The sequence below is a fragment of the Ochlerotatus camptorhynchus genome, unplaced genomic scaffold, assembly GCF_037179485.1.
Source record: "Ochlerotatus camptorhynchus isolate MF236.1 unplaced genomic scaffold, CSIRO-AGI_Acam_v1.1 ptg000127l, whole genome shotgun sequence".
NCBI lineage: Eukaryota > Metazoa > Arthropoda > Insecta > Diptera > Culicidae > Ochlerotatus > Ochlerotatus camptorhynchus.
The window spans coordinates 578,134-650,222 of record NW_027040617.1 but is presented as its reverse complement, the minus strand read 5'-3'; the positions used below and the strand labels follow the sequence as shown (position 1 = coordinate 650,222).

The window sequence follows — 72,089 nt, the reverse complement described above, 5'->3', positions numbered from 1 at the left end:
GATTAGCAGGCCTGTTTTTTTTCACTGCTCTCTCCATGCTTCTGAATATGCATAGCCTATAAGCAAACAAGAAACGCTCATTTCCTCTCATACTCGACTTCGTATACTTTTTCTGCGGGACGAGTGTGTACTTCGTTCTACAATGTTATAAATAAAAAGCTTACTGCATTTGGAAGTTGAGTGTGTATACAATGCTTGCAATGATGAGTTTTCACCGTTTGCTCTCCATTTTTCAAAATGACGTCCAAGCAAGAGGAGCAGCGTGTCAAAATTTTGTTCGCGCGGCAAAAGAATCCGACGTTCTCACACGCCAAGTTGGCAAAATTGCTGGATGTGGCCAAATCGACCGTGACAAATGTTTGTGTTTGGAGAGCGTCTGTCGACCGCCAGGAAGCCTGGAAGCCTGAGCAATCGTAATCCGGACGTGGCAGCGACGACGAAGATGGTGGCGGCGAAATATAAGCGAAATCTTAACCCCTCCATCTGGGACGTCGCTAGCAAGCTCAATGTCTCCCATACTTATTTATTTATTTATTTATTTATTTGTCGTCAATCAGTGTAGACCGTTTTACAATAGTGCTGTTGCCTTACATGCTATTTTAAAACATACGTTTTATTTGAAATTGTCAGCAAATGTAGACTGCATATACAAATATCTAAAAAATAAAAATTGTTTTAAACTTAACGAGATGAAATCCTAGCAGTTAGTGTTCTCCTTACTGTATCTTTAGACATCGTTAGATCTATATGCTCACAATAATTATTATACACTCTCATCATTCTATTAATTGGTCCATTTTTACCATAATTCGTTCTGTGAGGTGACAGTTGAAATACATTTCGAGTTCTTAACATGCGTGATGGTACGTAAAAATTTAATTTTGCTAATATTTTTTCTGAATTTACGCGTTGTGAGATAATATCATTGACAAAGGAAATCATGGAAATTTCTCTTCGTTTCTTAAGTGTTTCAATGTTTATCAACATGCAACGGGACTCATAAGAAGGAAGGGGAAAAGAGGTCCAGCCTAGTTTCCTAAGAGCAAATAACAAAAACTGTTTTTGAACTGATTCCATACGATTTATATAAGTTTCATGGTATGGAGCCCAAACCACACTGCAGTATTCGAGAATTGATCTCACGTAAGCTATATAAAGTGTTTTGATGCTATATGGGTCTTTAAAATGATAACTAAATCTTTTTATGAATCCCAATACTCAATATCCCCATACAGCCAAGAAACGAGCCGGGTTGTCGACGTTTAAGTAGGTGAAGGTGGCGAACCGAGATTACAAACAAAACACGTCGGCAAAGCAGCGGTCCCGAAAGCGCCAAACCAGATTCGTCTCACAAAGTTCGACTGTGTCGTCATGGACGACGAAACTTCTGGGACAGAAGTTTTATTATGCATCAGGAAAAGGGAAGGTGGCTGAAATTTTTGAAACCATCAAACTATCGGAGTTCCCGAAAATGTATCTCGTCTGGCAGGCCATATACACGTGTGGTCTAAAAAGCGGCATTTTCATTACTACGGGAACCATCAATCAAGAGATCTACGTCCAGGAGTGCCTAGAAAAGCGGCTGCTCCCATTCCTAAAGCAACATAATAGACCTGTGCTGTTCTGGAAAGACTTGGCGAGCTGCCACTATGGGAAAAATGCAATCGAGTGGTACGATGCGAACAACGTGGTTTTGATACCCAAATACCACAAGCCTCCCAAGAGCCCAGAACTCCGCCCTATCGAATTGGGCCTTGGTCAAACGGAATCTAAAAAAAAAAAATCCATGGAAAACGAGCAGCAGTTTAAATCTAACTGGCGTTCGGCGACGAATAAGGTCGATGAGACCACTGTGCAAAATTTGATGGAAGGGGTTAAGCGGAATGCACGGCAGTTCTTATTTGGCAAACCAAAAGAATAAACGAACATTTTTTTTTTCTTTAAATATATGAATTAAACTACCAAAAGAAAAATAAGAAGATTTTTGTGACATGAATTTTGACTGAAAGAAACGATTTTTTTGTCGACCAATTTTCGCGCGTTCCAGTCTTTATAAAAGAAAAAAAAAAACATTACATCACCTGCAAGGTAAACTTCTAACATTCGTTACGATGTTCATGAACAGAGGATGATAAGAAAAAGAACTACATACACTAATTTATATAATTTTTTGGTTTGCGTGTAGAACCAACCCTGGGCAAAATGAGAGTTCCTAAACGAAAGTCCTTCGAATGTCTCATAAATAATGGCCTCATACGTCAAAATGTCAAAACTGCTACTCGCCCACACAAGCTTACACCACCATCAGGTAGGGCAAAACTTCACAATATTCAATAATAGGCTTTACACAACTTACTCAACACTCATGCATATTCCGAGTAACCTTTCGATTGTGACCGGAATATGAAAGGTAGGTAGATTAAACAGGGTTTTCTTTTTGGATTAAACAATTAAACGTGAGATTTTAAGATTCGGTAACAAAGATAAATATATTCATGATATCAGACTAGGATTCAACTAGGAATTCTGGCACTTCGTAAATTTTTTAGAACATCTTAGAAATTTTGAAAATGAATTATATTAAATTCCAACGGTTATTCATGCCATACCGCATTGCTGGACATCAAATTTCAAATTCAATACTATACACATTTTGTAGATAAATATTCTTGAATACTAAAAATTAATTGAATAATCTCCCATTTGAAAAACAGATTCCAACTAATTTCATGATGATCTTCCTTAAATAAATACATGTTCCACACCACACACAATCCAACAATTTCTCCCAAGGAAGTAATTGAATCTAACCTTAGGCAATAAAGTCAGAATGTTACCAGTTAATAACATAAATTATGTATTTCATTCCCACGCCGTTTTTCGAACCGTGTTAGGTTTCCCGTTTCTCCAACATGCAATTCTTCCTCGAAAATAACATCAAAACAAATCAAGGCAAATAGGTATAGCCATCGGGCCACTAACGACCGGGTGGAAACAGTTTTCCTCGACTTATCAGCCAGCAGCCACCTTTCAGCGTCGATGGCATAAAGGCATAAAATAATCATAAAAGTTCCACCACAATTCCCCGTTGGGACGTGTGTCTACCGTTCCGCGTGGTCGTACCGAGTTCATCAAATATTCACCTTGGCGTGGCAATTTGTGCTCACCCAAAAACGAGGAGGGTTGGACTTCGTCGTCGTGGAAGTCGGTGGTTACCCGTTTGTCGAGGGTAATTTCCCTCCGGGAAACTTCCCCTAATTTGATTCAACTTCAAACGAATAAACGACTCCCAGGTGGTGGTGTGTGGTCTAGCGTCACATCGCACAGTGCAACCTGTTGATTTTAGGAATGATTTGCGAAAAAAATACTCTAGCATAAGGATGAGAGATTTTGATGAATTTGTTTGGATTCATACCATAATGAGAAGTAATTACAGGTTCGGTTTCACTTGAAATTGCTCTAACATGTGATCACACAACGTCTGTACACACTAATCGAGTTAGTACGGTTTTATCGAGTTTTTGAATTGCGGAACTGTTCGGTAAAAGTTTAAAAATCTGTGGAAAATTTATTAATGAGAAAATTTGTTCTGAACTTGTACATACTAAGTTCTGTTAACCCCATTTAATGATAGAAAATAAAATTGATCGATTTCATTGATTCCTTATGGATAACGGTCATTTGAATTTTTACCGACTTTTTCAGCAATTCAAAAACCCAGTAAAAAAATACTGACTCCTGTAAAAAAATCTTAGTGTGTACCGAACTACAATAGAATCCCCCAATTATCTCGTGAATACTCTCGCTCTCTCGAATCACCCTTCTTCATCAATCAACATCGTGTGAAACCGTGGTAACCAGCGTTAAATGGTTTCAGATGCCCCTCATTACTAGCCCAACCACCGTCGTAGCGTCTCAACTTCTTGCAAATTCCCTGCTGCTTACGAAAATAGCAAGACCGACGAAAGAATCCCATCTGGAACAATCTCAAAGATAAGAAATCAGAAACGAAATGGGAAAAGTCCGAGCGGCAAACACAAAAATAGGAAAATTGAATTCAGTCAACTGCCTGATGTAAAAAAAAGTAAGAGAAAGATTGGAGTAGACGAGCAAAGCAATCATTAAAAATAGCTGTTAAAAGATTGAATCTTCCAGATTACGGCTAAACGAATGAAGTGAGGACGGTGTTCTGCTGTCCTTCTTGGCCGGGATGTGATTTCCAATGCCATGCGGTTCTAGAGGGTGCGTGATTGCTTTCTACGAATGGACTTTGGGGTGAATCCCTATCAACGATATTGTTTTTCTGCTGTTTGTGAGGAGATAACGACCGTAAGGATGCTACCTAGTCTATTAGGTTTGTTTGCTTGATTCTAAGGGAAGCCTTACTAGGGGTATTTACAAGGCACTCGACAGTTTCTGAGAAAATATTGAGGGATGATGTTTCAAAAACTATCTATAATTATGTTTTAAAATAAATTTATCAAGTTGCAAAACTAAATTTAAAGGGTGTCCACGATGAAATTGCCACACACAAAATTGATTCGCAAAATTCGAGTTTTCATCCGATTGACATCAAATTTTCAGGGATTGAGAAATAACTATTAAACTTCATTTTACCATTTTACTCGTATTTTATTTACAGTCCATACGCAAATGCCCACACCTTGGCCTTAACCCCGGCCATAAGATTCTGCACAACCTGTGAATCAACCGTTTTTTGCATGTAAACCCATACTTTCTTCAGTTCCTCGACTGTCTTCACTACCTTAGGTCGTTTAAGAAGGTGCTGCTTCATAATCGCCCAGTACTTCTCGATGGGGCGGAGCTCCGGAGTGTTGGGAGGGTTGAACATTTTCGGCACGAAATTGACCTTATTGTCCGCATACCACTTCAGCACGTCCTTGGAGTAGTGGCATGAGGCCAAATCCGGCCAGAAGATTGTTCGGACGTTGTGGGCTTTCAGGAGAGGAAGCAGCCGCTTCTGGAGGCACTCTTTTATGTAACCTGTCCGTTCATCGTGTCCTGGGTCACGAAAGGTGCACTCCGCTTCCCGCACGTGCAGATGGCTTGCCAAACCAGAAATTTTTTCGCAAATTTGGACATCTTCTGAGTGCGGACATGCTCCGGAACGCTGAACTTATCCTTGGCCGTGAAAAACAGGTTGCCGGGGATCTGTTTGAAGTCGGCCTTCACATATGTTTCGTCGTCCATGATGCAGCATTCAACTTTCGTCAGCATGTTGAGGTACAACTTCCTGGCACGGGTTTTGGCGGACTTGTTCTGCTTCTCGTCGCGATTAGGGGCCTTTTGTACCTTGAACGTTCGAAGCCCAGCCTTAGTTTTGGCCTTCTGGACAAAACTTCGGCTTAGGTGCAGCTTCTTAGCCACATCCCTAACGGAGGCGTTCGGATTTCGGTTGAAGGCCCCAACTACGCGGTTGTGATTTTTGGTGTTGTACGGAATACTTTTTCCTTCACTTCTGGGCTTCCGATCGGTGGTCAACCGTTCCTCGAACCGCTTAATCACTCGCGACACCGTGGAATTCGTGATTCCCAACGTTTTAGCGATGGAACGATGCGAGAGATCCTTGTTCTCGTGATGAATGCGCAAGATTTTATCACGCACGAGCTGTTCTTTCGACTCCATTTCCGCGAGTTTTGATCACAGGACTTTAAAACTTGCAGGATGTAAATAATGCACTATGAACTAAATCCACCCAAATTTTCATTAAATTCTACCCAACGGTTAAAAAGTTAGAGCAATTTCATAGTGTGGCAATTTCATCGTGGACACCCTTTATCAACAAGTTTTAAATTACTCCTATAAACCCTGGAAGAAAGAGCGACTGACAGTGAAATGGTTAGAACAGTGAGTTTTCCACATATGTATTTCATATTTTGTGAATAGAAAGAGATTTTATTACTTGTCATGACTGTGAAGGTATCGAAAAACTAGAAAATTTTAATTTAAATTAGAAGAAAAATTAAACAGGATTAAGACCTCCCTGGAATTGGAAGAATATCGATTCCTTACCGATTTGACATACAAAAGCTCACTGGAAGCACAAAAAAGAAAACTTCCAAGTGCACCCTTCAAAAGGAGACCAGCCACATACACCTGGATAGGATGCAGAATGCACAAAATTGTATGTATAAAAATCTGATGCTTTTAAAGCTTTTCGTAGACACAAAACCTCCACATACTTCGAGGATTATTCAAAGCTTGAGACAAAGCAGAAACAATTAATCAAAGCTAAAAAAACGCGGTTACTGGCGCAATTTCGTCGAGGTACTCTCACGAGAAACCTCAATGAACACCTTGTGGAATATGGTTAGCAACATGCGTAACCACTTATCTTCTACTGAGAGTGAAGAATACTCCAACCGATGTATATTCAATTTCGCTAAAAAGGTCTGTCCGGACTCAGTTCCAGCACAATATATTCTTCGAGAAACGTCTCCAAGCGGCGGTTCTCTGGATAGACCATTCACAATGCTGGAATTCTCTATGGCTCTTCTTTCATTGAACAACTCCTCACCGGAAAGCGATATGATTAAATTCAATCTTGAAAAATCTCCCAGATATCGCTAAAAGACGCTTGCTAGACTTATTAAATTCTTTACTAGAAAACAATATATGTTTTTTCCTTGATTTGTTTTTCATCGATCTTGTTTTCCATGCTGAGCACCAATGCTACCGACGTCAGAGAGGCAGCTCCCACACCTGGACCCTACCTATCGACCCATCAACTCATGCACTGGGGACCAACGGCTTTACTTCCCTTCCGAAGGAAGGCGTGATCAGAGATGTTATGCCTCAGAACATCCCGGCGGCGCCGACTGGGATTGAACCCAGGCCTGGTGCGGTGAGAGGTAATCACGCTTCCCACTACACCACCGGTGCTGCTTCAGAAAACAATATTGTACCGCCTGAATGGGACAGGTCAAGTAATAGCCATTCGAAAACCTGGCAAACCAGCGTCTGACCATAATCTATACCGTCCGATTGCTATGCTTTCGTGCATTAGGAAATCGTTGGAGAAAATGATCCTTCGGAGACTCGATCAGTGGGCCGAATCAAATAACTTGCTATCAAATACACAGTTTGGGTTCCGCAAGAGCAAAGGAACAAACTATTGTCTAGCGCTGCTTTCCAAAAATATTCAACTGGCCTTTGCGCACAAGGAGATATTGGCTTCAGTATTCTTGAAAATTCTTTTAGACAATCTGCACAGATGTGGATTTTCTGGAATTTTAAATAATTTCTTGTACAAATTGTTGTCAGAAAAGCAAATGAACTTCTCTCTTGGACAACTGTCAACTTCCAGAATATGTTACATGGGCCTGCCCCAAAGCTCATGTGACAGCCCTCTTCTTTATAACTTTATGTGTCAAAGATATCGACAACTGTTAGGCAGAACAATGCACGCTAGGACAACTTGCAGATGATGGTGTGGTTTCCGTAAGAGGTTCACATGCCGTGAACTTGCAAGGACCATTGCAAAGTTCCTTAGACAACTTGTCTTCTTGGTCTAGGAATCTAGGGATCGAATTCTCGCCGCAGGAAATTGAACTGGTAGTGTTTGCTCTAAAGCGGTACTCAGCGCAAATGCAGTTTAATCTTTTGGGCAGAAACATTAATCAATCATTGTCTTTCAAGTACCGGGACTGGTTAGATTTCAAGTGCACTTGGAATACCCATATTACGTATTTGAAGCAAAAATGTAATCAGAGGATCAACTTTCTCCATTCAATTTGCGGCACATGGTAGGGTGCTTACTCTAACGGGAGACCTCATAACGCTTTATAAAACAACTATTCTCTCTGTTCTAGAGTACGGCTCTTTCTGCTTTCTCTCGGCAAGAAAATGTCACTTAACACTCCGAATACGATGCTTCCGAAAAACGTGTAACGGCAAGTTTGCAATGGCACAACTTAGCCATTTATTAATGAATTTCAAAAATTGTGGTACCTTTAGAATTTCTAGGGTTTCTAGATTATTTTGACTGCAAAAAAAAATTGAAAATAGAGTCGTCTACTTTTTTAAAAAGCGAAAAGAGTTGTTACACGTTTTTTTGAAAGGTGTGTTTGTAGGGTTTTGCAAGTGTCGCAAGATCTGTAATTTAGATTAATGGGCACAAATGTTCACAATTAGCCAGAATACAGTCATGGTTCCTATATATGGATCCTGGAGACAACGGAACGGTCCTCGAAAAATTCGGAACATCCGTGAAAATGGTCAATCCATGATCCTGATCCTAGAGCTCTGCGGTTTTTTTGAAAACATTAGGAGCTGTGATATAAACAAATATTTGGGGTTGTGACATAATCATGTACCTGGATGGCCATGGGACCGTCCTCCGGAAGATCCGGAATATCCGTAAAAGTGGACAATCCATGAAACTGATCCTAGAGCTCCGTGTTTTTTTAACATTAGGATGTGTGATATAAGAATGAATTTGGGCCATGGACTCAGATGGCCATGGGACCGTCCTCCGGAAGATCCGGAACATCCGTAAAAGTAGTAAATTCACGATCCTGATCCTAGAGCTCTGCGATTTTTTTATAAACATTAGGAACTGTGATGATAGAAAGAATTTGGGCTTGTGACATAAACATGAACCTGGATGTCCATAGGACCGTCCTGCGGAGGATCCGGAACATCCGTAAAAGTGGTAAATTTACGAACCTGATCCTAGAGCTCCGTGGTTTTCTTGAAAACATTAAGAACTGTGATGATAGAAATAATGTAGGCTTGTGACATAAACATGAACCTGGATGTCCATGGGACCGTTCTCGAAAAGATCCGGAATATTCGTGAAAGTGGAAAATTCACACCCTAGAGCTCCGTGGTTTTCTTGAAAACGTTAGGAACTGTGATATTAGAATGATTTTGGGATCGTGACATAACCATGAACCCAGATGGCCATCGGGACGTCCTCCGAAAGATCCGAAAAATCCGTAAAAGTGATCAATGTATGGAACTGATCCTAGAGCTGAACGGTTTTTTTTCGAAAACACTTGGAACTGTCATATATAAATTAATTTGCAGTCGTGACATAAACATGTACCCAAGCCCATGGGACCGTCCTCCGCAAGATCTAGAACATCTTTAAAAATGGTCAATCCTCGAAACTGATGCTAGAGTTCTACGGTTTTTTCGAAAGCATGTGGAACTGCGATATAAGAAATATTTTGGGGTCATGACATAAACATAGACCCAAATGGCAATGGGGCCATCCTCTGGTAAGTCCAGAACATCCGTAAAAGAGGTTAATCAATGAAACTGATCCTAGAGCTCCGCAGTTTTTTTTTCCAAAAACATTAGGAATTGTGATATAAAAATGAATTTGTGATCGTGACTTAAACATGATTGATAGCCATGGGACCGTCGTCCGGAAGATCAACAACATCCGTAAAATGGTCACTCCATAAAATTGAGAGGTGGAAGCATTACTATGACGAGCACCTCAACGGTGATGCAGCAGAAAATGAAGGTGGCACGGCAACAGACCTTGGAGCACGCTCAGAAGACGACAGGCTACCAGCCCCTGATCTTCAAGAAGTTGAGGAGGAGATCGGTCGACTGAAGAACAACAAAGCAACTGGTGTAGATCAACAACCAAGTGAGCTATTAAAATACGGTGGTGAAGCACTGGCTAGAGCGTGGCACTGGGTAATTGCCAAGATTTGGGAGGAGGGGATATTACCGGAGGAGTGAAGCAAGGTGCTGTATGCCCAATCTACAAAAAGGGCGACAAGTTGGATTGCTGCAACTACCGCGCGATCACACTGCTGAGCGCCGCTTACAAGGTACTCTCCCAAATTATACGCCGCCGCCTGTCACCATTTGCAGGAGATTTCTTGGGCAATACTAGCAGGAATTCATGGGTTCATATTCGCGATTCGGCAGGTTCTGCAAAAATGCCACAAATACAACTTGCTTACACATCATTTGTTCATCGATTTCAAATCCGCATACGACACAATCGATCGTGATCAGCTATGGTAGATTATGCACGAGTACGGATTTCCAGATAAACTGACGCGATTGGTCAAGGCAACGATGGATTGAGTGATGTGCGTTGTTCGAGTATCGGGGACACTCTCGAGTCCCTTTGAATCTCGAAGGGGGTTACGGCAAGGTGATGGACTTTCGTGTCTGCTATTCAACATTGCGTTAGTATGTGTGATCAGAAAAGCAGGGATAAACACGAGTGGCAAGATTTTCAGGAAGTCCATCCAGCTCCTTGGCTTCGCCGATTACATTGACATTATGTCACGGAACTTTGAGACGAAGGCGGAAACGTACATCAGACTCAAGGCTGAAGCTAGGTGGATTGGACTTGTCATCAACGCATTAAACACAAAATACATGAAAGGAACAGGTTCAAGGGAAGATAATGTTAGCCTCCCACCCCGAGTTCAGATTGACGGTGACGAAATCGAGGTGGTCGATGAGTTCGTGTATTTGGGCTCTCTGGTGACCGTCGAAAATGATACCAGCAGAGAATTTCAAAGACGCATTATGGCAGGGAATCGTGCCTACTTTGGACTCCGGAGGACGCTCCGGTCGAATAAAATTCGCCACGAAGTTGACTATCTAAAAGACGCTGTTTAGACCGGTGGTCGTCTACAGCCACGAGACCGTGGCTATGCTCGTGGAGGACAAAAGCGCCCTTGGATGACGGAACGTGGAGGAAGCGAAGAACCAAGAATTGCACCAGCTGTTGGGAGAACCATCCATCGTTCACATTGCAAAAATTGGGCGACTACGGTAAGCTGGGCATGTCGTAAGAATGTCGCACGACGACGCAGTGAAAATGGTTCTCGAAAGCGCCCCAACAGGAACAAGAAGACGAGCAAGGTGGATCGACCAAGTAGAAGGGGACCTGCGGACCCTTGGCAGACTACGAGGCTCGAGTAGAGTGGATACGACTTCTTCGGACAGCAGAGGACAACAAGGCTTTAGCCCGATTGCAAGCCATAAAATTGATCCAAGAACGAAAAACCGTGGAACTGTGATATTAGAATGAATTTGGAGTCTTAACATAAACATGGAACCGAATGACCATAGGACAGTCCTCCGGAAGATCCGTAAAAATGGTCCATCCATGATACTGTTTCTAGAGCTCCGTAGTTTTGTCGAAAACACTTCTAACTGTGATATATGAAAGAATTTAGGGTCGAGACATCAACATGAACCTGGATGACCATTGGAACGTCCTCCAGTAGATCCTGATCACCCGTAAAAGTGGATCATCGATGAAACTATGAAAAAACCGTGGTTTTTTTTTTCGAAAACTCTTGGAACTGCGATTTAAGAAAGAATTTAGGGTCGTGACATAAACATGGATCCATGAGACTGTCCTCCAAAAGATCCAGAACATCCGTAAATTTATCATACTGTGAAACTGATCCTAGAGCTCTGCAGTTCTTTTTTAAAAACTGTGATGTAAGAAACATCTGGATCACTTTTACGGATGTTTCGTATCTTCCGGCGGACGGACCTATGGCCATCCAGGTCCATGTTTTTTTTATCTTTATTAAGGCGACTTTCAGCCCTGGGCTGGTTCGTCTCCGGTACGTGTTTATATCATGACCCCGAGTTCTTTCTTATATCGTTGTTCCACATGCTTTCGAAAAAACCGTAGAACTCTAGGATCAGTTTCAAGGATTGACCATTTTTAAAGATGTTCTAGATCTTGCGGAGGATGGTCCCATGGCCTTCTAGGTACAAGTTTATGTCACGACCGCAAATTAATTTTTATATGACAGTTCCAAGTAATTTCGAAAAAAACCGTGGAGCTCTAGGGTCAGTTTCATACAATGACCACTTTTACGGAATTTTCGGATCTTGTGGAGGACGGTCCAATGGCCATCTGGGTCCATGTTTATGTCACAATCCCAAATTCATTCTACTATCGCAGTTCCTAACGTTTTCAATAAAACCATGGAGCTCTAGGATCAGTTGTGTGAATTTTCCACTTTCACGGATGTTCCGAATCTTTCGGAGGATGGTCCCATACTCATCAAGGTCCATTACGACCCCAAATTCATTCTATCATCTCAGTTCTTGGTGTTTTTTTTTTCCAAAAACTGCGGAGCTCTAGGATCATTTTCATTGATTGACCACTTTCACGGATGTTCCGGATCTTCCGGAGGATGGTCCTATGGACATCCAGGTTCATGTTTATGTCACAAGCCCAATTTCTTTCTATCTTCACAGTTTCTAATGTTTATAGAAAAACGAGGAGCTCTAGGATCGGGATCGTGAATTTACTACTTTTACGGATGTTCCGGATCTTCCGGAGGACGGTGCCATGGCCATCTGGGTTCATGACCCAAATTCATTCTTATTTCACAGATCCTAATGTTAAAAAAAAAACGGAGCTCTAGGATCAGTTTCATGGATTGTCCACTTTTACGGATGTTCCGGATCTTCCGGAGGACAGTCCCATGGCCATCTAGGTACATGTTTATGTCACGACCCCAAATATTTTTTTGTATCACAGTTCCTAATGTTTTTAAAAAAACCGCAGAGCTCTAGGATCAGGATCATGGATTTACCATTTTTACGGATGTTCCGAATTTTTCGAGGACCGTTCCGTTGTCTCCAGGATCCATATATAGGAACCATGACTGTATTCTGGCTAATTGTGAACATTTGTGCCCATTAATCTAAATTACAGATCTTGCGACACTTGCAAAACCCTACAAACACACCTTTCAAAAAAACGTGTAACAACTCTTTTCGCTTTTTAAAAAAGTAGACGACTCTATTTTCAAGTTTTTTGCAGTCAAAATAATCTAGAAACCCTAGGAATTCTAAAGGTACCACAATTTTTGAAATTCATTAATAAATGGCTAAGTTGTGCCATTGCAAACTTGCCGTTACACGTTTTTCGGAGGCTTCGTAGTCGGCGTAAAGTTTTTTACCCACCGTATTCGGAGTGTTAATAAAATTGGAAGGAATTCAATTTCGTTGTCTGCGTATTGCTCTCGGCTGTATGCACTCAACGTATAATATAAGTCTCGAGGTTCTGGCAGGAGTAACACCCAGTGCTGAGTTGCATCACGGTACTGAAAGCCTTTAGATTAGCAAATGAGATTCCTACGGTTAATAATCGAAACAACTGAGAACCCTCTCTCCGTAAAACTTCTCACCAGTATGATACAACAACCGTGAGATATCGTTGTTTTGCTTTTCTCACTCATTCGCAATATCACTAACACTGTGGTCATTGACGGTCATCTCATTTCCAGCATAAATACGGTTATGACGGTCATTCCCCTTCCAAAATCACGGCTCATAGCTGTGATGTATCAAGGAAAAAGTCTTATCCTGCGTTACACAATGGTATCATAACCAGTAATTATTATTGTGATAATTCATATCTGCATGAACACGTACTACCTGCAGTCACGAATGCTTATTCATGGATAGAGATTTTGTAGCTATTCATTTTTTCGGATACCGTGACGCTTGAGCTCCAAGAATTAGGATGCTGACCGCATATCGTATCCATATTACCGAAGCCCAAGTATCAAGGGATCCGTAAAAAGCAAAACCAATAAAAAATCCTTGCGTAAATAGGAATTCCCCACTAAATATTGGAATTGTGGCTAGAAATCAAAGCAACCATTGGTATCCATCAACAAAGAAAACTTCAAATCGTTACTTTGAAGTCCGTAAGGAGACGCAATGTATTTCAATATATCTTCGCTAAAATGAATAGCAAATTTGTTTATTATTCAGTTCCAACCTGGATCGGGTATCAAGATTGGATCTGCATGTTTTCGGACAAACGTCAGTTTGATCGTTTGCTTTTAAAACCCAGCTCAGGTTGATGTTTACACTTACAAAAAGTTCGGGTTCGCACTGAATTGTCGAAGTTCCACCTGTTGGTTCCATGATGGTCCTTGCAATTTTTCGGAGCAATTCATAAATTTAATATTTTTCGCTTCACTTTTCGCATGAAACGTTATAACGTTGAAAAGATGTTTGTTTTTTGATTTACGGTTTAGTGACTTTGCAGTCAATTTAATTGTTTATAGGAAAGTTTGAACATACTGAGAGGTAAGCACATATCATCGGTAAGAGAATTGTGTGTGAGAAAATTTGCGAAAAAATCTAAGGGCACCGGTGGGATTCGAACCCACAATTCCCATTCAGTACACGGGTGCATTGCCAATTATACAACGGTGGACCTATGGTCTACGGATGTATTTGGCTAATGACATTTGAGTTTCGAATCCGGTGCCCTTAGATTTTTTTTCGCAAATTTTCTCACACACACGTCTCTTATCGATGATATGTGCTTACCTCTCAGTATGTTCAAACTTTCCTATAGATATTTGTTTTGACGGTAAAATTCTCGTGAGCTTGTCAATTGTGAGTTGTGCCAGTTTTGAGATTTATTAAGCATCGTAAACAATGACGCGTACGTAAAAGAGAATTGATAGAAGGTGATCTAAGAGACGTTTCTCAGTGGAACTGACAGCTAGAAATCTGTATGTGTGAGTGATCTGGTGTTAATGGTGCTGAATGTAATCATAAACAAAGCAGAAATTCATATGAGAATAAACTGTCAGTTCTACTGTGATCTGTCAAAAGGGAACAGGGAAGGTAAACAAAAAAAGTCAACTGATCGCAAGTGTCTCGTGAACAACCTTATTGCCGATGGATCATAAAAAAAAGTGAAAGTGGCTTTAATTTGCAAAAATTGAATTTTTGAAGATAAACGGATATTTTTCGACATTGTAACGTAATAGCACCCACATATTTATTTGTTAAAAGGAAAATGAAAATCCAACATTTTCTGCAAAATTTTTCGTATGTTCTGAACTCAACAACTTTTAGCAAGAACAGGAAAATGAGGGAGCATTATTCTCACTTCCCACTTATAAATGCCCAACAGAGATGATCAGTGAGTGAATGATTTTGCTACTCCCTCCTTGTCATTTAATCTCACTGTCATGGATGGCTTTTATGAAGATGGTCTAGTGAGGTAGAGGTGTTTCCAAGTGATATGCTAGTTGACCGTCATTTTTGAGATGTGACGGTTATGCGAGGATGACCGTCAAGGAACCAGAACCGTTTCTGGGAGCTCTCTCTCAGAATACCATCAAATGCGGAGTGATGAACACACTTATAAAAGCAAATTTAGTAGAAATTCTTGGGCTGAACACACAATCTCGATTTATGAGAATCCACCACGACTGCATATCGTCGGATATTTGTCTTTCTTGTTACACTTCAGACCGTGCTCACTTCATCAATCGCAGTTTCTCAATTGAATATGATCTGTCCATGAAACAAGTGATCAAATTCAAACTATTATTATCCCACGTATTTTTACTGAAAAGTACCAACACGTCAATTGCGTGAGAATATATGTTACAGACGGGTTACGCCTCAATGGATCCACTGGCTTCGGTGCCTTCAATGAAAATTTTAGCGCATTCCGCAAACTTCAGCAACCTTGTTCCGTTTTTGTTGCTGAGCTGGCAGCAATAAACTTCGCGTTGGGGATGATTTCCAACATGCCCGCAGACCATTACTTCAACTTCTCGGATAGTCTCAGTTCGATTGAGGCTATTTGGTCGATGAAACCAGGTAGGCACTCATCTTATTTCCTTTCAAAGTTAAGGGAGCAGATGAGTGTGCTGGTCGAAAGATCATATATGATTACCTTTGTATGGGTCCCCTCACATTGCACAATCTCAGGCAATGAGTAGGCGGACTCTTTCGCAAAGGTGGGCGCGCAGGAAGGCGAACTGTATAACAGGCAAATTCCACACGGTGAATTTTACCATTTAGTGCGTCAGAGTACCCTTTCGAGTTGACAACCGGATGGGAAATTGGTAATCTTGGACGGTGGTTACATTCAATTATTCTTAATGTTTCTTCGAGAGCGTGGTTTAAAGGCTTGGGCTTAAGTCGTGACTTCATTCGCGTGATGAGTAGACTTATGTCCAATCACTACTAGCTAGATGCGCATCTCTATAGAATAAATCTCGTGGACAGCAACATCTCTCGGTGTGAAAACGGTTACTATGACATTGATCACGCAGTTTGGCAATGTACGGATAATGACGCCGCCAGAGAGCGACTTTTCAATACCCTCGAGGCCCAAGCAAGACAACCCTATGTTCCTATCAGAGACGTGTTGGCAACCCGCGATCTCGGCTATATGCAGTAGATTTATGTGTTTCTGCAAATGTCTAGTATAAGAATTGAGTTCCTTTGTCTTTTGTTTCTCTTTATTAGTTTTTGTTTGTCTTGTTCCTCCGTCTCGATGAGTCTCATCGTCGGTTACTGGTCACCATAGCCGGTCGAATTCCAGACGAAAGTCAAACGTGCACTCTTTGACACGCCTGTGGATTTGAGGAAATACCTCACCCATTAAGTGAGCTAGACAAAGGAGTGCGCATTTGATTAGTGTTGTCGCATTAACGGCCCTTCGCCCTATTTCAACTTCTGTTCAATTTCCGTTCAAAACGGAAATTTAAATCTACACAGCAAAAAAATAATTTTGATATAAGCTTAAAGTCGATGCACTTCAACCGTGTCAAAAATATGGTGTAATATTATTTGCCAAAAAGGACAAAATTATCATTAATACAGTGCATGAACTGACATTACGCTGTTTATTTTTGTGGTCATAAAAATTACATGAGATTTTCAACATGATTGAAGTGCATCCTTTTGGATGTAATATTAAAATTTATGTTCTGCTGTGTATCCTCTTCAGCACTTTATCTAGCACACTAAAACTTTGAAAAACGTAAACTTTACGTATGAAGTAACTAAAAACTTTGATTAAACAACTGTGAATTTCGCAATCAAAGAACTACAATAATCGATTTAATGATTCGTGAGCATTCATTCAAAGTGAGCACTCACGACTCATAAAATCACACAGCAAAAAAATAATTTTGATATCACATCAAAGTGGATGCACTACAATCATGTCGAAAATTTCATGTAATTTTTATGACCACATAAATAAACAAATGCAGTAAAAGCAGCGTAATGTCAGTTCATGCATTGTATTAATGATAATTTTGTCCTTTTTAGCAAGTAATATTACACCATATTTTCGACATGATTGTAGTGCATCCACTTTGACGTGATATCAAAATTATTTTTTTGCTGTGCACAGATTGTGACTCTCTGATTAAAATATCTAATGATTTCATAATTCCAAAATTCATTTTTTAGCGGTGTCATTCCTGGATTTCAGCAATAGTGACGTTTGGTTGTTGAATCCTGGAAAATGTTCCACTAAATTTCAGCAATGTGCGCAAAAAAGTAAATATGGGGAAACAAAACAATGTGTTTGGTTATTTTTTCTAGGTCTACATTTATGCGATTTTTTAAGCCCCAGTTTCATGATGGTTTTTAGTACTCCGGGGCTTAAAAAATGATCTCGATAACTTATCTTACCTTTGTGCTTTACCCTTACCCAGTGCTATTTTTGTTGTTTTGCATGTTTAATTATAACTATCAATTATTGTATTCTTTTATCTGCACTAAATATATGTACTAAATGGTAAACTTTTAATTTCAGATGAAGACAGTTTGCACAACAAAGCAATTGTGAAAAGTAGAGATAGCATCTTACACACAACACAGTCACAAACACTTGCATGATTGTATATTTGTAGTGTCTGTAAAATAGTCAAACTGTTATTGTAGTGAAAATGCATCAGTAAGTATTGTGATTTATTTTTCTAACATCCTGTACAATCATTAACATTAGGGTGGGTCAAGTTTGTATGTTGGTTCACAACCCCCTGTGGTCTTCGATAAAGTTCATCTGCATTCATTGCCTAATTAATGTCCCAGTTATGGGAAATATTTAGTAATACGTTAATTGTTGATAATGTAAATGAATAGTTTTTCTCCGTTTCCCATACTTTTTCCCATACAAAATTTTAAGCTATCCTGCATATCCAGATCGCAACAAAATCCGTTCAAATTAAGCACAATTTTTGAGGACCTCAATACAGATCGAAAGAGCAGCGGGTAACAAGAAGTTGTAAAGCTGACCCACCCTTATGATCATACCTAATATATTGTATAATATCAAATTCATTACTTGTCATTCAGAGATATTTGGCTCTTTGTTAAGGAATATTCGTTATTAATTTTCATTTTAAATTATTGAATCCCCCTTTTCCCATCTCCATGCAACATCAATTACTCAGGAATAAAATGAAAGTGACCTAGCGAGATGATAAAAAAAAATAAAAAAATTGTGATCTCTGAGTCACTTCAGATTGAAAAAAAGCTCTCTTTGATTTGTGTGAAATAATAAAAGGAAAACATCGACGAGAGCTTTTTGCAATCTGAAGTCATGTCTCAGAGACTACCATTTTTGACATTTTAATTTACCCACTAGGTCACTTTTACCTTCAGTAAACTGCGAATCGTTTCATAGCAGTTCCACGCCAAATGACGAATCGAAAAAACTTGACCATCTCCGATTTTCAGGAAACTTTGCATCCCAAGCAACACGGCTTGTCAAAAAGAAGTTGAAAATACTTTTCAATGACTTACGTAAAGAATCTATAATACTTCAATATACATTATTTAATACATTTATACAACCTAAAAAGCGCAAGACACGGAGCTTATTAAACTAATTACTGGTCTTATAACATGTTTTGGAAACATCATAAAAACCAGCAGCAAAAAACAAACAAAACAAAACTTGAGCATGGGATTCGAACACGGGTCCTTTGCGTGGTAGACAAATGACTTCTTAGCTTGACCAACTCCGCTTATAATTATCTATCATGTTCTTGCCAATGGCATGAAAATTATATTCTCGTGCAACACGCCTTCGATCCGTCATAAAGACGTGTTGTAAGCAGCAAAGCGTACATTTAGCTGCCAGACATGAACATTCTGAGATATTTGAGTATTAAGATTTATTTTAATTTTTTTTTTCTTAAAATAAATTAAATACATATTTTGATTATCTTTCACAGAAACCCATTATTTTTCTCTACAACTTTGTCTCAGGCATCATTTCGATCATAAATGTCGTTCCCACCCATATTTTTTTTTTTTTTTTTGAAAAATTTCATGGATGCTATTTTGATTATTTTACAAGGTTTTTACGAAAAAAAAAATGTGCAAATCGGAGAAGTCAATTCAAAACATCGAACGTCGCACAACTTCTAATTTTTTAGTGCGAATTATACGTTGTATTATTCTAAGAAAATAACAGTTGCTTAATCTTTTCATGCAGTTAAAGTACACCGATTACACTAGTTTTTAGGGGTGCCGGTGGTGTAGTGGTAAGCGTGATTACCTCTCACACCAGCAGGTCTGGGTTCAATCTCAGTCAGCGCCACCGGGATGTTCTGAGGCATAACATCTCCGATCACTCCTTCCTTCGGGAGGGAAGTAAAGCCGTTGGTCCCCGGTCCATGAGTTGATTGATCGATAGGTAGGGTTCAGGTGTGAGAGCTGCCTCTGGTATCGGTAGCATTGGTACTCAGTACAGAGACCATCGGCTTTATCAGAGATTTTATGTCTCACAAAATCCCTGCGCCACCGGCTGGTATTTGACCTTGGCCTTTTGGGGTGAGAGACAGTCACGCTTAGCACTACACCATTGGCGCCGCGTTAATTTAAAAGGTTGACATGAATTCCTGGTCATTTTCGAATACATATTCGTAATAAGTTCTGAGATTTATTTTGAGAGTTTTAAAGGTCTAAGGCTAAAAATCTCTTAAATAAAGAATTAAAAAAAAAAAAAAGTTTTAAAGATAATTCCATGGATGTTCCGAGGATATTGACATCTGAGGATAGTTCCAAAACAATTCTATAGCAAATTCTAAGATAAGTTCAAGTTAATTCTAAGGAGAGTTCCAAGGGCATTCTGAGAAGAAATCCAAGGGAATCAAATGTTGAGAGTAAAATTTCAAATAAATGCTGAGAAGATTCTTATGATTCTTATTCTAGGGATAATTTCGTAATATGGAAAATTCAAGCGATTCAATTGTAGAATTATAACTGAATGCTTTATTGAATTCCTGGAAGAATCTAAAAACCCACACTAAATCTTAGGTTGAATTTCATACTTTGTGTAAGGATTGTTCAGACTTGAGTTTCTGGACTCTTATAAAAAAATTTAAGGGTAATTCCGAAAAGACTCTCAAATTTATTGAACAGGATTCCTGAAAAGAACTGAAATGAATTTTAATAAATATTGATTAGAACATTCTAAACGAAAATCTGTAAAGAGTTCGATGCCAATGTTTAAGGTACTTAAAATTTAGAAACATTTTGCGGCTTTTTATTCACTCATTTAACTTAGTGATGCTTTTGGCTTAATCGCATTTGGTTTTATGCTGAACTAACTGAGTGTGCCCGGTCTTGTTCGGGATTCAATATTAGCTTGAGTTTATGCACCGATTAAAAAAACATGCTATATCGTACCTAGCCCCCCCCCCCCCTCTACTCCATATGACCTCCACATGCCGAATCTGGTTCCATTTGCTTGATTAGTTCTCGAGTTATGCAGAAATTTCTGTTTCATTATTATGGGAACCCCCCACCCCCCTACAGAGGGGGAGGGGTCTCGAACTGTCATAAGAACCTTTCCCGGCCCAAAAAACCCCTGCATACAAATTTTCATGCCGATCGGTTCAGTAGTTTCCCAGTCTATAAGGTTCAGACAGACAGACAGACAGAAATTCATTTTTATATAGGGGAAATGGCATTAATGTTGACCATGGATCGAAGATTGGGCCCATCGCTTAAAATCTGCTATTTATCAATTTTATCTAGATGAACGCGTCATTGGGACGCAAGTCCCCGGCAAGGTGACAGATACCATAAGTTTCACGTACCCACTTGCAAATAGTAGATGTCGCCACACGACATAAACAAAGGGATTGGCCTTAACCGCCGCAACGGTATTTCTCTATGGAAATCCAACTTTTGGTTTCACCATGTGTGGATGTCAAACAACAGACAAGAGTGCCATATGAATAGAGCTAATTTATAATTTTCATGGTGAAATGAAATAATTCCATTCAAATTGAACCGAGTTACATCTTCTTATATCATCGAATGGCAATTAAAATACTTTGGTTTCTTCAGATATTTTTTCTCTTGAATTTTATTATCCTTCAGATTATTGCTTTGAGCATAGCTGTGCAATGAAGGCTTGTCCTGGACTCGTAAAAAAAAAATGTTCACTTTCCGTGTTTCTCTAATGGTTAAGTAAAGTAAACTGCTGAAATTGAAAATTAGTCAAATTACATGATATATTACATTGAGTGTCTTTCTAAGGCTTAATGTATTTAAGGCCTTAGAAAGACACTCAAAGTTCACCACTGTACCATAGAGGTAACTCTAAGACCAGAAGGTTCCGAAGAAACGTGCTCAACTTTTTGGCTCAGCTCTGGTACTCTCTTCGGTCTCAAGCTAATCGATGCGCCCCTCGAAACATAGAAAAATCCATGAGCCCCACATTTTATCTGTTATCAAAACAAACATAGTGTAGTACTAGAATTTTAACTATAATGGGGTACACTTATAGATGTACTTGGAACCAATAGGCTAGCCATGTAGTGAACCAATTTAAAATCGTTAGTTTCCACTGGTTGATACTACCCCAGACAACCAGAAGTCGTATAACAATGTACAGTAAGTATCGTAAATTACCACAGTTTAAGTCAACATCGCATATAAGAATGACATGCATCGCATTACGTTTAAGTTAAATCGTATAGAATGCAAATTTCCGACTTATTTCCGATGAATCATTTTTTCATCGTACTGTATTACAAATTAAATCGGATAACATCGTAAAACTTTTCAAAATAAATTTGTTATTACATATTAAATCGTATATGCTGTTAAATAAACTCGTTTAAAAATAAATTAATAATTGCACGTATATGGCCTCCACTTTTGTACGTGTAAGCCATTTTTTTTTTGCATTCTTTACGATTTGATTGTTTGTATATATGTTTGTATATCACAAAAACAACTTTGAATATACGTGTATTTTGGTTGTCTGGGACTGTACGCAGCTAGTATTGCAAAATGTACAATTTGAGGTACTTTCTTAAAAGAGTACAGTCAACCAGTTGGAAGCTAACGATTTTAAATTGGCTCACTGCTTGACTAGCCTATTGGTCCCACGCAAATCCATTAACATACCCCGCTCTAATCGTAATTCTAGTACTACGCTATGTTTGTTTTGATCCGCTATGAAAGTTTGACAGATAAAATGAGGGGTACGTGGATTTTCTTATGTTTCAAAGGGTGCATCGATTAGCTTGGGATCGAAGAGAGTACCAAAGCTCACCCAAAATGTTGAACACGTTTTTTCGGGACCTTCTGGTCTTAGAGTTACCTCTGTGATATCTTCCTACTCTAGCTCTTCCTAATCCGTCATCACAGTCTCTTATACCATTGACAGACATACAAAGCAGTACCGTTGTACCAACAATCAATACGAAACTAACGATTTTAAATTGGCTCACTACTTGACTAGCCTATTGGTCCCAAGCAAATGATTAACGTACCCCATTCTAGTCGAAATTCTACTACTACACAATGTTTGTTTTGATTCGCTATGAAAGTTTGACAGATGTAATGAGGGGTTAGGGGATTTTCCTAGTTACCTCTATGATATTATTGTTATCGTCGATGATGAACAAAACAATAATGGTTTTGCAGCGAGTAAGAGCGTACTTATTACAGTATCCCCCCGCTAATCCGACAAATTTATACAATTGTTAACCGTTAGTTTCCATAATAGCGTCAAAATCACCGATAATATTCCTCGTCCAATTCTCATATGTTTCGGTTAATTCGATGACAATTACATATTTTCGTTTTACAAATCATATGTTTAAGTTTTTGGTCCTGTTCTGCTCAAAGACACACGAGACTGTAAAAAAAGTTCCATGAACTGATTATTAATTGTGCATACAACTGAAAAACCAAAAGGACATTTCTTGCTGGCATCAGTGGACTTCCTATGTCACTAATGTTAATTTTGGCATCAGCATTCCGGTTTGGTGGGCGCGCGACAATGATATGAATTTCAAGCTTGGATTTTATTTACTGTACATCATTTCCGCATTCGCCCTATTCAGATAACCCTTCTGAAACTTGTGAGAACCACCAGCACCAAATTGTCGGGGTACACTGGCAATATATTGGAGTTGTAAAGTTGCCCCCGGGTTGCACATACCTACAAAATAAGGGGTGTTGAAGTTTTTTAAATGCATGATTAAAAAAATTCACCATATTTGAGTCGACCAATTCTTTACCGTTCCACCCTTTATGCTGGTCGCCATGAAAATTTCAATTTCTGTTAAATTACTTATTTAACCTAGTGACACCTTCAACTCTTATTCGGCCTAATCCTCCATCGTATAAAAATATGTTTACGCTCCTCTATTTCAAAAGCTGGCTACGCCCTTGCCAATTCTAGATATAGCTGGAATTAGCATGTAACAGCTTTTGTAAACAATGATTTCTAGAAATTCAAGGCTTGGATTAATTTGCAATACAATGATTTCTAAAACTGCCCTTAAATTTTTATTTGATTTTGAATTCTTGTTTCAGGTGTTCCAGTTTGGTTAAAATTGGAAAATGTTTTATATATATTTTTCAGCTCTAAAGTTGCTCTATACTTACTTCTAATTTGACAAGATCTGAATAGTTTCCATCTATTTTTAATTTTTCCGTAAAGGCGTTTTGAAAGATATTATTCAAAGCTTCTGGAATAGTTGAGCCATGATTCGGGCAGTAGAGGGTTAATAATGTTCAACTTTTTTTTCTCCGTCCCATCGACGAATGTCGTCAGGTCTAGAGAAGACCCCACCGAAGACGCAAAGCAAATAGAAAAGTGAAATTAAATGAAAAAGCCCACTTAATGTCATTTCCGTGCACACAAATTGCTTTACATTTCCATTCCACTTCAGAGGAAGATGGTTGGTTGGATTCTTCCACTGCTTGCTTTTCTTCGATCATTCATGGAGGAAAAGTGTTCCGTTCAAGTGCTTCAAAGATCCGCGTCAGCCTTTATGCAAGATTCACACTTTCTCTGTGTCGGAAGGAAGACGAAGACGAGACCGCTGCTAGGACTTCGAGGTGGAGAAGGAAATATGAATACACGTCATGATCCGTCCACAGCCAGCGTGGTTCCTGTAACGGGCGCGTCTGAATGAATTAGATTCGCGTTTTCCCTCCCGCCGAGATGATGAATCGTTCCGTTTATGCGTGCAAAACAAGACCCCGCTGGAATTCGGTTTTCACCATCATGTTCTGGCAGTGGTGGGTGGTCTCTCTCGGCTGGAGAGATGTTGGAAAAGAGGCCACATCCTGTCCGAGTGTAGGGAGATGGAAATGAACGAGCACTCGACAAGACAATGTAATGTAATTGATAATTTGTCTACCGGAATTGTAGGAAGGAGGCTTTTTGTTCTGCGAGGAAGTCACTATTTCATCTGGTAGTGATGACGAGGATAGCGACGATATTCTGCACTGAAGGTTGAGAACATTTGGGGAACTCAAACATTTAACGACATTCCATAAAAAATAATGATTCTGCACGTACTGAAAGAAATAATTGAGTTGATGAATGTCACCCAATAAATATTTTTGAAATCATGCCTTCCTTCGCATAGATTCAAATCCACTTGATCCAAAACACTACGGTGACAAACAGAAATCCCTAACGACTTTTTCTTCCACCCACCCATCGATGCGTCATAACTTGTTTTTCTGGTTTCCCTTGTTCGGCAGCAGCCCCATCATTCAGTCCCATGTGAAGCAATAAATCCTCGGATCCTAGCCGGCACCCCCTTGGCCACGACAAAGTCGACCAGACTTATCATCGGCAAACATAATTAAGTTACTTTTTCGGTATTAATAATATTGTTTGCCAATATCCGCTTTCGAGAGTTTTGTGTTTTACTCTCTTCCCTTTTACGGTGCTTTGGAACTTTCATCATAAAGAAATGATCTCGGTTGGTCGGATCAAATCTCGCCTTGTTTGTTTTGGCGAATAGTTTTCTCGACGGCGACAACTGGGCTCTTAATCCTGTAGGCGGCGAGATGTGGGAGCACAAGTCATTTGGTGATTTTCTCAAGCATTATCGGCACGAGTGAAGACAAATAGGACGTGCGTTAATCCATAATTACTCGAAGCTGATTTTGTTTGATTGATTGCGACGATAGTGGTTGTGACTTTTAGTTGGATTGGTGTAGAGTAGCACGTTTCATTTATTTTGGATGTTATTTTTTTAGTTTATCTTACTAAATCTTAAAAACATAGCTAAATATGAACGGTACAGTTAAAAAAAATTCTCGGTTTCGATCGTGCTATCGACAGTTGTTCACTCGATCACATTATTCTTTTGGTGCGCTTTGTTTTTTGCCTCCAGCTCGGTAAAGAACACCCTTTCTTTTGCCTATTCAAATGGCATTGCAAAGCCCACTATGGGTGAGATTGCCAATTTCGTAAAATCACTGGATGCAAATTCAGGTGACATGGATGTAACGTTCAGGTTGGCGGAGGAGAAAGCGGTATTGATCAAGTTTAAATTGGAAACAAGTATGCATTATACCACGATGTATAGGGTCTGTAAACCCCCGTAAAAAGTGGAAAAAAAAAGTCTACCGTATTTCGATATTTGGAAATTGTCACCTCTCCCTTCACTAGACCATTATCCGTACACATTTTAAAGATGTATATGGAACACTTAGCTAACGACCTATATAGCTCCCTTTTTAATTCATGGAACATGCCCTAAACAGTATTATGAAACTCCGCAGTTTAACAGAAAAGTGAAAATTATTAAGGACAATATCAAATAATAAGATTTTTTTTTTATTTTGAATTTGAAATACTGTCAAATACCCATTAAAATAGGTATTTTTTAAATCACGATGACATCTAGAGGCGATTGAAATCTAAGATGGTGGCTTCCGATTTCAGAAAAAAGTGGGAAATACTGTCAAATACTCATCAATATAAGTATTGTTTTAATCTAGATGACGTTTAGAGGTCGGAAATCAATGACCGACGCCATTTTTAAATCCATGATGGCGGTGTCCGATTTCAGAAAAGTGGGAAATACTTTCAAAGTGTTTTTATGTTCCTTCATACGTGAAATTCTATCTAATATGAAGCTTTAGTGTGATAATTTATTAACTAGAGAATGGTCTGAGAGCGTAGGTAGATAGTTTTGCTAGAGTACGGTAGTATAAAAATTGAATTGAAGTTGAAAATGAGTGAAGGGCCATTAATGCGACAGTAATAGTCAAACGCATACTTCTTTACCTAACTCGTACAATGTACGAGTAGATTTGGCGTTTTTCTTAAAATCTACAGGCAAAAAGTGCACGCCGTCTACATTTGAAAGCAACATTTCTTGCAAGTTGCTAGTTTACTTGAAAATTAAGTTTACATGCATGAATGTTTGCATGCATGAATGTTTGCATGCATGGATGTTTACATCACCATTAAGGTATTTTTGGAATCGTGATGATATCTAGAGAATGAAAATCGATATCTGACGCCATTTTGAAATTCAAGTGTCAAATACCTTAAAATATGGATGACAAGTAGATGCTGAAAATCGATGTCAGACACCATCTTTAAATCCAAGATGGTGGCTTCTGATTTCAGAAAAAGTGAGAAATACTGCCAAATCCTCATCAATGTGGGTATTTTCGAAATCCCAGTAACATCTAGAAGCCAGAAACCGATGTTTGACGCCATTTTAAAATCTAAGATGGCGGCTTTGGTTCAGAAGAAGTGAGAAATACTGTCAAATACCGATCTATGTGGGTATTTTTACAATCGAGGAAACATCTAGACTCCAGAATTTGATGTCCGTACTTTATGTGAAATCCGATATCCGCCATATTGGATTCCAAAATGGCGTCAAAGTACACGTTCCAAAAATACCCATATTGTAGGGTATTTGAGACTTTTCCTGAGCCCGATGAACTCCAGAATAACCTCGTTAATTTAGTTTTCGTTTAATATAAAATAACATTTTATTACTACACGCAAACCAAAAATCTATTACAACGAATGTTAGTTCCGTTTCCTATCATCCTCTGTTCATGAACATCGCAACGAATGTTAGAAATTGACCATGCAGGCGATGTAATGATTTTTTGTCTTTTTTATTTCGTGTTCTATCTACGCTTTCGACAATACCAGTAAGCTTGTAGAACGACGCACATTGTAGAACATTGTAGAACGACGCACACACTTGTCTCGAATCTCTCCAGCAGAAAAAGCATACGAAGTCGAGTATGCGAGAGAATGAGCGCTTCATGTTTGCTTTTAGGCAGTCCTTATTCAGAAGCATGGAGAGAGCAGTGGAGAAAACACAGGTCTGATAATCGCAACGTTCGTGGTTCGAGTCCAGTCGGCAGTCTGTTTGCTATTTTTTTCGACATAACTAATTTACCTCACTAATACACTCCACATTTTTCGGTCTCCAATTCTCTTGCATTGGACCGCAGCTAGGTATATTGCATCCTCGGTTCATGCGGTCTCCACTTACATCCTCTGATGATGAATCCCACATAATTGTAAGCGAATCTTACATCCACCGGTTGGGTGTACATATAATCCGGAAGCCATCCCTATCGGCAATTGATAGTGTGTGGGTACAATCTGGATATTATATTTTGATGCCTGACGACGCGACGCGTGACAAGTCGAATGAGCCCCAAATTGTAAAGAAAGTGGTAAAAACGAAGGAAGCAGTTTTTTAGTCATTCATCGCGTCAATTGAAACAAGTCTTTGCTTCAAATGAAATGAACTGATACAAGCGACAGTCAAGGCATGTTTGACAGAAGGAATGTTCAGCGTGACTCGATAAAAAGAAACTCAATTACTTAAAGGAAAATGATATTTCTCAAAATGAAGCAATTCTTTTCTTTGATTCGAAAATGCAGAACCCTGACGCCAACTACCAAATCGGGTTTGAGATGGAGTCAACTCACTTGCCTCGTCTAAGCTCGTTTTAACGAATCATTTTGTCATTATGAATTCTTCCGGTATATCGTTGTTCGTTATTTACTAAAATTACAAGTCTTTAAAAATACAAGTGATCCAAGCCAATCTGTAAAACATTTTCAAATTGCTTTGGTGAACATCGAATCCATCACCAACTAATAATCCATTTCTATTCTCCATTCCAGAATGGGCTTCGAAAAGTTCGAAATGCCAAAGCATGGCTACGACCAGATGGATGGCAACGGAAAGGGCCCAGGTGGCGGCGGTGGCGGCGGTGACGGTGTTAACGGTGACTACGGAGTGGACGACGGTGGCGCCGATTCACCGATGTCGTTTGACGAAATCGAACGGCCACCACTGCGGCACATAGACAAGTACGTGAAGGCACAGTGTCCCTGCATTAAAACTACCCGCTTCACGATCGCCCTGATGACCTGTCTGGGGTTCATCATTTCGTTCGGCATGCGCTGCAACATGGGCATGGCCAAGCTCCAGTTTGAAAATGCGGTGAGTTAATGAGTGAGCACGTGAACGGTAGGTAGAGGTAGTTGGGCGTTATCAGTCGGTGATTTGATGGCTGGTATTTTTTGATCCTTTGTCGAACGTGATTTCCAACGGGACACGTGCCGATGACCGGAATTAGCGAAAAAGGGTTCACCCTGGGGGAGGGGGTTTAATGAGTTATATCTTTCCACACCGATGAACTGGTTGATTGGGAGTCACGCCAAGAACGATGATTGGACATCTAAATGGAATTCGCTGGAGCTGATGTTATTTGGGATTGAAACGATTTTGGCCAATGGACAAATTGTGGAGCTAAATGGAAATGGAACGAAATGAATAAAAAGCAGATATTATGAATTTCTAGGGTTAAGTCTCTAAAATAAAAAAAAAGAACGAAATTGGAATCAAAATGGAATTTAAATGGAATGAAGATAAAATGAAAATGGGATTGAAATGTAAACGAATTCAACGAACATGGAACCAAAAATGGAATTTAAAAGGAAAAGCGAAAGAGAAAGAAACTGAAACAATACCTATATGAACCTTTTTAAAAACTTTCGATAACCATATCGGAAGTCAGAGCAAATATTGATTATTCGTTTTGCAGAATCAAAATGTTCCCGTCGTTCATCACGCTCATTTTAATGAAAATATTCTACCACCCATTTTTGCTGTCGATTGCGAAAAGACTAATGAATTCGTACGAAAACCGATGGTAATGAGCCAACGACGACAATGATGATGCGACGGTACATCAATGGGAAAATCCCCGATCGAAAGATGACGATAATGGTGACAGGAGGAGTCCCCCACAAATGGAAATGGCTAGTCAAAGGGAGCATTACAAAAGGGAAATGCGCAGGCAGGCAGCGGCAGGAGAGATATGAAATTTTATGAAGTCGAACATAATGGAAGCATTTATTCCGTAATACGCGTCACAAAAGATGATAATTTTTTATTCATGCCGGGCAGACCGACTGGCTGCCTGGCTGGCTGGCTGCCCGTGAAGAAGATCCGTTTCCTTTTCTTGGTGACTTGGCATGGATTTCGGTTTGTGTGCGATGAGCTCGACAACATTGTAATAAAACATGCGTCATAGCGTGGGGAAAGCGAACCGGATGGAGCGTCTGAAGAAGTGAACGAGGGCAACGGGAGACTGCACTGGCAAGAAATGTTCTAGATTCGGGTGGCGCCGTTCTGGCGACAAAGAGAAGTTTTTTTCCGTTGCTTGGTATGGATGTGATATTGCGGATTCAAGTGTTAAATGGAACGAATGGCGAAACGAGCGTTGCGCTCCCGTCTGACGAGGGGTGGATTCGATCAAGTGCGATATACTTCCGGTTGCTTCCGGAGCGGTGTTATGACGGGAAATGGATGTGCTCTTGTTGTTTGAGCTTGGGAATGGGTGGAATATATTAAATCCATATCGGTTTCGGGTGGAGCTTTTAGCGTTCCGATTTTTATAAAAATGACTGCTAGCAGGTATTTGTCAATCGCAAATAACCAGTATCAAAATCGATACATCTCAGAATTTCGTAGTAACGTTTAATCACACGACTCACCATTGACTGCACAATTTCGAGTTGTTTTCCGATGTCCCGATGAGAGATTTGAGGATTTTCCAGGTGCTTGAACAAAATCAATTCACGAGGTTGCTTTTCGGGTGACACCATTTTTTCCAACTTTCGAAAAACTGACAGCGATAAAAATACAGTGTATACAATACACTCTAAACTACTTCTACCCTAATTTTCAAGAGAAAATACCCAATGGGTATTTTTCTACAGCGTTTTTTTCCGTCATGCAATTTGATGTTGTACATCCTTTACGTCTTGAGACCGAAAATCGATGACCGACGCCATCTTGATTTACAAGACGACTGCTTCCGGTTATATAAAACTGGAAGTACTGTCAAAAACCCTTGAATATGGGTATTCTCGGAATCGGGGTGACGTCTAGAGACTGCCAAAAATTTAAATTTTGCATAATAAAAGCTGATTAACTTCTTCTTCTTCTTCGCATTTCAAGCTTATTGCATATTAGCTTATTGCGTGCTCTCAACTTAGTGTTCTAGATGCACTTCCACAGTTATTAAATGAGAGCTTTCGATGCCTATACCATTTTTGCTTTGGTATAATTGTGTGGCAAAGTCTAATCATACTTCTATGCCCAAGGGTGTCGAGAAATTTTCAAACCCGAAAAATTCCGAGACTGGACCGGGAATCGAACTCAGCCACCTCAAGCATGGTCTTGATTTGTAGCTGCTCCTTTACCGACTGACCCCCTAATAGTTTAATAAGCTTTTATTGAATAAGCACATTTCTGCTCTTTTTTTAACTAGTTCATTTATTTGGAAGGCTCAATCGCGTTAGCTTTACGGAGCCGATAGTTCATTGTTCTTTGTTTGTAACAAAATTCAATTATTTCTATGTCTAGTAGGAGTTGGGCCGAATACTCGTACATAATATGGAGAAAAGGATGGACTTTGTATGTTAATATAATTTCTTGTATAGAGGTACCAGATATGTTTTACAGTCAGTTGTGTGTAATTCACCAACATAATATACATACATAATATGTCTTTCAAGCATTTTTTTTTTCAAATTTGAAAGTTTTGGTGCAGGAAGAAATTAAGGGAAAAACTTCTGTTTTTACTAATAATTGCCCGAGGCGACAATGAGCAAAAGCACGACAGCAGCGCTGTTTAAATCTTTTCAGGTTCAAACAGAACGATGTGCAACTGAACCTGATAGGATTTCCCGCCGTTTTTTTTTATGAATAGGGCGGAGCAAAAAGTTTCTTTTGTGCAGAATACGTAAAAAAGGATGGACTTTGGATGTTAATATAGTAGGATATACAGAGGTACCAGATATGTTTTACAGTCAGTTGTTGGTAATTCATCGAGTATGTCTCCTGTTAAGCCATTTTTTTTGGAAAATGTTGGCTCGGCATGTAAAAAAATAATTGTGTATATATAGTTGGTTTGCTTAAAATTTATTTCCCGGAAAAAAATAATCGTCAAAGTCCATGTCTTTTTCGGGTTATGTTAAGGGGGGAGGGGGAGAGGTTTTTAAGGGGGAGGGGGTTTTACATGCACGTTTTTTCAAGTCTCATTCCTAATTGTGGTGGACACACCGTGATCCACCTTTGGCAGCTGACTTGGTCCTGCTTGCTGCAGGACCTAGTGCCACGCCGAAGCGGTAATGAGCAGAGGCAGGAGAGCAGCGCTGATTTATATCTTTTCAGGTTCAAGTAGAATGATGTGCAACCAAGTGGTATTCGTTTATGATGGCTGGGTTTGGGAAAAAGGCTTATTTCATGAAAACAGTGATAAAGTTATCATTTGTACATTTTCTAAAGTTTAGTCACAGAAAAATTGAAAAAAATATTTATTTCAGCAGGTTCGTAATGTAATATCCTATCAATTGGTGTATTTGGATATAAATTTCATTTATAAATGACAAAGTTACAAGCGTTCACAACTTAAAACTCCTTCACCACACATATTTTTTGATTTGCACCCCAGTATAGTCGACAAAGACGTAGTTCTACGTAAAAAAAAAAACTTAAAAATACTGTCAAATACCCTGTGTATACATTTTATATATGCAGGATAGATTCCGGGCCGTATAAATGAAGTGAACGCACCATTGTATATCGATTGTGATTAATTATGGCAAGTTTGTCCAGTTAAAATCAATCCGTTTGTAGCCTCTATCGCACAGGATGTACTGTTCGGTTTTAGTTAGAATGTATATTTTTTTCCTAGTTCAAATTAAGCTTATTACGTTGTGTTTGGAATAGTCGGTCACGATTTGTTTGGTCGCGCTTTGCTTTTTGTGCATTAAGGCTTATATTGATATTTGATTACATTATGCACAAGATTGTTTCTGAACGTGCGGGTTGTTCGGAGTGTTGTGATATAAGAAAAATGATAGTGTCGGTAAATTGTGATGGATCCTCGACCCAGGTGGAAAAACATAGTAGAATCTTGCTGAGAAAACTGACTGCTATTGTACAAATTCATAACTGAAAGAGCTCGGGCGTAATGATTCGGAAAAAATAATAAGTTAAGAAAAATATTACGCCCGCTTACTTCAGTTTGGAAAACATTGTTAACTGCTTTCCGAGATGTAATTTAATTTGAATAGCTTCTTTTGCCAGGGCTTGAACAATCATCGCGTCGGTGATTGAGATGCAAGAGGCATGGTGGTAATGTGGAGGTTTTATGGGTACTGTTACCGTCTTACGTAAGGACCAAGTCGAAACAATCAATGTCGCGTAACAGTAGAATTTAATACAGACCTAATTGCTTGTTCGTTGCTTTTTGTCTCATGGTCTTAGCGGTTGATTGAAGTGAGGGGAGGGGGGTGTAAGAGGCACCACCGTCGGGTTTGAATGGTTATAGCAACACCTGGTTCCAAAGTGATGTGTTTTGATATGAGGGACTCGGCTGCATTAGGCAACCATTTTCGTTTACTGAGCAGATATACGTGCACACTAATCCAGGCCTCCGCAGTTCGGTAGTTTTTGAACTACGGAACAGTCCGATAAAAGTTTAAAATTCAGTGAATAATTAAAATTTTTAGAAATATTATTCCAAACTTGTACAGACTTTGTCCAGTTAGCCCCATTCAATGATAAAAATTAAAATATGTCGACTATACTGATGTCTTACGTCTAACGGTCATTTTAAGTTTTACAGACTTTTTCAGCTGTTCAAAAACTCGGTAAAATTTTACCGGCTTAAGTGATCTGAATTCAGTGTGAGAGATCAATCCTTGGTCCTTTCACATTACGGAGATTTATAGTCACATTACTTGCTTATCGTGAGTTTTGTTAAAATTTTCATTGCGTCGTCATTTGACAACTCGATCATAGATGGAATGATGTGATATGAAGGCTCGATGGCCTTAGAACGACCAATTTTGCTTTATAAGCAGAACATTTTGAGCTTAATCTCAAGCATCTCCACATTCAAGATTCACTATTCTCTGTTTTGTCAGTATGAATACATTGTAATTACATCAACTTGATCACAAGTGATGTGTTGTAATATAAGGAGCTCTATTCCCTATCGGCATACGTTTTTGATTACTCAATAGAAGACCGTGGGATCAATCCAAACTTGCTCATGTTGAAGGATCTTTAAGATCTCCATTCAGCTTATCGTTTACCAAAACGAGTTCTGCTGCGAACCCAATCCATTTATCCAACATCCCACTGATTCCTCGTGAAAGTGCACTCACTCAGAAATGATTACCGACTTCGGAAATTTTTTCTGAATTTTCAACAGCTGAACTTGTCGGTTAAAATCAAACATTTTAATTCATTAGTTTTAAAGCTTCAAAACAAGGAAAAATTCATCGCAATTGCAAGACTCGGTTATTTAAACAAAGCTGACCGTGTATTGAAATTAAATTTGGTGATACAGCTTTTGAAATGAGGATAAGATAAGGCTGAACGTTCAGCCGTTGAAAGTTCGGTAAAACATTACCGAAGTCGGTAATAATTTTTAAGTGTGCAGAGGATTTCTCGGCTCCTATCGAAGCGAGTGTAACGTCTAAACATTCCTTTCTTGACATGCGTTCGGACGCGGCCGACGCTAATATTGCCTAGTTTGCGATCACCAGTTTTTACATGATGAGGGTGAATGCTATTCCCATGCATCATCTATTGGTTATCTGTGTAATTACAGCTGATCTGGAAATAACGGAGTAGCATCTACGGGTGGTCAATCATGCTCATACAGCACAAGTTGTGTATGATCTTGTTAGTGGAGCTTGACCAAGTTGCTCTGATAGGACAGCCCACTGCTATGTGTAGACGCCTTTCTTCTTGAGTGGTAGTCTCAATCATCATCACCATCATCATCAGTGTTCATATAGTTGCATAAGATATAGCAAATTATTGACATGTGAGTCTGTACGAATAATACGCATAAATTTCCGCTGAGAAATATCCAAAATAGAATCAAGGGGATCACGTGTGTTCACTCTCTCCCTGAGATGTACTTAAGGTTGGCAGTGTCCCTGGAAAACCAAGAAAATTACGCCCCTCCTCAATTGGCATTGCCTGTATTTCACATTTAAAATATTTGAATCAATAAATCAATAAATTTATATTATTACACATACAAGTTTATAATATGTTGAGTTAAATAAATACATCCAGCAATACTTTTTGTTTTTATCAGTTAAGAAACGATTATTCATTCTTATTCGCATTCTTATTCGGGGCACTAAGTAAGAACATCCTATGACGGATAATTTTGCTTCGGCTTTTCAGTCTTCAAGAAAAAGCGCTGATTACAGTATTATCATCGCCAACGTTTCGATCCAGTGGTTGGGATCATGACACCCCTCTCTAAACAGACATCCATCAGCTAGGTTGCAAATACTCATGTCAGCTAAAACAATGTTTTTTTTTTATTATGAAATAATTAGATACTATGATCATATTTTGAATTGGTAAGATACAAGAAGAGGTTGCAAAGAATGTGTTTAACATATTAAACCTGTTTATTTCACTTCAGCGATTTTTCACACACTCACTCACTCACTCACTCACTCACTCACTCACTCACTCACTCACTCACTCACTCACTCACTCACTCACTCACTCACTCACTCACTCACTCACTCACTCACTCACTCACTCACTCACTCACTCACTCACTCACTCACTCAGCGATCAGCAAATCGCTGATTGTGACTCATAGAAAGCAAAATTTACAGGTTTTATGTTACAAACGCATACTTTGTAGCCTCTTCTTGTAACTTACAAGTGAACCATGTCATCATACCATTTTTTTGGTTTTATTATTTCGAAAAACATAATTTTAGCTGAAATGAGTATTTGCAAGCTTGTCCATCAGTAGGCCAATCACACAAACCACACAAACTGATTAATATCGAGCCCTTATGATGATCCCAGCCCCTGGTTAAAATTTAATCAAAGTTTTTTTTCTTGAAGACTGAAAAGCCTATACAAATTATCCATCACTTAAAATAAATTCAAAATTTTGCCTTTAACTACAGAACTGGTTCAAAATGTCATTCAAATCAAATTCTGAAGCGGTTCACGCCGGAACGTAGTGGCTCATTTGGCAACGTATATAACTTGTTATGGTTTTGAAATAGCTGTAGCTGCTTTCAAACGATGTCACTGTAACAAGAAGCGACAACACAAAAATCTTAGAGCCGTTTCGATGATAGGATAACTTTTTGCAAGACTATTTTCAAGCATACAAAATGTCCAAAGGAGTCGAAGAGCTCAGGTCAGGTAATAGTTCTTTCATCTGTATTTGAAATACTTCTATCTATGATACATCCTCCACTATAGTGGCGCCGGTGGTGTAGTGGTAAGTGTGTTAACCTCTCACCCCAGAAGGCCTGGGTTCAATCCCAGTCGGCGTCGCCGGGATGTTCTGAGGCATAAGATCTCTGATCACGCCTTCCTTCGAAAGGAAAGTAAAGACGTTGGTCCCGGTTCATGAGTTGATGGGTCGAAAGGTAGGGTCCAGGTGTGGGAGCTGCCTCCTTGGCGTCGGTAGCATTGGTGCTCAGCACGGAAAACAAGATCGACGGAAAACAAATCAAGGAAAAAAAAATGCTCCACTATATCAATATCAGAATAATACTTAAACCCGAATTATATCAAGACCTTCTTCAATTGATGCAGGGGAATAACTGTCAGTCCGTTCGTAATCGTAAAAGATTACTGCTCTACGCATAAAATGTTATCAAATGTTGTCAAATATGGGGGGCTCGATCATTTTTATTTTTATTTGAGTTCTTGTTTACGCAGACGCTCAATAGATTTTTCATTTGCGTACTGGATAGCACGATCATCTCCATTTTTTTCATCTTCTCAAAGATGTCATGTAGCCTCTGATAAATATAATTGTCATATCTATGGTGATTGTTCATGATTGCAATGATTCGTTTACCTATTAAATAGGTAAGAAGTTTATCTATTACATATGTAAGAAGAAAGAGATTTATCTTTTTAGAGCTGGAACTACTTGTCGTTTTACGGCCATCTTGTATCGAAATGTTCTTTTAACGTTACTTCCAAATAGGAATGAAAAATACTCCAACGCGTAGTTGAACTATTTGAATCAGAGGTTGAAACGGTCTACGTTTTTTACTACACTCGCTTCGTTGTCATGCGCGACAGTCTGTTTGTATTCGTACTCTCATGCGCTACCGTCGTCTCTCTTACACAACACAAACAACAACATTGGAGTAGGAAGAAAATTTTTAAAATAACTATCATATGACATGTGTGATTTCGTTCTAATTCCTTAATTTGGTGTAAATTAAACCATTTCTGATCAGAAATGTTATAACTAGGACATCGTTGCTTACTATTTTCAGAATTCACACAAGCACAACATCAGCAGTTCTTATTATGAGAAAAACTAAAATACATACATTAGTGACGGTCTTCGGTGACAGTGTCGTATGACAGAGCCTCTCATATGACATTTTAGTTTAGTACTGTAATTTGATAGCTTGTTTTGCAAGTGTCGGAAGCAAAGGCTGTCAATTATCACAGAAAATGTGTCGACTACAGTGACTGCTTACAAGACTGAATTGAATATTTGAACATCTCTTGTACAGTTCCAAAGAAAGTAATCACTGTATACTGGCTGCGTAATATCTGAAAAGATTTAAAATATGAGCAGTGCAAGTACAGCAGTGTAAATTTCTGAAGGTCAATTGCTGATTTGAGCACCCCTGGCCAGGGCCACTTTCGCCACCCCCTCACTACGCCCCTGCTCTCCCCTATGCTTTGGATACCCCTGAGAAACCAGTATTTGCCTAACATCCAAGTATATCCTTCTGAAACTGCAGAAACCCTTTAACTTCAAAAAAATTTGATGATTAGAGACTTCTTGACCACAAGCTAATCTTTTGAAATTCAATACATTCCACTAATCTGAGAGCTTCAGAATTCTTCGGCAACCCTTCGAATGTCTGGAGCTGCAGCTATCTTTAAAGCTGTTTGGAACTCTTACAAATTACAATTACGCAGAGAATTCTCAAAACTTCCATCACATCATAACCGTAAAACTTGGGAAAAACTAAAAACTATCAAAACTTCGTGAATTTTTGGTTTTTATACAATATTGTATAATTTAAATTTATAAAATATTAAAACTCTTGGTAGCTCTGATAATCTGAGAAAATTCCACATATTCAAGTGGAAGAAGTCTCGCAACTTAGCACTCTGACATTCTTTTTGGAACTCCAGGAACATTGAGAACGTTAGAATTTTTCCCAAATACTGAGGTGTTTCACTCGAGCACCACGAGCTTCTGAAGCTTTTATCTCGCAATGCATCTTGGATTCTCGGGAGGTTCTGGTATTGCTAGAGCTTCAGCAACGCTGGAAATTGTGAACGGTTTTGATTGACAAGCCCCCGAAGAAAATGCCTAAAAAATATTCAGACTATTCATAACAATCATCAAATATTAATTCTTCTATTTGCTACACAAACATTTTAAGATCTCCTGCAGATTAACACAGCGAGAGCCTCTCATAGCAATGGTTCCGAATGCATCCACTCATTTGAAAACAATACCAACCTCCAATGTTTTCTTCTTTTTCAGACCGTCAAATACAACTGGACCGTTGCCATGGAGAGTGCAATCGACTCATCCTTCTTCTGGGGCTACCTGGTCACACAGGTGCCCGGTGGTTTCCTAGCATCCATGTACCCTGCGAATCGAATCTTCGGAACGGCAATCGCCTGCTCGTCTTTCCTGAACCTGCTGGTACCAGGTGCAATGGCACTCGATCCGATTGCCCTAATCATGGTCCGTGTACTGCAGGGTCTGGTGGAGGTAAGTAGATGCGAGTGGGGTAGTACATAAAGAGTTGTAAACCATCGATTATATCCATAGGGTGTGACGTATCCTGCCTGTCACGGTATCTGGCGCTTCTGGGCTCCCCCACTGGAGCGGTCCCGACTGGCAACGATGGCCTTCAGCGGTTCGTACGCAGGTGTGGTGATAGGTATGCCAATGTCCGGTATCCTGGCTGGGTGGATCAGTTGGCATGCTCCGTTCTTCTTCTACGGGCTGTGCGGTTTGTCGTGGTACTGCTTTTGGCTGTGGTTGTCGTTCGAGAAACCGCGGCAACATCCAAACATCTCCATAAAGGAACTGAAATACATCGAAAAATCGCTAGGAGAATCGGTGTCACTGCCGATGCCGAAGATTTCCACCACTCCCTGGCGAGCGATGGCCACATCGATGCCGGTCTACGCCATCATTGTGGCCAACTTTTGCCGCTCGTGGAACTTTTACCTACTGGTACTGTACCAAAGTGCATATCTTAAGCATTCGTTTCAATTCAAAATTGAAGAGGTAAGAACTCAAACCGTGGTCATCGTCCCTTGAGTTAGGTCTCAATGATGATTTGCAAATTTCAGACTGGTATTTTAGGAGCACTGCCACATCTACTGATGACAATTATTGTACCGTTTGGAGGAATGCTTGCCGATTACCTGCGGAAATCGGGAATTATGACGACAACCAACGTGAGGAAATTGTTCAACTGTGGAGGCTTTGGGTTGGAAGGATTCTTCTTCCTGGTAGTGGCACATTCGACTAGTCCGGTGAGTTGCTTGATCCGCATAGACAAAAATCATTCCAAATAATGAGGGTCAATTTTTCGCAGATGGCAGCCGTGACGGCACTAACGTTAGGTGTAGCCTTCAGTGGGTTCGCCATCTCCGGCTACAACGTGAACCATCTGGATATTGCACCTCGCTACGCCAGTATACTGATGGGAATATCCAACGGCATCGGCACCATCGCCGGTCTTATATGTCCTATAGCGATCGATCATTTAACGAGGGGACAGGTAAGTGAAGTCTACCTTGATGCGAAATTAACTCAATTCCACTCAAGTCAGATGAAACTCATAAACGTCAAATTACATTGCTTGGAAACGCAACTCCCTTATTCTATCCACCCTACTAAGAAGAATCGGACAAAACTCCGTCTTTTGTGCTCCCGTTTTCTACCGTCAAGCTCTTTATTTCCCCGTCCCGATGCATCCCATTTCAGATAAATTAAATTTGTTATGATGTTTTACGCTTGATGATTTTCAACAATAAATCACGAGAGCTTGAAAATGCGAACAGTAGCGACGTCTACCGCTCCCAGTCTCTCCCCTTTCCCGATCTAAACGCCTCATAAATGGAAAATCACAGACTTTGCAATAAAAGCGATCGTCGGAAGCAGCGCCAACCCTCCACCCATCAACTGCCAGGTCTTCCCACTTCATAGAATCGGTGCGACAATAACGCAAAACAGCCGGCGGTGGTTCCGGGGTTGAACGGAATGGAAACCCTACGCTGCTGAGCCTTTCAGCGATTTGGTACTTTTGTGAGAGTTAGATGTGCATATATTTTGCTTTCTCAAACAAGAGTGAAATATTTTCACATGTAAACAGGGTTTGCTTTAGTTGGGTGTGGCAGTTGTTTGACTCCATTCGAGAAATCTGAAGTTGCAACTCAATTTACGATGACCGACTCGCATCCAGTGAGATGAAAGACAACTTGAGATCTGCAAAGCATGTTAAATCAAGCCGACGGGAAAATTGGCCAAGTCATTATGTATTAGATGCTGACGAAATCCAGGATAAGTATATAATAGATTTGTAACAGGTTTTGACGTAGGAATACGTCTTTGATTTCTATATGGAGGTACACTTTGTAAGAACATAAAATGAAACGTGTAACGAAATTATGAAAGAGTTTGAACGTTAATAACTCAGCTGCTCAATTTCAATAATTTTATCATCAATCAATCAGAAATATTTCTACATATTGATAGCTTTCGACTGTTGATATTCAACAAGAAACGATTGAAAAGTGGTAAATGTCAAGCATTGTACAAAATCGTCGAAAAAACTATCAAATCCACCAATTACGTACATGCATATGATGCTTCCCCAACACTGTCATCAGAGAGTCGTTAATAGACCAAACAAGTCAAAGTGTCATTCGCCTCCAATCTTCGGGCGTGTGCAAATAGAAGGCAGTGCTGAGATTCGTGATTGTCATTGGTAGACTTTCGCGCGATATTGACAAAGTTTGTATTCACATAGTCACTGATAGACTCTCATGTTTTGATTAATTACAAAGATTCACCAGGTAACAAAAAGAGTAATTTCGTGCATTCTGAGTCTCATTATTGTTAGCCCAGCAGCTCAGGACATAAATGCTTGTTCATTTTAACGGCTCCAAGTAATTGTTTTGCTCAAGTCATTTAATTTCATTTCAAATTTAATTAGTAAATAAATCTGCTTATGTTCGTCACTGACAGCAGAGACACTAAAAATTGACATGGTTTGCCTTGAGGATGACTGTTAGCTCAAATGAGTGACTAAAGCAAAATTTTGAGTATCGCCGTGTATTGTCGAATTTTTGCGGCACTGATAGGGAGGATGCAATTGCGTAGCATTTTGCAAACTCATCTCCATATTCAGAACCACACGCCCCCAACGAATACACAACATGCTCTCCACAGTTGCAATCTTGTAACCAAACTTGGAAGCAGGGATGCAAGTTTTTTTTTTTTTTCTTTTGGTTTGTTTTTTTCCGTCGATCTTGTTTTCCGTGCTGAGCACCAATGCTACCGACGTGCCAGGAAGGCAGCTCTCACACCTGGACACTACCTATCGACCCATCAACTCATGAACCGGGGACCAACGGCTTTACTTCCCATCCGAAGGAAGGCGTGATCAGAGATGTTATGCCTCAGAGCATCCCGGCGGCGCCGACTGGGATTGTACCCAGGCCTGCTGGGGTGAGAGGTAATCACGCTTACCACTACACCACCGGCGCCGTTAGGGATGCAAGTTATTCTGATCGATTCTCTTCATCGACTTTCTGTTTCGGTAATAACTCGACGGCAGTCTTCACGAAACATAGATGGCGTTGAGCTAGAGTTTCAATTTCTTCAGTGCACGTTCATTGAACGCGCGTGTTACCTTTCGAACTCAAGTGTACTCTGCACATCGAACGTGATACTTCGTACCTGCACGCAAGTGTGAACATTGAGGCTTGCTATGTTGCAACAGGAAGGGCAGACGAAATCTATGAACGCTTCTTATACACCTTTAGCCTACACATCTTTGAGAGTAATAACAGACGAGAGGTGAACAAGCTAGTCTGATTGACTTCAAAGTTCATGGTTCGAGCGTGTGAATTGTTCCATTTTATAATTCTTGTTAATATCATTCATTCTTTCCAACGCCAACGCCTTGAATACGAACGATGTTTTTTAAACGTTGAAGCAAACGATGTGCGGACATAAACGTTGTTGAAGTGTGTGTATGAGAGAATGCTTATGTAATGCACATCAGTGAAGTTGGTGAAGTGGTTGAAACTAGGGTACTGATGTCAATATCGGTGTCATTTCTTGATTTTGTTACTAATAACTTGTACAGACTGTTGTACTACCGTTGTACTTCTTTAAGCTAGTATCTTAAATTGTACCTTTTGAGCTACTCGATTAAAGGAGTACATACAATGGTACTGCTTTGTATGTTTGTCAATGATGTAAGGAATCCGATGTTGTCTGACAAACGGGCGTGCCTTTAGAGGGTGCTGTAACTCTTCGAAGGAACATTTCAATTAAAATCGGTTCCTTGATATGAAAACAAGAATGACCGTATCAAAACCGAATGCTTCATCATTTCTCAATAGTTATGGAGTAAAACGATATGCAGAGGGAACAAAAAGTGGGGAGGGGCCTTACATGATAAGTATGGAAAGATGCGTGACCTAAGAGGGCGGTTATTTTTTTTTTTTTCTTTGGTTTTCCGTGCTGAGCACCAATGCTACCGACGTGCTTGGAAGGCAGCTCCCACACCTGGACCCTACCTATCGACCCATCAACTCATGAACCGGGGACCAACGGCTTTACTTCCCATCCGAAGGAAGGCGTGATCAGAGATGTTATGCCACAGAACATCCCGGCGGCGCCGACTGGGATTGAACCCAGGCCTGCTGGGTTAAGAAGGCGGTTAGCAATTTGAAAATATTGTACACGACATATTTAAAACGTCCTTTGTACTAAACGGCAAAGTTCGTCCACTTTTTTCAAGGTTAAGTAGAAAATTATTAATTAAATTATTTTTTGAACCAAATAATCAAATTCACATCATTGTGAAACACAACATCAAATAACCAGTCGGAGAATTATTTATAGGATTTGTTGAAATTTACTTACGGCAGCAAATTTACTTACGGATAGCACATGATAGCTTCACAATAACAACCGCTTCCGGGGCAATAACTTCCTTCCAATAATAGATATTCGGATGAAAATTAGTTTTCCACTACGCTGAAAATGTATCGCGTTTTCCAGTCACCCAATAACAACGGAAAGCAAAGCTGAGTCCAAAAACTAACGGCGAGTTGCTGCGGTTAAGTTCGAACGTAGTATTTCAAAAGCTGAAGCAAGCGATGTTCGAACGTAAACATTGCATTCATGCTGGGGTGCAAGATCATTTTCCTGAGTGCATGCGTGAACATAGACAGATAAGTGCAAAAGCCTGCTTGCACATCAGTGCTATGCTGCACCTTGAAGACTGCTCGACGGCAAACACATCCATTACTACGTTTGTTGTTCTGGATGATAGAAGAGCATAGCAGAAATAGTGCGCAATAACTATGTGAAGCCATGGTCTTAAAAAGACGTAATCGATGAAGATAATTGACTATCACCCCTCTGCTTCTAAGCCACTTAATTCAGTCGTCTTCATAGCAATGAAAACAAGCATCGCACCGCTTTTGGTTCTTGGGTTACACTTGCTGGTTGTAATTCTGCTGTTCGACATTTTCGAAGGACTACCAAAAAAAAAATTAAATTACACTATTTTCTAGGGACACTGATATTCTGCGGCCTTCCAACCTGTCGCAGACACCAGTTCAACCCCTGTCCAGCAGCAGACGGGCCGAGACTCTTGAGAGTGCCCAATAATTGAACCGAAGAAAATGGGATTGTCCGGTCCGATTTTCCAGCAGTTTTCATGCTGACTACACGGACGATTCCGTCTTTTCCTGGATGGAGCTTTGTTATACGACCCAAAGGCCATTGCGCTGGTGGGAGATTTTCCTCCTTCACAATCACGATCTATCCTACTTGCATTTTAACCGGAGAACTGCAACTCTTCTTGGCTCACGATTGCAATTGGGCGAGATATTCCGGATACCATCGGTTCCAGTAGCGCTGATGCAGCTATTGAGTGCGTTGCCATTGGTCTAGATAATTTTTCGACTCCAGAACAGCTTGGAGATTCGAGCCAACAAGGAAATGGCCTGATGTTAGAACTTCGAAGTCGGCAGAATCGATCGGAATCGGAGTCAAAAGACGAGAAATTAACCACATTTCGATTTGTGCAAGCAAAGTTGTCATCCCAAGTAACAATTATGGTTTTACGATTGTTCTGTAGACCATGATTTAGACTTTAAAACCACGATAAAACTAGCAATGTTACTTGGGATGTGCTCAGGGCATAGTGACGTCTGACCGATTTTTTGCAGAAGATGATGCGTACACGATTTCACGGCCGCCTCCCACAGTCCTCCGAAATGTGGAGCACTTGATAGAATAAACTTCCACTGGATTTCTTGATCCACACACCAGTGGAATATGGTGTCTGGATCAGTGTCATTGGGTTCCAGCATGTCATAGATGCGGACGAGTGAAATCACTGCTCCCTTATAGGCCGTTTCATTGTCAGAATGAAGTTCCTGGATGCGACCACGACGAGCGACAAAGCGACGGAGAGCGGTAAGAAATGCTGGCGTTTAGAGGACTGATACTAGTTTGATATGAACGGCTCTTGTGGTGAAACACACGAAGACCGCAAGATATGCTTTGATCAGTGCTACGCACTGGGAACTTGAGAAATATTGGACCACATTAATCTACCCCACTAATAAAGAATGGACGAGCTGGTACAACACGACGGCTTGGCGCGGAAACATTTGAAGCATCGGTGATAGGTGTAGCTAAAAAGATCTCTCGCTTCAATAACCCAGTCAGCTGGGGTTCAGCATGGAGGAGAGTCTTATGGTAGTGTTCAGAAAGCAAACGGGCCAACGGGTGCCTGGCCGACAGAATGATAGGATGTTTGCTTGCTTCTTGAACATCAGCGTTGGCAAGTCGAACACCGACACGAATAAATCCGCTATCCGCATCGGAGGAGTCTTCACAATTGCTGAGCTGCTGAGATCTGCAAATTCTTCCGAATATAGCTGTTGTTGAGCTAATAGGTACGATCGGAGGCTGTTAGATCAGCTGTTGTTAGATATAGTGATGATTATTTAGCGAACTTCCACACTACAGCATGAATTGAATGAATGTACTTGATGCAGTAGGCAGCTACTCGGTGCAGTGTGGTGTACGAAGAATAGCGGGAGAACAACTGATCGACAAACTGGTTTTCATCGAGAGCTAGTGATACTAGGGTGATCTTCCGTGCTTCTTCAACGGTTGATGAAGATTTTTCTTCCGGAACAGTGGCCAGTGGTTCGAAGGCTGTGACAACCATAGCGGTCCGTTCCACCATCGTGACTGGTTTTGAAGTTCGGTAGGTGTCAAGCCACGAGATAGTTCATCAGCTGGATTTTCAATACCGGCAACGTATCTCTGTCTTCAATTGAATCGTTGATATTCGGTTCGCGACGAAAGTTTTCCACAGTAGTGGAGTCTGACCAGAAGAAGACTTCAGCGGTGAATTTTATCGAGTGTTCTACTTTTTGGAAGAGTCTGCTCGACAGAACTGTGGCGCAGAGTTCAAGTCGAACGATGGAGTGTTTGGTAGCGAGTGGGTCCACCTTTGATTAGACGTTAGAAGTTGTACGATGTCGCTCTCGAATCAGACGTAACAGCATGTCCCGTAGGCTGGCTCTGACGCGTCAGAAATCAAATGTAATTGCATCCGAGGAGCAGCGGCGAAAGAAACGAAGTGGGAAATTCGTAGCTCAGATAGCACGTCAAGCGTTGCATGATATGTTTCCATTCGTCCTGCATCTTCGATGGAAGAGGTCTATCGCAGTAGTATGGATGATCATCGTCAGCTTCCACAGTTGCTGCATAAATATTTTTGTGGTCACGATAACAGAACCAACAAGTCACAGAGGATTGAAGAGCAATATAGGATATCACCTTGCGCTTGGTAAGAATCGGTGTTGCGATTGGCATCTGAAACAAAGCATGTCTGTTTTTGTGTCCCAGATTAATCCCAACGTTGACACCGCTTGACCGCCTTGCAGATTGCGAAAAGGTCGAATTGCTAGATCCTCAGGTGAGACGTCTTACAAAGTTTCCGGTACGTTTGACATCCATTTTCTAATAATTTGGCGCCGTTTTTCGATTGCGGATTCGAGATTGTCCGCACCCGAGAGAAGATCATCCACGTAAAAATCTTCAACTACGGCTTCAACAGCTTCTGGATACTTGTCGCCTTCGTCCTTCGCTAATTGTTGAAGTGTCCATGTTGCCAGAAACGGAGCAGAAGCGGTGCCGTACGTAAGCAGTTCGTACGTGTCGAGAGGATCAGTCGGATTTCTGCAAAACACGATTCGTAGGAAGTGTCCACATCAGGAATGAAGGCAATCACGTGGAAGCGGAATCGAATGGTGATAGTGACGAGATTTTGTTTCACGGCTGGACCAACGAGACGTGTGCCGTTAAGCAATATTCCTGAGGAGGTCTTGCAGGACACGTCGGACACCACACGTGCTTTAGTGGTGGAGCTGCTCTCCTTAAATACCGGTTGGTGTGGCAAGTAGCAGTGCAGAATTTCGCCGTCAACTACATTGAGTTTATGCATGTGACCAAGGTGGAGGTATTCTTCGATGAACGCGTGGTACGTTTGATTTAAGGCGGGATCTCTTTTGAAGCGTCGTTCGAGGCTGTAGAATCAGCGGGTGGCAATTGCTTTAAATTGCGGATCTTCGGACCGAAGAAGGCGAACGACGTACCTTCCTGAGTGAGTTCGGGTGGTATTAGTGGCATGAATATCTTCGCATTCCTTCCCGAGCAGGAGAAAATACCTTATGGATACCAAATTCAGGTATGAAAATAGCATAACTGGCAACCTAAACATGGTATTGACGAGGCTGACATAAGAGGTAAAATACCAAAAACAATACCTCAAAAATGTTCTACGAATAACGAACTAGTAATTAATGTAGTTATTATAATAACTGACGAATAACAGACGCTTTTTTTGATGCCAGAATACCATAGTTTGTTATTTTGAAGGTCTTCTAATACCAATTCAATAACTCTTTTAGGTGTTATTGTCTAAAAACTAAAAGATCACATTTTGTTACTCTGGTATTCATTTGATATTTTACAAAATATTTCGATTACTGAATAATTTCAAAACAAAGTTTTATACCACAAGCATACCAAAATAAGGTATCATACCACATTAAGATATTCATATGTTATCGGTTAGTAATCGGTTCCTGCTCGGGTTTCCTCAGTGGAATACGTCGGGCCATGATCGACGGTTTGTAGCTCCCATAAACGTTGAATTGCTGAATCGAGAGATCGGTCGACGGTTGATAGGTCCAGACTGGTGGTACGATAGATGTTTTCCCAGAAGCAGATTGACAAACGGACCGGTGTGGATTTCATGATAGCAGTCTCCACCGATAATGATGTCGATCATGCCCGGAATGTTGAAATGCGGATCGGCTAGCAGAACATTTGGCATGTTCCATGTAGCAGTATTGATAGAGATTGTTGGTAGATTAGCGGTTGGCTTCTTCATTATTAGAAATTCGAGTGTGGTAGAATAGGAGCTTGTTCGTGACTTGATCGTGGCAATTGGATTCTCCAATTCCAGCAACGGAAATTTCCAAGGAAGCTTGACGGGTGGCCAGTGCGTTTGCCAGTTTCTTCATCGCTGCTGAATCGAGTAGGGCTCTAATACGAATTTCTTTTCCGTTATTGTCGACGATGGTCAGAACAACCATTTCCACTAGGACCGTACTATAGCGTGATTGAACAAAGAGGTTCACTTCAGGTGGATTTGACGATGCAGTGGTTCCCAAGTTCCTCAGAATTCGACGAGTTGGCAGAAGTCGGTTTGGTTGCAGGATTCGGTGTGATCTTTGGAGGAGCAGCTTGGTCATGCAGCACCGTGTAGTGCCTAACCTGACACGTGCTGCACGAGAACTTAGATTTGCAGATCTTTGCTTGATGATTTGGGCGAAAGCAGTTCCAACAAAAGCATCGCTAAGGTTGGCGAACGTTGGACATTGATAGAGTTGGTGCTTCTGTGAGCAGGCATGGCATTGTAAAGCGTTTGAATTGGATTCATGCGTTGCAGCCAATGGACTTGACGGAAGCTGATTTCTTCGGAATTGCGCCGGCCACCTTTATGGTAGCCCCTTGGGAACGATGCTGTAGATCACTGGAAACTGACGAGTTGCATGCTCCCAGGAACGCAGCGTGGATGCATCGAGCTTGTTACAGAGGATGAAGGTGAGTGGAGTGTCCCAGTGCTTTATAGGCTCACAGAGTTTGCCCAAAGCCTTGACGTGCCGCTGAAAGTCGTCGACTAGAGTATTCAGCTCCTGTGCCGAATCACACTTCATCAACGGTCCAATCCTCCAAGGAGTCATTGAGGAATCGTATATCGTAATAGCTTTTCATTAAGGCAATCACGCATAGTTGTCCACTTGAATATCAATACTCTCAAACGGCTTTTTGGCATCTCCTTCTAACGACTGCATCAGGTATTGAAGCTTGTTTACAGTCGGAATTTCATCGTTGCTGTGGATTATGGAGAGGAAATTATCTCGGAACGATATCCAGCGTGATTCTTCCCCACTAAACTTCGGAAGGTCGATTTTTGGCAGACGATAATGGAAGATAATTGAGTTGTGGACCGAAGCGAAGGAAGGTTACATCGTAGAGCTTAGAAGAGGATGATTTCGTTCCCGTTTAGACAGCAGAAAGCCCTTCACCCTGCATAAGCGATTTTCAAAACCAAAGTTGTTATACTGGGATAGACCAACAAGCCAGTGTCATTGGATTCAGGTTTAATTGGGAACTACGCCGCTAGAGGTGCTTCACTTTTATGTTGCTTATGACGGGCACTATAATATTTTGATCATAGGTCCAACATAGAATATTTCGTGATCCTGGCCATATAGAAAGTTACTGTCTTCAGCAAAGTTGTTCAAGTGACCAAATCTTTTCGGATGGTGGCCATATTAGTTCAGAACTCTCTCACTACGCAGCGCTAGTGTGCATGCGAACTTCCTACATAAACTGTATCTCGAGAGCCTGGCCATATAGAACGTTGCTGTCTTCAGCAAGTTGTTCAGGTGACCAAGTCCTTTCGGATGATGGTCATATTATTTATGAACTCTCTCACTACGCAGCGCTATTGTGTACATGAACTTCCTTAATATGTTATTTCTGGAAAGCTTGTCCATATAAGATGTTGCTGTGCAATGTGAGGACACGAAACGAAATAGGGATGACGTGTAGAGAGGCTGTAAATCGATTTTGGACGCCATTTTGAAATCCAATATGGCGGTCATCGATTCAAGAAAAACTGTCAAATACGCTACAATATGGGTATTTTCGGAAAAGGGGTGACGTGTAGAAGCTGGAAATCGATGCCAGACGCAATTTTGGAATCCAAGATAGCGGCCATCGGTTCAAGAAAAACTGTCAAATACCCTATAATATGGGTATTTCCGGAAAGGCGACGACGTGTAGAGGCTGTAAATCGATGCCAGATGCCATTTTGTAACCCAAAATGGTAACAATCGGTTCGAGAAAAACTGTATAGCTCTATATATTTAAACAAATGAGATCATCCACCACAGCCTCTATTAGTGAAAATCCCATAAGCTGTCTGTTTCCTTATTCGCGGATAGCCCGGCAAAAAGGACCCGGCCATAAGGGATACCGTTAAAAAGGAATCCGGCAATAAGGATTTCTGACTGTAAGTGGGATTCATCATCTGGGGATGTTAGTGGAGACCGCATGAACCGAGGATGCGATATACCTAGCTGCAGTCCAATGCAAGAAAATTGGAGACCGAAAAATGAGGAGTGTATTAGTGAGTGAAATTAATTATGTCGAAAAAAATTGGAAAAAGGTTGCCGAATAGACTCAAACCACAAACGTTTCGATTCCTGTACTTTCTCGCTTACGAAGCGCTCCTCTCATACTCAACTTCGTATGATTTTTCTACTTGAGAGATTCGAGTCAAGTGTGTGCGTCGTTCTACTATGTTATAAATAAAAATATTACTGGTATAGTCAAAAGCGTAGATAGAACACAAAATAAAAAAAAAGACAAAAAACCATTACATTGCCTGCAAGATCAACTTCTAACTAACATTCATTGTAATAATTTTTTGGTTTGCGTGTACGAATCGCGGATCCGCTAGAATGCCACCCCGTGTATTCAATTCAATTGACACGCACTTCACCGTGGGATTGGGTATCACAAGTTTACGGAACAGTCCATAAAATCACTCACGCACTACGACCGACGGAACATCTCGGTTTGTTCACAAACTGTGGATCGTTTCGGATCTGTACGATGAAATTAGATTGCCTTGCACTGTGCCACACTTCATTACTTTCGTCAACGATGGACGAAAACAGGCTAGCTACCGAATGCTCCTGCTATTTATTGGCAACTAATTTTAGATATAAGAGTTGGTTGTTGATTTTCCTACGGATCGATAGAAGAGGTTTCCTACAGTGATCACGTATGATTGTTGTGTCGGTTAGAATTCAATTGTGTTCAATCTAAATTAATATTACACAAGTAACCAACAAGCTCGCTAATCGCCCTTTTTGAAATATAATGCTGATATACGGCTGATATAGAGTTGTAAAGCCTTATAACAACCTTATATTGCAAAAAGGGCGATAAGAGTGCTATTAACGGGCATGGTGGTTACTTGGGTAATTAATATTTACAAATTCCATAAAAAGTGAACTATTTACATACTCATGATCAGTGTACTAGGATTGGGCGATCTTCAGAGAAAGATCGATCTTGATGAATCGATCTTATATTTGGCTTTAGAATCGATCCACTGATTAAATCGGTACCAAAGAATCGATCTTTGGTAGATCGATCTTTTGATTTTTTGTGATACGCTTGACTTTTTAATAATTATTATAGCACTGCAAAAACTATTTCTGTTCGCCACGAGGGTGATGATGGATTTTTAATATTTTATTTTATAGTAGATTAATTAAAAAAAAAAGTAGTCTACAAAGGTTTGAGCCTCGCGCGCGTATTACGGATATAGAGGACTGAATTTAACATTTGATAAAAAAAAAAAAAAATGCAATTTTGAAGCTTATTTGAAAGATACCTTGAGTTAGTAGTAAGTTTTCTGGCAAATGTTAGGGGTTCGTGAGCATTCCTGACATTGCTGAAAATTATGATAGCATCAGATTGCGGGGTTACTAGTGTAATAGGATGCTTTGTTGATTGTTCATTAACTCTTGATTGCTTGTAATACTTATGAATATTTTAGGTGGACAAAAAGGCGAACTAAGAGGTGGACGCCTGAGCTTTTCCACATTTATATCGCTGTGAAGCAACTGTAAACTTTAGAGGGAATTTATATCTGTAACTGAAACCAGTTCGATTTTGTTTGCCAACCTGGTTAAAATGTCATATTCAATTATCTTAAAGATAAATCGTCCAGCTCAAACCTTTGTAGGGGTAAGAGGTGGGACCATCATCATCATTTACGTTGGTACCCCAAGGAATTCTTTCCTTTATAATATTCAATTAAATCACCGGCCAGAAATTTTTCTTTGAATAAAATGCCCGCAAATCAACTAGCAAACGAAAACAAAGAAGAAATGAATGTCACACTTGCTCACTGGCAATGTGTGTGTCAATTCAGTTCGATTGCCACGGAGATACAGAATGATTCATTAATGATTGAAGTTGCTGTATTCGTAAATATTGGGAATGTAAATAGTGACGTCATTGTAATCCAGCTAATAACATAGGGAGCGATGCTGATGTTGACGTTACGTTTGTTAAATTTACCACGAAGTCTGGGGTTGGAGTAAATCGTTTTTTTTTTCGATGTAAATGCTCTTAAAAAATTGAACACATATTTTTTATTGACGATCGAAAAGATCGAATGAAAAAATCGATTTTTCGATCTTTTCGTGGACAAAGAATCGATCCGAAAAATCGGTAATCGGGTTGAAAAAGATTGCTCTTCCAAAGATCGATCCAAGATCGCCCAATCCTACAGTATACCTTCCGTAATTACCTTTCATTTGATATTATCGGTCCAGTGGTTCAAAAATTACAAAATTTAAAAAAAAAGCCTCTAAAATTTTGCGATAAGGAACAGATTTTTACGAAATTCTGAAAAACACTGTGTCGTTTTGCTATGGAATGGTTGCAAATACATCTTATCTACAGCTAACCACGTTCAAAGCAAAGGAATGTTATGTACTAAGTATGTGAAACTACGATAGAAATCATTCCATATCGTCACAGATTTTAACTGATAATACATTGGAATCAATGGAATAAATAAATCTTCTGACATATTTATATTATCCGATAGGTTGAATCCAGAACCGCATGCCAATTTATTTCAGTATTTTCTAATATTGCATCGAAATAAATTTGGTAAAGAATTAATAAAATCTAAATTGATGATGGCTCACTAACCCTATCGGAATAGGGGAAAAGAAGCTAGTTGCCCGGTTGCCAAGGATAGGATATTCCACATTGTTACCATGTTTCACATTCTTTCCACATGCTCCATTGTTCAGTGTTTTGTGGCCATCGCAACGCACTTGGAAACCAGCATCATTTTAGATGAACAGAATGAAAACGTTCTTTGTAGGGTTGCACAACATCCTTCCTTTCGTATTCTCTTCCCCTCCTCCGTACCATCGTTGGTATCAGAAACCGACAGTGAGCATGCATAAGGGCGTATACGCGATGATCGATTCTCTTCATCGTTTTTCTCTTTGCATTGCTCCAGCTAAGCGAAACAATTTTTTAGAATTTGTTCAATGCAGAGTTTTAACAGGTTGTACTGGCTATCGTACCGATAAACGTTAAATCTAGCGAGTTAATAACAAAAGAGAAAATCGATGAAGAGAATCGATCATCGCGTATACGCCCTTATGAATGCTCACTGTCGAAACATTCGTTCGTTCTGTAAAGCACTGACTGATGGCATCGCAATTCCACACAGTTGGCATGAAGCCATGTGAATGTCTCAGTCTATCAACAAGTAACAGATTTATGAGTTATGTGAAGAATGCCTTCCCTGTCCTAATGGGGTTCCGTTTGATGGGGGGATGATCTGAGAGTTTTATTTAATTGATTGCCGTTCTTTACTTCCAGCCCAAATCCTGCTGGTCGACGGTGTTTATGATAGCAGCCTCGGTACATATGGTGGGTATCACCTTCTACGGAATATTTGCCTCCGGAGAGCTGCAACCGTGGGCAGAACCGACGATCGAAGAGCAGAAAGCCTGGGATCCGGTAGCCTCGGGGTACGAAAAGGAAACGACATTCAACGATCCCTCTGGCGGCGGAGGAGCAGCAGTTGGAGCACTAGGTCCAGCAGCCGCCATGGATCCTTCGGCACAAATCAACAGCACCAAAACCGTAAGCTACGGTGCCGTATCGCACGTGGCTGGCAATCCGTTTGCCTATCCCAATGTGATTAGCGAAGAACCGGTGCAACCGGAAGCCAAGGACTCCTACTTACACGGCAATCCGGCCGAGCGTTCGTATTGACCTGCTCGATTCAAGAAAACCGTAACGTTCAGTTTGAATTAGGTAGTGTCGATAGGATCTTGCGAACACATCAGAGCGACGCAACGCAATCCAAGTTTTGCTTCGTTTATTGTGATCTTAGGTAGAATACCGTTTCCGTACAAGTTTCACTGTGGAACGAATTATCTGTGTTAAAAAATATCGACGAAGGTGGGATGGGCGTCGAATTAAAATAGCAACAAAAGTGAACTGTTCAGTATTTCATGGTAAAATATCAAAACATAACTCTATTTCAGGTGATGGCTCGACTAATATCGTGGAAAGAATGGAAAAATTAACCCTGCTTAAGCAATTACAATTTAGATAGTACTAACAAATACTTGAGCAACTGATGGTGTAAGATCAAGATTATTTTAGTGAAACCAGAACTATATTCAAATCAATCAATTCAAATCGGTTACTTGAAAATAAAATTGTAAATATTACTGTGAAATAAGAATATGGCGAAGCTTGTTAAGCATTATAGCGCAGAGCATTTGTTAATCCAAAGCACGAGTAATGCTTGTATTAGGCGAGAATATATATTAATCATTACCAATGATAGGGTTAAGTTAGTGTACAATAGTCCGGTGTTCTAGTTTTAACCGTCATAGCATCCCATTACTTCCACAAATCGAAAGGTGAAGATCCGGAAGAGTAAGTAATGTCTATTGTAACTCAAGAAAGTATGCTTTCGGTTTTGTAAAATACGCGAATTTCTTTCAACTAAAAGAGTCAATTTTACACTTGTACACTGTAGAAACATAGCTATCGATAATGACGGAAGGAAATGGTAGGTATGAAGCAGCCGGAACCGACAGCCTGTACTGCACAATTGTACTGAAAATTTAATCCTGATGAATGTTGGTGAATGATAGCGTCTATAATGGAAAATCCTGTAGAACGGGAGCGAGAAGTGGTAGTAATTTCCATTTAATTCCACTGCCTTAATTAAGGTAATGGGATTAAATAAAAAAAACTACCAATCCTTCCCTCCTTCTTTATCAAGGTAAATTTAGTTTATGGTTAAGAGCTGAGGGGTTCAGATGATGATTCATTTTAAAAGCTGCAGTATTTGTAACGGAATTTTTTACAATTAATAACTGTTGAACTGTTTTTAATATGTTTTTTTTTTCCTTTCTTCATAATACGTTTAAGAAGTGCACAATTTATTGATATTTTTAGATGAAATCACAATTTTGATGAATAATCCAAAAATATATTCTGTGAAAATGAAGAAATCTTCATTAATTTTTCATCAATGACAAAGAATCACTTGGTAACAAGAATTGTAATTTTGTGCTTTCTCTTCACATTGTTGTTATCTAGGCAGTTGCGAACGTAGCTGCTACACTGCAAAATATTCCGAATTTTAATTGTGATGTGAAACATTCATTCTGAAAAGCTTGTATTTAATTTCATGCAAACGAGCATCTTGTAAGCAATGTTGTTTACAAAGATAGGCTTTTGAATACAGAATTTGCAAAATTTCATGAAATGTCACACGATTTATAATGTATACTTATATGTGCATACACTGCCTAATTGATTTAATTTCGATGATGTGACACAAAAACTGCACATGTTCGTCACTGACTACATTGTCACACGGTCAATGACACGAGAAAGTGAAGAAAGGTGTTTTGTCAATATCACCGTAAATGGTCGATATTTTTCAGCACTGCTTTAGTGCATGTGTTATTTTGAATCCTTAAAGCAATTCGAATTGCAAGGCTAATTCTGCATAAACATAACTGAACCCAAATAAGCTCAGCTCTAGAATAATGTTGCCTAAAAGAAAGTGAATGCAATGGTGGGATGTATGAGTGATGTGAGATGTCATATAATTTTCTTTATTCTTTCCCACCGGAAGCGGTTGATTTGATTCCAGGTTCGATCTAGATGTTTTTCCCGGAAGGAAATTTCTCGACTTCCCTGGGTACATAATACACAAATGTATGCATTAATTGGCATTTAAAACTCCTAATTAATAACTGTGGAAGTGCCCCGTAACGTGGGTAGATCACCTTTTCGTGGTACGTTACGGGATGTAAGATCTACCAGCGATTCCTAGTCCCGACTACTTCAAACTAGGGGAACAGGATTTTTCAGTAACCAAAGGAACATATCTTAGTCCTTGTTAGTTTTTATGCCTTGTTGATAGTGACAAGACTCGGCTTTGGCCACCGAGGATGACCTAGAAACAAGAAAAAAAATGAGTTAGTCTTCATCTATGTGGTTCCTAATCTTCTATTCGTTGTTCTCTAGTTTGAAGTGGTTAAGACAAGGGTTCTGATGCATGGTCTTTATGGGTGTCATTGCTTATTTTTGTTGCTAAGGAATCCAATTTTGACTGACAAAGGGGCGCGCCTTTGAAGAGTATTCCTACACTCCGAAAGGTATAAATAGCGGGACCTTTCAATTAGAGTCGGATCTTTGGGATAGATGCAAGTATGACAACTGTAAAAAAAATCAATTACTTCATCATTTCTCAATAGTGATGGAGTAATACGACATGCACTAAACTAAGGACACGGGATATACTACAATAGATCAAATTACTGGTCGCAGTGGTGTTAGGTCCCGTACAGAGGAAAAATAAAAAAAAAACTGGGGAAGTGCTTCAAAGAAAACTAAAGAGTAAAAGCGTCAAAGGCAGGAAGAAGCAGAAGAAGATATTATCTGTTCATCTACTCAACGCACACGGCAGACCTTTTAAAAGCGATTATTGCGTGTCCTTTGCAGAGCCGAGGATTCTGATTCACTATACAAAACATCTGAAAATAACTAGAGTCAAAAGGTACAACACAATAAACACTTTATCTTCCGCAATCCAATAAGCTCCTATATTAGAACGGGATCTACTTCCAGTGGTTTCATTGTATGGCAGTATCGACAACGGCAAAGCGCTTTCGAACGCAATGCAGCAACGGACACAAAATGTGTACATCACTCACACACTCATCACGAAACGGTTGCTTTCCAAAGTCGACGACGCATCGACCGAAAGAACTGCCGATAAAGAACAATGAGGACGACTACACAATGGTTGCTGCTGAGTTAACAGACGATCGCTTGACACACATCGAGAGTGGCTTGCTTCTATCAACAGCCGAGTGAACACTAACGGGGTGATTTGAAAGCGACACAAAACTGGTTTGAGTCTATGGTAAAGGGGAAACCTTGCGGGAAAGAAATAAAACGGAAACGGCAAAAAAGTGATATTTCGAATTGCGTTGGGGTTTGGTGAACTTGACGAAAGTTCTATGAACATTTCGAAAATTCTATGTACACCTTGAAAGTTCAATATACTGTTCAGCCGGCCCTTTCATCAGCAGAGGCGGCGTGGAAGGCATTTTTGTCTTGGCGCGGTGACGGCTTAGCGGCGACTTAGACTTTAATTCAAACCAGAATATTGCATAACTGTATGTGTGCATTTTTAAAAAGTTGCCAGAAATATCGTTGAACGTTTCGGAATATCATGGAATCTGGTAGATTTTATAGTAATTATCGAGTACTTTTTCAAAAGGGCCTAAGTATCAAATGTAAATCACTCGATATTGCCCTTCTATCATTGAATGTACAAAAACGATTTAAATTTACTCCAAATTGACCAATATACAGTTTAGAATGATGGGCGAGGTAAAGGCTGATTTTCCAAAGGTGAGACATGGAAAACCAAGCTAAGGTAATAAGTATGAGCACCAGCAATTTTTCCGTTGTTGGGTACTCTATTCTGAAGTCTGTGAAAGGGAATATAGATGATGTAGAACAAAACCCACAATGTAACACTCTTTAATTAAGTCATTGAGAAAAAAAAGTCCAGTATAACGTATCCAAAGTACAACTTAATGAGTCAAAACGTTCTATGTGGATTTTCTTCACATTGTAGTACGTAATTCAAAATAAAAGTGCAATTTATCCATTCCTGCTGAATGTTTACCGTTATTTTTCAAAGACTACGGCAAAAATAGTTTTGTTAGTTTTTCAAAATACGGCGGAAATGTTACATTGGTCCTTTTGAAAAAAACAAAGTACTCGAGAATTGTAATGATCCTGAATTAAATAGCTTTATCAATTATGGCACGGTATTATCAAACATAAGACGATGGGTTCAATTAACAGCCATCCAACGCCAAATTCAATTGGATGGATTTACTACATTATATGGGGAGTCTGACCACTTGCTCAGGGGTACCTGCAATACGTGTGGATATGGACAATGTAGCTTTGGATACTCATTAAGGGCTGTCCATAAACTACGTAGACATGTTAGGGGGAGGGGTTGTGAATTATCCACGGCTCATACAAATTTAAAAAAAAATTTATGGACAGTTGTCTACGCAGAGGGAAGGGAGGTCAAGAATCCCAAAAAACTGTCTACGTAGTTAATGAACAGCCTCTTATGACTTCCATTAATTAGTATTAGAAGTTCTATTACCTGCTCGGATATTCTAAGATCATCTCGGAGGTTCTACGAGAATCTCTGAAGTTTTATGGGTACCATGAAAGTTCTATGAACAACTCTATGAAGTTCTGTGAACTGCTAGGAAAATCTGTAACCGCTTATGAAGGTCTCAGGTTCTCGAAAAACCTGTCAACTGCACGGAACTTCTATGAAATGGCCGGAAGTTCTAGGGACATCTCGAAAGTGCTATGATCATCTCGAAAGTAGCATTTAAGTCTTGCTAGTTCTATAAACCGCTCAGAAATTCAATGAGAGATGTGTTTTTAATAAAGACAACATCTTGAAAGATCTATGAACAGCTGGGACATTCTATTAACATCTCTGAAGTTCTATGAACTGCTCAAAAAGTCTGAAACATCTTGGAAGTTCCATCAAAATCTCGAAAGTGCTATGATCATCTCGCAAGTCCAATGAACACCACGGAAGTTCACACTGTTCAGAAGCATATTGTCAGCTAGTCAGATATTTTTCTGAAGATCCTCAAAAGATCAACAATTCAAGTCACGTCTCTCATATATTTTTTAAAGATATCAGGTTGACCAGCAATTATTCCCAACTGAAGCAAAGACCTTCATAAAGTCCTTTGGACATTTTTTAAAGACTGCAGGTTGACCAAGAACTGTTTTCAAAGATATAAGGTTTATCAGGCAATATTTCAAAGAACTTCAGAAGATTAAAGATCAAATATTTTTTCAAGACTTCAGGTTGGTCATGTATTATTCTGAAGATCTTCAACTATTCATTACTGCACATAACGTCTCTCAGATATTTTCTTATAGATAGCAGGTTAATCAGGAATTATTCCAAAGACCTTCAGTTGATCAAAGATCTCCATAGAGTCCTTTGAAGGTTTTTCAAGACTTCAGCTTGACCATGTATTATCCGGAAGATCTCCAACATTCCATAATTACAAATTATGTCTCCCGGACAATCTTGCAAGATATCAGGCTCATAATAAATAATTCCAAAAACCTTGACTGCCTATAAAAGCATAACAGTCCCCATTAATGCACATAACGTCTCTCGGATATTTTCTTATAGATAGCAGGTTAATCAGGAATTATTCCAAAGACCTTCAGTTGATCAAAGATCTACATAGAGTCCTTTGGAAGGTTTTTCAAGACTTCAGCTTGACCATGTATTATCCGGAAGATCTCCAACATTCCATAATTACAAATTATGTCTCCCGGACAATCTTGCAAGATATCAGGCTCATAATAAATAATTCCAAAAACCTTGACTGCCTATAAAAGCATAACAGTCCCATATTGAATAAGTTATCCATTAGAATCGGCTGTTAACTATCTGTATGTTACACTATGCACTAAAAGTCAGATGTATTGTTCTTTTCTGAATGATGTTCTTATGCTGTGAATTTTCAAAACTTGTTTATCCCATTCATAAGAGTCTACGGATATATAAATTTTCAACAGCGTTTTTGTCGGCTTGCTATTTTTCCAGATGGGACTGATGAGATTTCATGATCAGTTGTCTTTTGGATACATTTTGATTACGATTCTGATTAACGGCTTTTGAGTGAGTAGTAATGATTTTGGTTATGGAAATGTTAGAAGCTGCTGAGATATTATCTCAAAATACCAGGTTCATCAAAAATTATTTCAAAGGCCTTGAGTTCATCAAAGATCTCCATAAACATCCTTTGGATATTTTTTCAAGACTTTCAAGGTTGATCGTGAATTATTCAAAACCACTAGCCTTTATTTACTGCAGTAACATATGTCACTGTCAACAGAAAACAGTAGAAGATCAAGAATTACGCTTAAGATCTCCAACTGTCGAACAATTCAAAACTTGTCTCCTGGATTTTCTCTCAAGATGTTAAGTTCATCGGAAATTATTCCTAAGATCTTCAGTTAATAAAATGTCTTCAATAAGTCCTATGGATATGTTATTGAGACTTCAGGTTGATCAGGTATTGCTCTGAAGATCTCGAACTGTCCGACAATTAAAATCAGAAGATACCAGTGTGATCAAGGGTTATTCCAAAAACTTTCAGTTGATCAAAGATCTTCATAAAATATTTTGAATATTTTTTTAAGACTTCAGGTATTAATCTTAAGATCAACAACTGTCCAATAATGTTTATCATGTTTCCCGAATATTCTCTCAAAATATCAAGACCTATCTTCATAAAGTTCTATGGATATTTTTACAAGACTTCAGGTTGATCAGGTATTATACTGAAGACCTTCAACTGTCCAACAATTTAGATCATGTGGGAGATATTCTCTCAAGATACCAGCTTCATCAGAAATTATTCTAATGACCTTCAGTTAATCAATGATCCCAATACATCCTTTGGATAGTTTTGTAGACTTCTGGTTGATCAGGTATCATTCCCTCCAACTGTCCAATGTCTTTAAGATATTCTCGCACAATTGCAAGTTGATCAAGAATTATTCCAAAGACCTTTAGGTGATTAAAGGTTTACAGAAGTTTGCAGAACTTCAGAAAAACTGTAAGTAGTGCTATAAGAGAATCTGAAGATATTTTCAAGGGTGTACTAAGGAGAGATTCAAGTTAACTTCAAGATAATACCAAGAGATCCTCTTAAGGGAGTTTGCGAAGAACTAGGGGGTGAAAGCCAAATAAATTAGGGTAGAATTTAATTCTCTATATCAAATGGCATATCAAGAGAATTCTGCTGAATAGTCCAACTTCTTCCCAACTTCACGTGTTTATTTACATTGCTCAATTGGAATCACGTTTGACGGTTCGATTGGAACTTTTGCTTTCAGTCTTCACACGTCTAATTTGAAACATCGTCTCTGACTCAAATTAGCTGAAAATCGAGGCAACGTTGAAAGATAAACCAACTACCTGAATGCATTTGCATTTTGACTTAAGAGGAAGAGGAGGCAACTGGCTTATTACTCTTTTATCTCTATATCTATGTCTAACTATCTCTATCTCCATCTTACGCACTTCAAATCGGCCAATCATGAGCTGGTTCCCCTTTGACAGAAAAGTGGTTCATTTCGCCCCCGTATTGTCTCCTCTTCCTCTTAGATTTTGACATTTCAATATTCTCTTCATCAAGGCAACCGCTGATTTTAGAACTCAACATTTGTTTCTGTTCATTCGTGGTTGGTGGCTAAAGGCCCAAGCGCAATGGCAGCGGAAGCGGAACAGCAGCAGCAGCGGAAAAGCCCGATCAGAGTAAGCCTACTTGTCGGCTTGAAAACAAGTTAGAATCAAATCGACTTCGGTTAGGCAGCTTGATGTCATTTGTGGCAACTGTCAAACTTTCCGTTTCCGTTCCGCTTCCTCCCACATTGCGTTTGGGCCTTAAGGCATGGTTATGCGGCTTTGTGTGAGTGTGGTTTTAGAGTAAATTGTAAACAAACTCGATCGTTCCTCCATACATAAATCCAACATGGCTGATCAGTGTTAGGAAAATATCAAAAAATCAAATCTCACCAACACCCAAGATCACGCTTGATTTTCGTAGACAAAAAATCAACAAGCAAATAATTGCGTTTGATATTGCAAGCTGTGATATCACAGCGCGTAATATCAAGCTGACAAAACTCACCAGCTGTAAATCTCAAAAAATATGATGATATTGAGTTTTATTTACACCCGAACGCAACCGAAACTTCCATAACGACTGGCAGCAGTCACTTTATGGCTGCCATCGGTGAAGAGTGGAAAGAGATAGCAAATTAAAATTTCTATTTCTAAGAAAACGAGGTGCAACGGAATCATTTTTGTGTCGTGTCAACTCACAGCTTGATTTTTGCACGTTGTGAATAGTCTCGCAAAATCAAAGGAGCTTGTAAAATCAATATTAGTTACAAATCCTCTGAGCAAATATCAATTTGCATACCAGGAAGGTAAGTCATCAGTACTACCACTCCATACGGTTGTTACAAAACTAGAAAGATCTTTTGAAGCGAATGAAATTTCACTTGCTGCATTCCTTGACATTCAAGGTGCATTCGATAATTCATCTCACGATTCAATGACTACAGCTATGATGAAATGTGGTTTCGATCAAAGCATTGTAAATTGGATCAATGAAATGTTAAAGAGAAATATCAGCAAACCTTGGAAGCTCACTCATCAGTGTAAGGATGCCCGCAAGGAGGCGTGTTATCACCTGTATTGTGGTCTTTAATAGTTGAAGATCTTCTCAAAAATTTAATAGCCCAAGGCTTCGAAATAATTGGCAGATGATAAAGTCATAATTGTACGTGGCAAATATGATTGTATTATCGCTAACATAATGCAAATTGCTTTAAATTTTGTCTCATCGTGGTGTGATAGGGAAGGATTAAACATAAATCCTTCTAAAACTACTAGGAAGAAATTTTCATTAGACAACATAAGACCCTGGGCGTAATTTATGGCAATTTGGTGGCCCGGTGCTTCGTCCAGGATCGATTGTTTTAATACAGATGGTTCAAGATTGAACAATCAAGTGAGAGCAGGAGTAGCTGGCCCAGGGATAGAAATATCGGTTCCTATGGGCAGATGGCCAACTTTGATCCAAGCAATTTTAGAGTGTTCCGTTATATGTTTGCGTAGAAACTATAAGATTTCAAATATATGTGTCATGTCCAACAGTCAAGGTGCTCTAAATGCTTTAAAGTCGGCGACATGTACATTAAAACTTGTCTGGGAGTGTGTTCAATCACTTCAAAAATTGTCTTGTCATAATCAAGTCAACTTATATTGGGTTCCTGGTCATTGCGGGATTGAGGGAAATGAAAGAGCTGATGCACTAGCACGACTCGGATCTTCTCATAAGTTCATCGGGCCAGAGCCCTTTTGTGGCTTATCGGTAGCATCTCTTAGAATGGAGCTAAAAGCGTGGGAATCTTCAAAAGTGGAGGAAAACTGGAAGAACACTTCTATTGCTAGGCAGTCGAAGCGATTTATTAATCCAAACATTTCTGTGACCCACAAAATCCTGGAACTTTCTAAGAAAGATCTTAGTATATATACAGGTCTTATAACAGGTCAATGTCCGAGCCGTTATCACTTGAAGCTGATTGGAAAACTTCAAGATGATGTATGTCGCTTCTGTGGCATAGAAAAGGAAAACTCGGAACATTTGCTATGCCACTGTCCGGCAATTTTCAATGAAAGGCGTAAGTTCTTCGACAAGGGGCTGATAGAACCCTTTGACATTTGGAGAACAACTCCCAGTACGGCAGTGCACTTTATTCGAAGTATAATGCCGTGCTGGGATAATGCTATTAGTCAAACGATGGCGATCACTCCTAATAATAGTAATACTACTACTACATCTTGATATAGCTAAAGAAAAAAATGGGGAATATATCACAAAAGATCTGAAAAATGGTCGCAGTGATGAAAATACCCGACAAGGAAAAAAACATCAATATCAAGCATTTGTACCAAAATCACGCGTGATATTGCGAGCGCATGAGAGCGGAAAAATATCAATTGCCAACACTGTGGCTGATACATAAATTTGACACATTAGAACACCTATATGTACTCACCTCAGGGCAAGACCATGATGGAGGTGACTGGGTTCGTCTTCCCTGAGCATAGACTATGATAGTACTTGTCACACAATTATACTAATGCAAAAATGATTTAGGCATCGAGATCTCTCAATTAATAACTGTGGAAGTGCATCGAGAACATTAAGTTTAGAGCACGCAATAAGCTAATATGCCATAAGCAATAAGCTTGAAATGCGAAGAAGAAGAAGAAGAAAAAGAAGAAGAAGAAGAAGAAGAAGAATATGTACTCACCTTGGCTGGATGTCCATTATCGCCTATGTTGTTGTCAATAGTAATATTCATTCTCATCTTGGTGGGTTGGGGTGATGATTCTAAGTATCAAATGCAAAACAGATTATAATCAATTTACACAAATATAACGTTGTAGAATGTTCAGTGGGAAATTATTGCTTCATGCAGAATTGATGATAGTATCGTGGATTTATACACCGTTCACATTACATCCTATATCACGTAATATAGGCTGTCTTGCAATGAGCACTCATACATAGGATTTCCAGTGAAAACTAGATGTATGAGTGATCATTGCAAGACAGCGTATATCACTTGATATACGCTGTAATGTGAACGGGGTATTAGGCTCTGGGATCGCCAATATTCAAAACAATTCTTTTACCCGCAATGAAATTATAGGATTAGTTCCAATAATTTAAAGACTGCACACCAAAAAATTATGAATTTTAATGGTGATTCAATTATCCATGCATGCTAAAATTGAAGCATGTAATACCCCTTTCACATTACAGCGTACATCACGTGATATACGCTGTCTTGCAATGAGCACTTATACATCTAGTTTTCACTGGAAATCCAAAGTGAAAGTCCAAAGAACTTCAGTGAAATTCCATTTGTTTCAGGAGATTTAAGAGAACTTAAGGTGTTTCGCTGTGAGATCCTTTTTCTCGTAACCACTTCGAAACTTTAAGTGCACAAATATCAGCTTCTCCGACAAATACTACAATGAAACTGTTACTTCACGTTTGCTGTCGTGCAGCATACATGAAGTAGCAATTTCAGGTGAAATGGGGCATTAATTTCCGAGATTTGTGTAATTGAAAATTCGAAGTGGAAGTGCATGCGTAGCCTACGTGGCGGCCAGTTGTGGACTCTACAAGGAATCACCTTAAGAGAAGCCCTGAAAACATGAGAACATCAGAATACAGCCCAGCAGGCCAGGGCGCCGCCGGGATGTTCTGAAGCATAACATCTTGGATCACGCCTTCCTTCGGAAGGTAAGTAAAGCCGTTGGTCCCCGGTTCATGAGTTGATGGGTCGATAGGTAGGGTCCAGGTGTGGGAGCTGCCTCCCCTGCGTCGCTAGCATTAGTGCTCAGCATGGAAAACAAGATCGACGGAAAACAATTCAAGGGAAAAAACATCAGAATAGATAAATTAACTTCTATGAAATTGCTGAATCTTTAAAAGAGTTCCGAATAACTCAGGGAATTTCAGGAAACTTCATTAAAGTTCCGAGAGGTCATGCAATTTTTGGAAATTTATTGATTTTATTTCTTCCTTCTACTTGAAGTTCCACTCGACTGTTCCGTGAGCCCTCTGGCTTCCGACTTCTTCCAGAAGTTTCTTCCTACCTTAGGAAGTTTCTTCCAGCGTCTCCAAGAAGTTTCATCCGTCTTCTTTAGAAGGTTTCATTAAACTTCTACCGAATCTATCTATAGAATTCTCCCAAAAGCCTTCCTCTGGAAGATTCTCCATGAGCCATTATCCGCACGTTTTTTTTTTGGACTTATATAGGAAGTTTTTTTTTTAATTCCCCCAGGAAATGGCTACTCTTGGAGTTTGCTACCGATTTCCGATTCTTTTCTGGTTTCGACTGGATGTGTCATCCGATTTTTCTAAAATTTTCTTCAAATTTTCGCCAGAAGTTTCTAGAAATTTGTCTTGGAAGTTCCCCGGAAGTTTTTCCGACGTTAAACTTCCTCTAGAAGAACTTCTTTATACTGTCTCTGCAAGTTTTTTTTTTGTTTTCTTCAGAAGCTAATTAAAACATTCCCCGTCATTTTCTTCCGACTTCCGGAAAGCAAATTTTAAATTTTTGGCCTTTAAAAATTAATTAAATGAGTAGATACTAGAGGAGGGCTAGTATAAGAGTTGAGCGGATTCAAAACAAACTGTCTTGGCAACATATGGCTAGGTGATTTCTAGCAACACTGCCAATGCTATCAAGATAGGCGCTGTTTGATTGGCTCTGACTTTGACAGTTCGTTTGGCTCAAAACCAGCCAGTCCGCTCCTCTCTTATACTAGACCCTCTCTAGTAGATACATTCGATACCGCTAAGCTTGAAAACAATCCGGCAACGCTGTCGTCGGTGGAGAATGTTCAATTTTTCAATTCACCTACCCTGTGCTGAATCTGGTTGAAGCACTAGTCATTGCGTGTGATGGTAAATCATTAAACATACACTGGTCCCGGCCCATGTGTTGATTGGTTCGATATATAGAGTTCCTGGCGTCAGTGATTAATCCATAATTAAGACTTCGATAGGAATGAGTTATGCATGCCATGTACTTTTTGGCTGCTCGTTTGGAGGTTTAATTTTTTACTGTTTATTTACTATTGTGATGATTATTTGTTCCGGACGACGCAGAGATGGTAACGAGGCATTATTTGTTTACAAAATAATGTCAATATAAAAACCTACGGGGGAAACATGCCGTGACATTTTTCCCCATATAATATCTATGCCATAAATGGTAAACCACCTCTGCGTAAAAGACAATTAAACCGGGTTTTGAGTTCTCTTGTGATTTGAGGTTTACTATGATGGGTTCCAGTTCAAGTCAAAAATTGGTTACTTCCTTCGGAGTACCCGGAACATGACCGTATGTCGCCAATGTGATCATGGGCATGCTATATGACTGCCATTGAAATTGTTTTTGCCACTAGTCAGAGATTGGCCACCCCCCCCCTGGGGGATCCTCGGAACATGTTCGTAGGTGTGCGCCTGGGCACTTGCTTTGACTGCCATCTATCTAAGTGATGGCCGATGAAATACAATGTTAGGCGCTCTTGCCCTACAGGATTGTATGCAGGATTGCAGGTGATTGCTGACAGTTGAGGATTTTTTTTCCGATGATTTTGAATTCTACTGAACGGTTACTATTTACTTGACGTGAGTGAGTGTGAGTTGAATGTGTGATACTTATGCATAACGTTAGCTCCAGACCAAAAGCATCTGGATTAGGAACAATAAAGTAAAAAAAGAGTAATTTGAGGTGTACTCACTCTCAAAGGCTGTGTTGACAATAATAAAACTCCTAGCATGTAAGGCATCTAGTTAACTTATCTGTTGGCCTTTGCTCAGCTTTGGAAGGTTATTAAAATTCAGCTGCTAATAAAACATTTCATCTGAAAGGAAGGGCTGTCATCTATATTCCATTGGAGTTACAAGTCATGTCAGAACTTTTAAGTATTCCTGAAATATAAAAGGCAGCACAAAATTTCGATTGAAGTAACATGCAGCTGAAACTGTTTCTGTTATTTTTGTAACTTAGTGATTAAATATCATATAACCTGAACGTTATCAATGAACTTAAATTGATGAGTTTGAAATCTTATAATTTAGATTCTCATAACTTTTAGGCAATCGAAGCAGAACTAAATAAAAAATCACTAATAATTGCGAATGTGACAAATACAATAAAAACCTTAGCTTGTAAGCATCAGAATCAATAACTGTAAAACTTTAGCTGATTAATAGAATTACCGAAATATGCTCGCTTACTACCGCTGGCTGGCTGGCTGGCTGGTTGGCAAGCGCAAATCGAATCGAATACTATTCGCTAGAAAGCTGAACTGACTTGTAACTATATGAGCATCTTTGTACATACTAAGTAGTCTCGGCATAAGTAAGAAGAAGAGCATGATAATTGTACAGTAGTATTTTGCATGTGAACAAAAGTTATATTAGGATGTATATAATAGTAGTTAAACTGAGTTCTTGTTTCAGTTTTAAGAAATAAATTTGTGGGAAAATTTATTATAAAAATTGCAATAACGGGTATTATGCTTATGGTTATGGACATTTATGTTTCTGATATTAACAGTGACCCCCAAAAGCACTATCAATTCACTCCTTAGTCAATGGTAGAAAAAAAATTATGTTAAAAATTTATTACAAATATTTTTTAGTTGAAATTCTTGTTAAATTATGTATATAACTGTTAAATTATAGAGATAAAGTGAAACTCATACGAATCAGTAACTCTATTAGGATGCCAACGTCACTTATAGAAGTTGCATCCTCCCTTTCTAGTAGTACATCCTTCCCGAATACGCAAAATAAAACGAAAACGATTAGCACTAAACCTATGCTGGAAAGATACGAGAAGTTTCATGGCGAAATTGAAATGTGCAGAACTCTCATCCAAAATGCCGCATAACATCTACTTACATCGGTCAGTGTGTTTTCGCCAACTGTTTGAGTTTCGTTATCTTGAATGTTGTTGAATCTATAAATATTAAAAAATACACACACTATAAATGCAAACCATTACTCAGATGTTAAACACACAATCTGTAATCACTGATGACTAAAGGAATATCAGTATGCAAACAAACTGACAAACAAGAATATAAAGAAAAACAAATCCATACATATTTAGTATAATTGTGTTACGACGAAGGCGAAAAACTGATTAGGATATTATCATTAGACAACAACACACAAAAATCGAGTTGAAGTTCAGCTACTCTCAAATAGTCTCCCGTGTATATTACCAAAAATCACAACATCCATCACATAAACAAAAATGACATTGCTCGTATGTATAACCATGTGGAAAAATTAAGTTTCTTCATCGTGTTCGCAACCGGATGTAGGCTCTAAGATGCATGTATTCTCAGAATCAAAATATATTACATTGAAGAAGGATATAAAGTTTAAATCATAACTGAAGTGGGGTACAACAGCTACAATAGCAATCGAAGACAAAAAAAAACAAACAAAAAAAAAAAGAACAGCAACAATATTGAATCATTAAAATTACGAGACAACAATAAAGATACGTATATTAAACTGTTGAAATACGAAGTTATTTTTGTACTTATTCGAAAGGCCTTTCCAGAAGGTTGTTTACCTTTATTTGTGTTCGAAATCTTTAGTCACGGATCTTTAATCACGTTTATCTACTTAAACGTTCGAAGTGTTCAAAATCAGACTTAAAGTGTTCAAATCTCATGACCTTTGAATGATTCAATCATTTTTGAGCATGTTGAACTACATGTAGCATTTTTTCGGACAATCTTCGGACAAATGACCAGGACCTTTGATGTCATGACGAATTAAATTTCAAGAATTATTGCTTTCCTTAAACTCATTATTTGTTCCAAATTAAAAATACATTACATTTCATTTTATCCTAGGTGCTCCAGTTACTACAGTAACTTACCAGCTTTAATTGTTATGATATATATCTAAGTGTTTTTACATTGTTCCTGCCTTGGCAATTCAGCATTTTAAACAGGTTTTTAAAACCTGAATGTCAGTATAACAATTGAAATCTTAAAACAAAAAACTAACACTAAATCTTATCTAAGTATAAAGGGAATTAATCGCTGCAATTGAGGATTGCAAGGATTTTTGCCTGAAATTAATAATTATTTTGTTGGACATTTGTTCTAAAGTCTCAAAATTCTAAATTCTATGCACTTCGGTAGTACTTTACCAGGGAGGCAACTTCAAAATCAATCCTTTGAAGTGCTTTTTTCCTGGAAGTGCAACAACTAGACCATATTGGCATGGCGTAAAGCATAGCCGATCTAAAACCTTTTTTAAATATTAGAAGTTTATTCGTCAGGCAAAATTTTGATTTCCTGTTTATAAAAGTATACAAACATTTTATGTATTTGCTACATTTGGCTTGAATGCCCTCAATGTAATCTTTAAAAGTTAATTTTTGGTCAAGTACTAATCCAAGATATTTCACTTGGTTTGACCAGTAAATTGGAACTGCGTTCATAATGACTGTGTGACTACTACTAGGTTTCGAAAAGGAAGCTCTAGGCTTATGTGGAAATATTATAAGTTGAGTTTTTAAAGCGTTGGGAGAAATCTTCCATTTTTGTAAATAAGAAGAGATAATATCTAAACTTTTCTGCAGTGCTGCAAATAACACGAAGACTTCTTCCAAATCAGGGAGGTCCAAAGTGAAAATGTTATACAATATAGGTCCAACAATGCTACCTTGAGGAACTCCTGCTCTAAAAGGTAGTCGATTAGATAAGAATTTTAATAATTTGCCAGAGTTCTGTCAGTTAAATAATTTTTAACTAATTTCATAATATAAAGTGGAAAATTAAACTTTTTCAATTTAGCAATCAAACCTTCATGCAAAACACTGTCGAATGCTTTTTCTATATCTAGAAGAGCAACTCCAGTTGAGTAGCCTTCAGATTTGTTTGAACGAACTAAATTGGTAACTTTTAAGAGTTGATGAGTAGTTGAATGCCCATGGCGAAATCCAAACTGCTCATCTGCAAAAATTGAGTTCGTATTGATGTGAAGCATCATTCTATTTAAAATTATCTTTTCAAAAAGTTCACTTATTGAAGAAAGCAAACTTATTGGTAGCTACAAGCTTCAGCTGGATTTTTATCCGGCTTCAAAATGAAGAATTTAGACATATGACGGGTAAGTTTCTGAAGGTCACCCATGTGAAAATTCTTTTGCTGCTTTACGCATTGGAATGGCAAATAGGCAGCTATAAACGTAAGTCATCCAATTTTTGTTTCAACAGAAATTCCCAAAGTTTCAAAAACTTTAGTTTCAATTGAAGAAAGAATTTTATGTTTGATTCGTCTATGAACAATGATGGTAACGCCACCACAGGGTCCATCAAGACGATCATTTCTATAAATGAAATAATTTGCGTTCCTTTTAACCTTATGGTCAGGGTTAAGAAACGTTTCAGTTATAACGACAATATGCACGTTATTAACTCTCAAAAAGTTAAATAGCTCGTCTTCGTTATCTTTAAGAGATCGAGCATTCCAATTTGGAATATTTAAAGCTTTAAAATCAATTACTGAATTTCAAAGTCATGACAATATTGTTTGCAAATTTTACTCCAGTTTGAATAGCATCAAACATGGAGTTAGATTTAAGCATATCAGAAATCATGTCAATTAATGATTTGTGTAAAAATTCCATTTTAGGAGCAGTAATGCTTCCTAAGTCAAAATTTTCAAAATTTCCGTTAGAATAACGTTGGTTAGTATTTTGATTTCTACCCGATGCAGTGGCAGCATACATCGCTGAACATTGTAAGCAGCGAGTGGAGTAGGTATAGATGAAAAATTTGAAGCAGGGGTGATATTTGTACCTAAGGGTACGAATGTAGAATTTGTTCCTTGTTGTCCGTTGTTAACGTTGTATATGAGAAAGTTTGAACATACTGAGAGGTAAGCACATATCATCGGTAAGAGACGTGTGTGAGAAAATTTGCGAAAAAATCTAAGTGTGGGATTTGAACCCACAATTCCCATTAAGTACATGGCGTGAAAACAAGGTAATCCAAAGGGGAAGCCTGGCTCACGGCTCCCCCATGAGACAAGCCAATGAGTCTTAACACCTGAAATCTGATGTCTGTGTTAGGGAATCTGAACTTTTTTTTTGTGCGCTTTGTAGTTACTACTCCAATATGGTTAAGTTTGCAATAACCTCTACTTGTAGAAACAATTTCATGCTTATCTGACGGTTGGGGTTAGAGATAAACCTATTTGCCTGTTTTAATTTTGTGTAATAAACCTATTACGATTTTAAAAAAATAAACGGCACAACTCATCAAGCTCAAATTTTTACAGAAGGCAATTGGTAATGACTTCTACTTGTAGAAAAAATTTCAGACCAATCTGATGTTTGTTGTTAGAGATAGAGTGATTTCCCCGTTTTACGTTTGTTGTGGAATAATTATACTTTTTCGTTTAATAAACCTATCACGATTTTTTAAAAATTAACGGCACAACTCATCAAGCTGAAATTTTCTCTGAAGGCAGATGGTAATTACTTCTACTTGTAGAAAAAATTTCAGGCCAATCTGATGTTTGTTGTTTGAGATAGAGTGATTTCCCCGTTTTACGTTTGTTGTGGAATAATTATACTTTTTGTGTAATAAACCTATCACTATTTTTAAAAAAATAACGGCACAACTCATCAAGCTGAAATTTTCACAGAAGACAGTTGGTAATGACTTCTACTTGTAGAAAAAAATTCAGGACAATCTAATGCTTGTTGTTTGAGATAGAGTGATTTCCCCGTTTTACGTTTGTTGTGGAATAATTATACTTTTTTGTGTAATAAACCTATCACTATTTTTTAAAAATTAACGGCGCAACCCATCAAGCTGAAATTTTCTCTGAAGGCAGATGGTAATGACTTCCACTTGTAGAAAAAATTTCAGGCCAATCTGATGTTGATTGTTTGAGATAGAGTGATTTCCCCGTTTTACGTTTGTTGTGGAATAATTATACTTTTTTGTGTAATAAACCTATCACTATTTTTTAAAAATTAACGGCACAACTCATCAAGCTGAAATTTTTACAGCAGGCAGTTGGTAATGACTTCTACTTGTAGAAAAAATTTCAGGCCAATTTGATGTTTGTTGTTTGAGATAGAGTGATTTCCCTGTTTTACGTTTGTTGTGGAATAATTATACTTTTTTGTGTAATAAACCTATCACTAATTTTTAAAAATTAA

At 39.2% G+C, this 72,089-nt stretch overlaps 1 protein-coding gene across 1 annotated transcript; it reads left to right on the top strand.

Moving 5' to 3' along the window:
* The first annotated feature begins 17,616 nt into the window (after positions 1–17,616).
* LOC135700059 (vesicular glutamate transporter 1-like) lies at positions 17,617–54,296 on the top strand. Its single transcript, XM_065220449.1, has 7 exons — positions 17,617–17,716; positions 28,220–28,541; positions 38,158–38,391; positions 38,452–38,916; positions 38,982–39,167; positions 39,230–39,415; positions 52,969–54,296. Exons 1-7 carry the CDS (start codon positions 17,709–17,711, stop codon positions 53,365–53,367), a joined length of 1,800 nt encoding a protein of 599 aa, XP_065076521.1. The 5' UTR covers positions 17,617–17,708; the 3' UTR covers positions 53,368–54,296.
* The last annotated feature ends 17,793 nt before the right edge of the window (positions 54,297–72,089 follow it).

Bases quoted from the DNA above. Each gene is read 5' to 3' on its own strand.
- LOC135700059 (XM_065220449.1), top strand. The intron at 38,392-38,451 runs GTAAGTAGATGC...TTATATCCATAG, and splicing joins TACTGCAGGGTCTGGTGGAG to GGTGTGACGTATCCTGCCTG. The intron at 39,416-52,968 runs GTAAGTGAAGTC...CTTTACTTCCAG, and splicing joins ATCATTTAACGAGGGGACAG to CCCAAATCCTGCTGGTCGAC.